Source organism: Watersipora subatra, chromosome 5 (assembly GCF_963576615.1).
Source record: "Watersipora subatra chromosome 5, tzWatSuba1.1, whole genome shotgun sequence".
Taxonomy (NCBI): Eukaryota; Metazoa; Bryozoa; class Gymnolaemata; order Cheilostomatida; family Watersiporidae; genus Watersipora; species Watersipora subatra.
The window spans coordinates 58,954,054-59,026,142 of NC_088712.1; the positions used below are offsets into that span (position 1 = coordinate 58,954,054).

General features: G+C 35.1%; 2 protein-coding genes and 2 long non-coding RNA genes across 4 annotated transcripts; 1 reads left to right on the forward strand and 3 right to left on the reverse strand.

The window, feature by feature from the left end:
* Positions 1–9,061: 9,061 nt before the first annotated feature.
* LOC137396397 (uncharacterized) lies at positions 9,062–29,557 on the forward strand. Its single transcript, XM_068082656.1, has 7 exons — positions 9,062–9,109; positions 10,041–10,082; positions 14,292–14,318; positions 16,216–16,288; positions 19,171–19,307; positions 27,906–27,978; positions 29,008–29,557. Exons 1-7 carry the CDS (start codon positions 9,106–9,108, stop codon positions 29,216–29,218), a joined length of 567 nt encoding a protein of 188 aa, XP_067938757.1. The 5' UTR covers positions 9,062–9,105; the 3' UTR covers positions 29,219–29,557.
* A 122-nt stretch (positions 29,558–29,679) lies between these two features.
* Positions 29,680–51,398, reverse strand: LOC137396395 (probable D-lactate dehydrogenase, mitochondrial). Its single transcript, XM_068082653.1, has 12 exons — positions 51,289–51,398; positions 46,522–46,625; positions 45,091–45,232; positions 43,678–43,819; positions 41,725–41,884; positions 40,830–40,935; positions 40,250–40,343; positions 39,898–40,026; positions 38,066–38,193; positions 34,415–34,505; positions 33,286–33,397; positions 29,680–30,031 (listed from the first exon to the last, which is right to left on the reverse strand). Exons 1-12 carry the CDS (start codon positions 51,358–51,360, stop codon positions 29,860–29,862), a joined length of 1,452 nt encoding a protein of 483 aa, XP_067938754.1. The 5' UTR covers positions 51,361–51,398; the 3' UTR covers positions 29,680–29,859.
* Positions 51,399–52,658: 1,260 nt separating this feature from the next.
* LOC137396579 (uncharacterized) lies at positions 52,659–54,895 on the reverse strand. Its single transcript, XR_010978580.1, has 2 exons — positions 54,849–54,895; positions 52,659–53,297 (listed from the first exon to the last, which is right to left on the reverse strand). It is a non-coding gene; the product is annotated as an uncharacterized lncRNA (long non-coding RNA).
* Positions 54,896–68,867: 13,972 nt separating this feature from the next.
* On the reverse strand, positions 68,868–70,472 carry LOC137396852 (uncharacterized). Its single transcript, XR_010978631.1, has 2 exons — positions 70,331–70,472; positions 68,868–69,369 (listed from the first exon to the last, which is right to left on the reverse strand). It is a non-coding gene; the product is annotated as an uncharacterized lncRNA (long non-coding RNA).
* Between the last annotated feature and the right edge of the window lie 1,617 nt (positions 70,473–72,089).

Consider the following 72,089-nt stretch of genomic DNA (forward strand, 5'->3'; position numbering starts at 1 on the left):
CTTCTCGTGTTATCTCCCTACATCACACTTTCGAGACTACCACAGACGCCAAACATCGGTATTCTGCGCAAGAGCAAGTTGAGACCATAGAAGAACAATTGCTTTACTGTAACTGAAGAAAGATAAAAATGATCTAAACTACCCTAAAATAACTTAGTAATGTACCATTGTTGGCAAGGCAATGTTACAAATTTCATATCATGTGTACCAATCTGTATGAAATAATAGTATCAAAAATTGTTGTTGTCTTCTCCTGTTCAATTATTTTTATATTCAATTCAGAATTGTGTCTCTTTAGTCATGCTAGTGGCTTGTGTTCAAATAAAACCCGAGATAATGCATTAATAAAATTGTGAGTCAACTATAATTTTCTATAATCAGAATTGTAGAAACTCTGAAAAAAAATTGACATCTGAGGCTATAATAGCAATAGTGTGCTGAAAACTACCTGAATTGAATATATTGAATTGAATATTGAATTGAATATATGGATTACGATTATTGGATAGGTTTTTTCGTCAGTTGAGTTGGTTTATTCAATGAAATCATTTGATTGTACCCTGTATACAGCAAACCATGCATATAAATACAAAAAGAATGTCTTCAAATATTAAAAATATATACAGGTTGATTAGTAAAAAACAGGCAAATGCATCCATTGAATTGAACATATGGTATTAACACTTACAATAGTTAGGAGATTTTCTCCAAACACTAGTAAGACTGTAATGTGCTTCAGTTACAGATAGGTCAGATATAATAAAGACCAGCTGTTGCATGTAGATCATATAGCCAGTAAAGATTTTATTCTGGAAAATAACAGTCAAGCCCATCTTAATACATGTATGAAAAGACATTAATAAAAGTGCAAAATTACAAGATAAACATGCACAAAACACATGTATTAAAAGTAGAAAAAGATGAAATTACTGTAAAATAAGATGTTCCTTAAGATGAAAAGTTGACAAAACTTGCACTTTCAAGTAATCCTTCAAGGTTGCATCGCAAACCAAATTGACAAGATTATCTGTGTATTCTTTAGCTACGCTTTTGAAACGGCTCCAGTTGATAGACTTCCAAATTGTAAAGAAGTTGTCTGCTCTCGGTATGTGAAAACAACTACCAAAGTCATTTGCCATTAAGCGTGAGACTCCTATTGTCGTGCATAGACAAAGCATATAGTGCGGTAGTCCAACTAAATTCAGGTTGTCAACATAAAACTGAATATTGCGAAAGGTCACTTCGGTAGCTGACTAAGGAGACTGATTCGTCATAGAAAAACTTTGCATTAGCCAGATTTTTTAAACTAAAATAGCTAAGCTAAAACTAAAAGCTAAGCAAGATTGTACTTATTTGATGTTCATGCAATGGCAATATTGCTGAAAATGTTTTATGATTTGAAGGAGTGTTTGTGAACAATGTCAGCAATGCCATCAAGAGGTTTATTACTCACCCTTGCCTGGATATTTATAACTTGCCTGGATAGTTTGCCATTATGACAGTTGGTATTCTACGGAAGGTGTTCAGTTGAGTCTATGATACAACACTCAGCACTGCAATACTAGTGCTTAGTGCTGCAATACTAGTGCTTAGGGCTGCAATACTAGCGCTTAGTGCTGCAGTGCTAAAATGCTTACTACTGTAATGCTGAATAACTTACTGTCACACTACTAAGCTGCATTTATTAGTGCTGCAATGATTAGGTGCTTAGTGCTGCAATGTTGGTGATTAGTGCTGCAATGTTGGTGCTTAGTGCTGTAACGCTGATACTTAATGCTGCAATGCTTAGCGTCGCAATGCTGGTGCACTATGCACTTCAATGTTAGTGCTTAGTGCTGCAATGCTGGAAAGCTTACTACGGTAATGCAGAAGAACTTAAGGTCACAATAAAGAGCTGCATTTATTAGTGCTGCAATGATGACACGCTTACGGGTGCAATTATTAAGTGCCTAGCGCTGCAAAATGCTAAAAATATTAGGCTCTAAAACATCATAGCATTTTCAACACTTTCAAATCTGTTGTAAAGACATCTGTTGCAAATCTTTTATCAAGACAAACTTTTTAAAGCTTTCACACACTTTTGTAATTGATTGATTGATAGATGCTTTGCACTTGCTTTTGCTGCTCTAAACTTAACTACAAATTACAAAAGACCTACAACAAACAATTTCAGTGATAAGCTAGACATTTTGAAGTTAGGCAAAAATGCATTCCTTTTGTTTAAAAATCGATGCTAGGACAATTAGCGACTTTTAAAGTAAATTTTAGCGACTGTTCTATAGATGTGTGTCAAAAGCAATGAAAAACAACTGTCCATTAATATTTACAAAATAATTTTTTTTCTCAATTTTTTAATACTAAAAATAGATGAGAATAGGATATCCTATTTACTGTCAAAGAAAATGAAAATGTGAAACTTAGCACGTTTCGTAACGTGATCTAAACTTAAAATGATAGAAGCCATTTCAAATGAATGATTAACTTTAGATTATTTAGCAACTTTAATAAATGCGTGACTTCTGTAGAAAAGACCAAAATTAGACCTATGAATTCTTGAAGAAGTAGGAAAAACAGCATAAAAGGTTGCTGAATCACCGACTACAATGCATTTTATGGTATACGGTGATGACCTTTGGTAAATCGTATTTTTGTGGGCATAAAAATGGTATATATTTTAGTGGCATTTTAGTAGCCAGTTATGCAAGTATGCATAAAAACTCATTGAACAGAAAATTTTGAACAGAGTTATTTAATTGAAAGGTTCAAAAAAAGATTACAGATTTTCTCATAGTTTTACAAGTTTTAACCAGAATCAATGGGTGTTAGTATGGTTGATTAATTAATGTCTCAATTTGGTGCAAGTACTTATGAGTCATCAGTAATAATGATTTGAAATTATTGAAGGAAATCTTTATGAGTCATCAGTAATGACTTGAATTGAGGGACATCTCTATTAGTCATCAGTATTAATGACTTGAATTGAGGAACATTTTTATGATTCATCAGTAACAATGATTTGAATTGAAGGATATCTTTATGAGTCATCAGTAATAGTGAGTTGAATTGAGGAAAATCTTTATGAGTCATCCGTAATGACTTGAATTGAGGGACATCATCATGGCGTACTTTGATTTACAGACGTACCCATCTGTTATTTTGCATTCCTGCTGTGTGTAAACTGTAGAGCTACATGTACATATAGTTTTATTAATGAGTTTAGCCATAGGAAGCTAATTGATAAATATTTTGCAGATATACTGCAGCATATTTGTAAATTGACACTGTATTCGGAGGCAATTAGAGGGCTCTATATTGTACCTCAATTTATATATACCACTCAGCTGAATAAGTTTGCATCACCTTTCTCAAGGATTGCGAAACAATCAAGAACACAAAAAATTACAAAACTTAATATTTTTATAAAAAGGTGTTTTAGGAATGTTTCCAATTTTTTAAAAGCACTGTTTTGGTTTATCTCTAATGGTCTGTCTTTTGTGCAATGGTTTGTGCAAACATTATTGATGATGCAATATCTGAGACATTCAAGTAATATTTTACATAATTCTATCTGGCAAAAAACTGAAAAATCTGTTTTGTTTGATGTTTTTAAATCAGCAAAAAATGAAAATTCTATTTTTTGTTTGCGCAATATGTAAATATAATTCACTAGAAAAAAACTACATAATTAAGAAAAACAACAACCATAACTAAACACTGTTTGCTCCTATTGCAACAAGTAAAAACAAGCTTGAACTATTCAACAATACACAATTAACAAAGTTTGGCTCAAGCAAAAGTTCTCTACTTGGTATGTTCAGCATATTTAACAATTGCAATGCATTTTACAGAGTGGATATGGTCAGATTGTAAAGTTTAATCTTTTGCAAAGGTATCACTTTTTATTTTACTAAAATTTGTTTAGTAATTATATTAGCTAAATATGCAGACCTTTTCATAACCACAAAACTTTATAGTAGACAGACAGGTTTTGGTATTTTTTTTCAAATTTTAAATGGGTAAAGCAAAATTTAAATTGATTTTAATTTAAATTGATTTTAAAGGTTTTTTTCCGCCTTCATTTAATAGTAAAGTTAATCACATCGTAAACTTTAGTAAAGCTGAGATATCATCTTTACTACAAACTATGTTGTTCCTGTAATCACTGCTTGAGTATTCTTTAATTGAGATCAAATATTGTCGACGCTAATCTTGAACTACCCTGGCGGTCAGATCACCTAAAGCAATCCACAAAAATTCAATAGATAGAAAAATATTTATACGTTCTGATAAAATCTTTTAAAATTTGACATGAGGGAGTGACCCTTTAAACAGGAAGCGCTACTATTAATGTAATTTTGAAAATTTTTTTTAGTGTTTCAACTGCGATTAAGTTTTTTGATTTTAATCTTAAAGTACCCTGGCAATCAGATCTCATAAAACAACAAACACAATCTCAAATGATAAAATTTCAAAAAATATCTAAACATTCTGGTAACATCTAATTAGATCAATGGGGCAAAAAAGGTTAAGAACCACTGAATTAGAACTTGATGTGATCACAGCTTTAATACTCCTATGTTGACTTTTCTCAACAATTTCCTTTCCTCTGGTAACCTCATTACTAGCTATTCTAATGCCTCATGAGTGGCATACTCAGAACCCAACAGATAAATTAACTTGGCAACAGTTAATAGCTGGTTTCACTTCAATTACATGTATCTAATCTAGCGTGCAGAGCCTTGAATGTTTTAGATGAATAATTACAGCGCATAGTTAAAGAGTCCAAATGTGTCTAAACACTCTTAACTTTTGCTGATCGGCATTCAGCAATGTACCTTGAAGTAAGCTTGTTGACAGATGCTTCATCTCAGACTCACAGCGCACTGTGGAGTCCCATTGCGTTACAAAAATAAACATCCTTCTGGAAGTCTTGGTAGCTTTGGCATATGCCCTGCAATCATAGCCAAGCATTGTTGGTGTCCATCTTTGAGTGCCATCTTTGGTCATCATACAAAATGAAATGCATTGTATTCAGTGATTCAGCAATTTTTGCATGCTTGTTTTTCCGCCAGTTCAAATAAGTTCATGCATAGTCTTTACCTTGTCTCCGATTGTGGTCTCGTTTTGGTTTCTACAGAGATCAGACTTTTGTTAAAACTGCCAGCTCATCATGTTGAGTCTTGAACTTCTTGAAGTCTTGCTTAGTTTCACATCTCTACTCGCTTAAACTCCGACCAAAGTATTTTTCTCTATTCTATTCATAACATCGTTTGAATTGAAAGAGGTAGATTTTCTGCTCTGTATATGCGCGATTTCTCAGAGAAGCAACTACTATATAATGAGATAGTATTCAAGAAAAATTTTTTTTTACAAATGAATGGCAAGATCATCGATGTGAAGATAATTTTATCTATATATAAATCTCAATGTTTGTCATCTGCGATTTGTCTGTTGTTCGGTCTCTTCAGCTAAATAGTGATTAGTATTTAGCAATGCAAAGTCTGCAATGCAGAAGATTCGATCTCAGAACTTTCCGTTTTTCAGGTTAAAAGCTAACCTGTTGATCTGTGTAAGATGCAATAGATTCATTGGGCGATATGAATCATTATCTGGGTTAAAACACACATAGCGGACTCTGTGTTACGGCGCAACGTCACTAAAGCTTGCTCTCATGGCTCTTATTAGTAAGTTTAGCAATACTACCGAAGCCAAGCTACAAGCATTAGAAAAAAATATTGTTTTGCATGGGACTTTAACCCTGGCTTTAGATACACAGGCAAGCACTCTACCACTAGCTTGTTGTGGTACCACTAGCTTTTGCTCGCTGCTCCATGAATAATTCTGCATATACTGATTCACGTGATGACTTCTCATGACACACAGGACAGCATGACGACTTCTCACGACAGACAGGACAACATGACGACTTCTCACGACACACGAGACAGCATGACGACTTCTCACGACACACGGGAAAGCCTGACGACTTTTCACGACACACGGGACAGCATGACGACTTCTCACGACACATGGGAAAGCATGACGACTTCTCACGACACACGGGACAGCATGACGATTTCTCACGACACACGGGACAGCATGACGACCTCTCATGACACACGGGACAGCATGATGACTTCTCACGACACACGGGACAGTATAACGACCTCTCATGACACACGGGACAGCTAGTGAATTAGTAGAAATAACTTTTAGAGGTCAAGTTTAAAGCTCCTAACAACAAAATCCTCATTCCACTCCTTCCAACAAAACAAAAATCATACTCTTTAAACCTTGTAGTATTGGCTCCTTGTATTATATCTTTGTATTATATCTTTTTCTGAGACAAAATTTTCAATTTTTGCAGCTCCTGCTTAACAATGTAACCTTGCAAAACAAGATGGTTACATGAGACGGCCAAACAGAATGGCTACCGCTGAACAATATGGCTAATGCTAATCAAGATGGCTACAGCTAATCAAAATAGCTGGACAATATGCCTACTGCTAGACAATGTGGCTGCTGCTAAACAAGGTGAATACTGCTAGGCAAGATGGCTACTGTTAGACAAGTTGGATACTGCTAGGCAAGATGGATACTGCTAAACAAGTTGGCTACAGTGAATCAAAATGACTGCACAATATGGCTACTGCAAGACAAGGTGGCTACTGCTAGACAAGGTGAATACTGCTAGGTAAGATGGCTTCTGCTTGACAAGGTGGCTACAGCTAATCAAAGTGGTTGCACAATATGGCTACTGCTAGACAAGATGGATACTGCTAGGCAAGATGGATACTGCGAAACAAGTTGGCTACAGTGAATCAAAATGGCTGCACAATATGGCTACTGCTAGACAAGGTGGCTACTGCTAGACAAGGGGAACACTGCTAGGTAAGATGGCTACTGCTAGACAAAATGGCTACTGCCAGACAGGATGGATACTGCTAGACAAGATGGATACGACTAGGCAAGATGGCTACAGCCAATTGAGATGGCTAATTGTAGCAACAGATAGAAAAAAGAACTACCAAACTACTAGAGCAGAGTGTTGATGAGAGTGCCAGGACTGCATAAGTTGTACTCAGCAGTAGGTCTTAACGTGGGTCTTTTGGCGCAAATCATTTCCTGTTGAGTTTTACTTAACCTGTAGCTATTAGCTAATCATAACTGATAGCTAGAGCAAATCTTCACACTATATTTAGTAAGTTTATATCTGAAGATAATGTAGCGACACCTGTCAGTGTATGCCAGTTTTGAGGCGCTACAGCGGGTCAGCAAGCAGATCATGTTTCAACAGGGCACTATAGCAAAGCGATGGTTGTGCGACGCCATAGGCCAAGGGAAAGCAAGACCTATGCACACGCGCACGCGCACGCGCACACGCACGCATACACGCACGCACACAAGTGCGACGCAGTTGATTGCTAAGGCTATTTCCGTGACGCAAAGATGGTGCGTCCCACATGTGTTTTGCTTCCAAACAGCGACACTGAATCATGACAGATTGAGATCGACGTAGCTGTTTCAATGATGGCATTGAAGAGCCATTTGATGGTGTGCTACTACTTTACCGCTGTATGGTAACTAAGGAATTGTAGAAAGTGTCTCAGTTGATTACCTCAACCTCTGCCTAAGTCCTAACTAACATTTATTCTCATGTAAGGGATCGTGAGGTCAAAGGCTCTCTATATTGACAGGATAGTTGAAAGTATAATTCTCTTAACTGATATCGTCTGTCATGGCAGCAGTTTATAAAGTTACTAAAATAGTATAGTTGTTGTTATTAAGTGGAGTGTTTGGAAGCATACCAATAGCACCTCTAATTTAGCCACTAAATAAGATAATGCTATAAGATGCTAAACCACTTTTAAATCTTAAAAATAGCAAGTTAGTCCTACAATAAATTTTGTGTGTTCTGAGTCCGTTATCTTGTTTTCTATCGCAATAAAGAAATGACTAATCTTTTCGATGAATGAAAATCCGGTATGTTAGCTTTGATTTCCAACAAAAAGGCATGAACGGGTTCACAAAACATCAAATGATCTAAAAGCACAGACACATCTATCCTCTTTTTCACATGGAGCAAAGATCTAGCAGCTTGTCTCTTCTCATGGTTGCCAGACAGCTAAAAGAGATTAAAGAGCTACACAATAACTACTTCTTTGGTAGAATAAGTAGTGTACACCAGGTTAGTATACACCAGGTTAGTGTACACCAGGTTAGTGTACACCAGGTTAGTGTACACCGAAATGTTACATACCAGCGTGGTGCCCACCATGTTGGTATACACCAAAATAGTGTTCACCAACCTGTTCTATACCAAGCTAGTGTACACCAGGTTGGTATACACCAGTTTGCTGCAGTGCAAGCTAATACTAAAAAACCTAGTGTACCCCTAAGAATTCCATATACCCAAGTTATACACCTAATCGTATGTAAGTAATCGTACAGACAATTAACACGGTGTAGATGGATGGAAGACAAACATGGGTACACGCTTTATCTTATATACCGATAAATCATATTTTTGATTTTGCCCAAAGAACTTTTTAGTAGTTAGTGATGCAAAGAGCTTTGGCATGACAAATACATACTCAAAATAAAAAAACAGAGTTTTTTACTCACCGTGCATGAAAATCTGACAACTACAGAAGTTCTGCTATTTTTTATAGCATATTGAAAGCTTGTGCTAACAGAGCCATATTTTTCTATTGTGCAGGTGCAGCAATGCATAGAGCCAAATTGGAGGATTATGTTTTTTATATTCTTGTAAAAATAGTTCAATTAAGAGCTTTATGTTTAAATTTCTCAAGCGAAAGAAGATTAACAGTTCAGACATTTGCCTTTCTCTGCATATTGATCATCATTAATGTTCCTCTGTGTCCTGTAGAGTCGCTTCAACAGTCTTCCATTGGCTAACTGATCAAGACCTGAGAGTAGCATTAATATTCAATTCAAGTGGAAGGGCGACTAGCACCCCTCCCATGAAAGCTCAGAGAGGTTTTTAAGCCATCACATATCCCATAAATCATGTCAATTCGAGCATTTCCGAAACACGGCATGTCAGGATCACAATTGGATTCTAGCAGCCTCACCGAGAGCATCATGTGTGAGTGCTATTGTTAGTGTTGTCGTTTTAACTTTTACTGTTTGTTAAAGAACTAACCATTTTATCTTTGCATAAAAATCTGAATAAACATGCTTCAGCAATTCTAAACAGATGCAAAAATTCTTTGCCTGTTTGTTTTACCTTTGTTTTACCCATGAACTATCAAAAAATTCCATTTTTACTATTATCTCATTTTAAGTAAAATTTTTAAAACATTTTTCTACTACTTTATGTTCTAGCAGACGAGCTGTACTACTTAAACATTATTTCATAGCTATTACTTTCTCGCTGCTAACTGACAAAATTTTTTCAGTTTGTATCGTTCAGTAAACAATAGCTTAAAATTAAATAGATACATGCCTACTTGTCAGCCAGTATTTTAACAACAGCTCCCAACACTCCTGTTATTATTTTGATATCATTACTCATATTCTATTGAACTCAGATTCACAACTAGTCAATAAGTTTTGTGTTTCAGTAATCTGTACTTTAGATTTGTTACTTACATGTTGTTAAATAACTTGTCTTAACGATAATACTAATAAATAGCTTGAGGTATTATGGCGAAAGAAAAGATTTAATTACTTCACACTACTTCTTGTTTCACTCACTAAACGTTGTGCGTCTGACAGACTGTCTGCCATATTTTTAGATTAGTTCCTGTTATTTACTAGATTATGTTGCTATTAGTTTGGGCTTTCTTGTCTGCTTCGAGCATTAAGAGCATGGAAGCAAAAAAAATATAATTTTAGGAATGTTTTTGGTGATCCAGAAATTAATTTTGCAAAAAATATTTATATTGCAGTTTATAAATATGGTGCTACACCCACTTTGCTGAAGCGTTATAAACAGTGACAGAAGAATTAAGAGAAGGAGTTTTATAAAAATAAATCAATCTTCATTTGGTAATAACATCATTTACTTTTTGTAGATTGGAGAACATTTCTATTTACACTTGGAGTTGTCTGCCTAGGTAAGAACTTTACTCGAATGTTATTATAATAGATTTACCCAAATTAAAAACCCTTGTCTTAATAGGGGAATCCTAGTTCAGCTGTTCAGCTGGAGGTGCTGTAGAATTATTTATTGATACTAAAGTCATATGATTTACTGTGGTTATTGGAGTTATTAGAACACCAAGTAATCGTTTTCATGTTCTTTATCATTTATTGTATAAACTCACAATTTTTATAATCTCAAAGCACACATGCTATGCATGATTGAGAAGCAAGCTTTGTAAACACTATATACTCACTACCTTTTGTATTTTTAAAAATATAATTTGTTTATTGGCACCCATTTCATACTATTCTGTGACTGACAGTAAGGACTGGCCAACTACTAAACATCAAAATATGACTAGTACTCTAAAGGCTACCAATTTCCTTGCTACCATATAACTTGCAACTGTATAGTTACATGTATAAATATGTTCCAAAACCATGTTAAATTTGGTAAATATGAACTGTGTTTTATTGAACTTTTTATCATACTGTGCAGACATCGTTGGGTTTAATCAAAACCAGGCTAAAAAAGGCAAATATCAGTTGATATTTAATAATATTCATGTTTAGAACATTTTTAGTTTTTTGTTGATGTTCACAGTGCCATAATTCATTTAATAAATACCTAACAAAAAATGAGTTAATAATAAATAATATATTGATTTTTTGCGGTTTATTATTACAATCACCCCTGTAGGTAGCTGTATGTGTCAACTTTCCTCCCCTGACAAATTATATTTATCAGTGACGTAAATTATATTGAAAGAAATATAAGGACTTTAGGGCTCAACTTCCGCGGTTTTGCATAATCCGTGTTGGATCTGACGAGAGATTAGCCGAAGGTCATGCTAGCTAATTGGTTTAATCCACCTTAAATATCTCAAAACAACCTCATATCCCAGAAACCTCATGTACCCAATAATGAGCACCTATTACAGGGTCATGTGATGTGAGTCAGCCCTTGTCACTCAATATTTATGGCTACACCAACAAAGTGCTCTGGTATAAATGTAATCTTCTCTCAGCGTGCTTAGATATAAGACAGTATTACACAGGGATTTTGTCTAAAATGACCTCCTATAGTCACACTAACTTCATATAAGTAATTCATTGGAACTACGTTTAAGTGATCTGTTTGTTAATTCTTCCATTAGTTTTTCCTTTTATATTTCTATTCAATCTTGCCATATGACCATTTTGGTTAAAACCAATTTATCTATAAAAACAATTATCTATAAAACGATTTGATAGGCAAATGAATGTTTTTCATTGTGATTTTTCTAAGTGGTAAAATTTTGTTTTTTCTTTTCAATATTCTAAACTTTTCTTTGAATTACTCGTATCAGAGAAAAAACCATTTATTCTTTGTATAAAATCAAACATAATTAAGTTATTTTTTGAGAAAAAAAAACTATAAGTTAAAATTACTTTTTTAACTATGGAGTCTTTAGAAGTGCTTTAGTTTCTTATGGTAGAAAAGTCGTTACTCAGTAATTCACCCTTGCTTAGTTACCTAAATATTACTAAGTCGAAGAGGTCAATTACTAGTGTTACTTAGGTATCTAAAGCTCATCAATAAAGTTTCTCAAATGAAAAATGCATCAGTTGTAGAATGGCATCGAGTGGAAGGCTCTCAGGTTCATTATACGAGTTGCAATCAGTTAAAAACAGTTCAGACGAAGTTATACTCTATGTTACTAGTAGACAATACTCAGTACCTGTTTAGCCATCCCCAATAATCCCTCACTTCTTTTGTCAAACCGTCAGCTTTTAAGGACTGACATGAATAATAATCCCAAATGGTAAGGACAGTAACACAAGACTCACCCTTCTGGTGCATGCATACTTTGATAGCCGCTGTCGTGAATCCCGGTCTATCTCAAGGCACGTTTCCTAAAACTAAAGTTGTAACTATCATGGTGGTTTGTTATTAGAATTTAATGTTTGCATTTTTTTATTCGTTTCTGTTCAATTCTATCACATCTACTTTATGCCTTCCCCTTAGTGGCAACTTAAAAAAATTAATTTTTTACTAGTAAAAAGGTCAAAAATGAAAAAACATTTATTATAAATGCACCTATACTTCATAGCTAGAAAAAGCTAGTAATTATTACTATCTTTGGCTTTATTAAGTAACATAGTATGCTGTGACTTACCTAAATATTTTTTGTACATTATAAATAATATGGCAATAATAACCATTATAGCAATAATATTAAAAATGGCTTTAGGTGAATGGTAGAGAAACTACCAAGTATAAGAGTTGTGATTTAACTCATAACAATACTAACAATAATGGTCGTAATAGAAATTTAATATTAAAAAATAACAATACTATAAGTATAATCAACTAAGCAACATCAAACAAACTTCCCTCTCAGAATCAACCAACATCATGAGGGAGTGTTTTTCTATTTATATCTAAGCGCCTTGGACTGACAGCAGTAAAAGTACTAAGAAAATGGAAAAATCTCTTTAGTAATATTCCTGAAAATACTCATGATAATAATAATAACAGTAATAATAATAACAGTAATAATAGTAGTAATAATAAAACTCAAATAGAAAATTTGTTTGCTTCATGAGCTATACTTGCAATAAATTAAATATTTTTACAAATATTTTGGATTTTGCTAAATTCAATGGCCATCTTTATTATTATTTATTATTATTATTATTATTATTAATATTATTATATGAAGTTTATATGAAACATTGCATCAGAAAAAAACAGTTCAGAACTGTAGTAGTGATGATTTTTACCTAGATGAAATATATACAGAAAACAACTCTCTAATTATGGTATTACTTCTAGTTGCTATCATCTTAGACTGATTTATGAGCATCTTTCTGAGTTATGTGATTAATGAATGCGCTGCAGTTGAACAGTAAAAAAATGGCTTCGAACATGCTTGCCATATAATAACTCCATCCTACCAGATGGAATATACTAGCGTTGAAGTACTTTGAAGCAGTGGTGCAGATTTACAGAGCTTGTACAAGTACATGTACATGTACATGTACATGTACATGTACATGTACATGTACATGTACATGTACATGTACATGTACATGTGTGGTGTGAATGGTGTTGAATGCCAATGTGCCGCAGTGTTTATCTAAGGATCAAAAAGGGTGGATACACAAGCTCAGGGTTTTTACCTAAGAAACCATGAACTACATGTGATGAGTGCTTCATATCTGTACACCTTATGAGTGATCCATGTCTCATGTCTGTACACCATATGAGTGATACATGCCTCATATCTGTACACCATATGAGTGATACATGCCTCATATCTGTACACCATATGAGTGATACGTGCCTCATATCTGTACACCATATGAGTGATACATGCCTCATATCTGTACACCATATGAGTGATACATGCCTAATAACTGTACAGCATATGACTGATTCAAACCAACAAAATAAGGGACACCATGCTATTTGTATCATTGTGAGCTTCAAATTTTGTTTAAAATTAAAATGACTATTTCAAAATGAAATTTCAGTTAAGTATATTTAAAAAGTTAAACTAATTTTTAATCCTGCTCTGTAATGGTGTTATTAGTAGACTAGCAAAGTTGAAAAGGCTTTTTGCCTATTTTTCGGATGTTTACAGTTTTTAATATAGGATGTCAGTTGGTAATATTTTTTCACTAGTCAGTAATGCTCTCTCTTTCTAAGTACCGTGTCTTGTGAGGACGCAGGCAATCTTGGTGGGTGTTTTTATTGAGACACCATCTCAAGTGTTGATGCTAGCTGAACTATACTTAGATTTCTGAATAAAATGAGGAAGAATTTTGCATTCATTCCCTAGAAAACCAAATTGACAGAATTGACTCTCCCAGTAGCCAATGAAGTTGCTCACACTGTACGGATGCTGGTAATCACTTGACCACCTTTGAATTCCGTAAGCCCTTTTGCTGGTTCATCTCACTGAATGATTGATTAAAACAGTAATGGGTAGGGACCTATTTTTAAATTGAATACACGTCATTTGGTTTTTCTAAAATTGTAAATACAGTACAAAACAATGAGAGTCTACAACTCCGGCACAAATGAACATGTTTTGTAAGCGAAAAGTCACGTACATGTAGGTAAGGATCCGGCATCTCTTAATCTTGTTTTTACATTCAAAGAAACTTTATATTATAAATGTGTCTATTTTTAGCTGCTGCTAGTCAAGATGAAGCCCCAGGTAAGCACCCTTAATTTTTTAAAATAGCCATTTGAATACTAGGCTATGTTTAACTTTTAGCTTTTAACAATTTACCAGGATCCTTGACCATGAGCTGTGTTTCTCCTTAGTACACAGAATCAGTTACCATCTCTATGATACAAGAGAGTCTAACATTTTAACCTAGCTAAATCATATCATCATTGCTTATGTAGGTTAGAAATCAGTCTTAATTCTAACTCCTCAGACACAAAGTTATCTCCTAAACCGAGTTATGTAAGAATTCGTAATTTGATTTATGACTCACATGTGTATTCGCAATTTTACAAATAATTACAGTTGTTTGTCAAAGATTAGTACCTTCACAACTGACTCAGTTGTGAATTTGAGTGATCTGGCATGTTCTAGGAACTAATCTAAAATATGGCAAGCAATCTGTCAGCCGTGCAGTACAACGTTTAGTGAGTTAAACAGGAAGTAGCATAAAGTTATAAACTCCTTTCTTTAAGACAAGGTAGTTTATGAACATATCGGTAACAATTCTAAAGTACAAGTTACTAAAGCACAAAACTTATTAATTAGTTGTGAATCTGAGTTCAATAGAATATGAGTGATGATGTCAAAATAATAACAGGAGTGTTAGTAGCTGTTGTTAAAATACTGGCTGACAAGTAAGCCTATACATGATATACCATATAACCTCTATTTGATTGCCACCTTTATTTGAACATCACCTCTATTTGATCGCCACTTTGACATTCTTTGATCTTTACGAACCCATAATAGAAAGTGATCAGTAGAAAAGTGCCCACAAAATAGTAATAATAATGACTCACATCAACGGCAATTAATTCTTTCGTTGTTGCTGTAGTGGTTGCCATGGTTTTAGGGACAGCATACCTGAGTAGATCAATCATTACAATCATCAGAACGAAATTATGATTTGAAATCAGTAAGGTCCAAACCATACGCATTTTTTACAGATTCCTCTATAATGTGGTTTACAATTTTACCTAAAGACTGAAGCGTTTTGATGAATGATGAGAGTACTCTTCAGAAACATTGTGCAGTGTAATGGCAACTATTGTTATGGCGTACTCTACTTTTAAAGCGTTAAAATCATCTTCAAAATTTAAAAACGTTATGCCGTTTTCTAATTCCAAAGCTTTATTGGTTTTTCTTTAAAACTTTAAAAGCGACACGATTAAGATACTTAATAACAGCACTATGCTGATATTTTAAAATCAAATTGATTACTGGTTTTACTCGGTATGATACTTTGACATATACAAAAAGCCGTTTAGCAAAAGAGCTGAGGCCGATGTCGATTTGCCTGAAAGAGAATGCAAAATATAGGTGATATTAGCATCGCTTTCCCTGTAAAAGGATTAAATTTATTATCCAAAAATTTGACGAACAAGTCGCAAAATACAGCCTCACCCTCTATTTGAACACCACCTTTAATTAAACATCACTACAGGGGAAGAGTTGACAAATAGAGCGCCATGTCGTTCAAATAGAGGTTTTACGGTAACTTCAAATTAATGTTTGCTGTAAGAAATGAACTGAATATTTTTTCTAAATTCATCAACGAGAAGGTAATATTTATGAAATAATTTTTGGCTAGTACAGCTGTTTTACTAGCAAATAAAATAATGTAAATTACATTTCAAAAATTTGGCTTGAACCTAAATAATTTTTAAAATAGCTTTTTTGGTAATAAATATTGCAATGGTAGTTTAGACATTGATTTTTTGTTAGGGTTAACATAGAAATACCACTTTATTACATAATATTATATGTAATAAAGTGATATTTATTACATATTATTGTACATCCAGAACACTGTCGTGCCGTATTTGAAGTACATTTGCTCCGCTGATCATGGTTATGCTTACACATTTATCACTGTATTTAGACTGTAATATGGGGCTGACAGCGCTGATAGCTGATGTGAACAAACCCAATGTAACGGCAGCGGATTGTCTAAGGTACGTATCTGCACAACTCAGATTCTCACCGACTCACTTATTATACGCTACTAGCAGTAAGAGAGTTAACATGCAATCAGCCAGCGGTTTGTAGAGGCTTCGATTTACATCTATATTAATAAATCCCTATTTATCAGTAAAGACTGGCAGGTGTAAATAGTATGTCAGCAATTATCCCACAGTATCACAATTAGGCTATGTGGTGTCGTGGATAGCATGTCTGTCTGCATAATCGGTGATTTCAAGTTCAATGCCAGTGCAAAGTGGTTTTTTTCATTTCTAGATTGTAATCGCTATAACTGGACATATGAAAAATAAACTAGCAAACCCTTAGATTTATATATGTATATAGATACAGATTTGCAGAAAGCTTATTCCAAATAGAGTATAAACTAGAAAAATTTGGGTTGCTATGCTTGACCATCGCTTCAAAAAATTTTCGATCTGATCATTGCTGCAGCAGTTTCTATTCCAGTTTGTTTTTATGTCTATCTGTTAGTCCTAATTTCCACATTTTGGTCAATTTCATTCAAACTTCCCACGTACGTGCTCCATGCCTTTTGCCAGGTCACTTAAAATGTTTGGTTTCAAAACTCTCTTCAGTTTCAGAGAGAGAAACTTTAAACATCGACCCTCAAGATAACTGATTGAAAAAAAATCCTGGCATCCCGGGTTTACTGTTAGATTGCCTTAAAACTTTCTAACTATCAATGTGCTTAATGAGAGAGTAGACAGTTGTAGCTCATAGATATCTAAGTATGCTTTCTATCATCAATGTAATAAATACTCGAAGTCAGTTGCTAACTATCAATGTGCTTAATGAGAGAGTTAAAAGTTGTAGCTCATAGATATCTAAGTATGCTTTATATCATCAACGTAATAAATAATTGAAGTCAGTTGATATTATTGGTCAGAGTAGCTTTTATACTAAGCCTGCTACGTATTTATGTACCACATTCATACCGCTATTCATAGCCTATCTCCCTTAAAACTTACACCATTTTTTTGCAGATTGTATCAGAAAGTATCGGTATTTTTTATCATTTACACTTGTTTTTACTGTTTGTCATGATCTAACTGTCAGAATCTTTCAAGATTTCAAATCATTTGTTCTTTAAATCTTTTTGTAAAACTTGACATATAAAAGTTTGAATAGAAGTTGCTAAGTTATATGGTAATATACTTTATGAGTTTAGTAAAACAAGTCTGGTTACGGTACTTCAGTTTGTTATGTGTTTAGTCAGAAAATTTGATAAGGTCATAAGTCTTTACCTTTTACTTAAGAGTCATTCAAGACATCTTGGTGATTATACCATAGAAGAGAGTTTAAACATATTGGAAAGCATCTTTTTTCAGCAGCCTTCATCTGAATCTTTAACTAGATGCAATCACACATAAAATTAGTTGAAAAGAAGACATTTGTCACTCATGGAAGTCAAACAAGCAAAACTGCTGCTAGGACAGAGACAACAGAAAAAAAGATGAATATGGAAATCGGTTGAGTGGCTTTCTGCAACAATAATCAGAAAGAAATATTTTTGAAGCGATGGTCAAGCGTGGGACCTTTACGTCCTATAAATACCAGCTTGCCTCACTAGTGGGTTAGAGAAGCTTGAAAACTGCCATGCTATCAAATAAGATGGATTACGACAGGCAAGGTTTAAATACAGGAAGCTAACAGCTTATGAGTATGCATTTATTATTATTTCATTTATAATATATGAATGCAACACAAAACCATCCGTATAAACAATTATAAACTGGAAAACAATTGGAGAGCAAGCTTATGACTAACACCAAGTCAGTCTTCCATGGATTTCCTATCTAATATACACTGCCATAGTTGAAATTTATGTATTTATTTGTACATAAAATGTTCTAGTACATTATAATTTAAGGCAATTGGTTTTATATATTTCTTATATCAATTCTAAATCTTCCAGTTTTAAACTGTGTTTATAAATTGCTAAATCAAAACTGAGCAAAAATTTTTTCTCCCTTTGCTTCATGTCGCCGAAAAAAAAAGGCGTATATCCTCACATATAACCCAACCCTAGCAAATCACCTCTAAAATGGAAAATTTATAACAAGAATTCGCATATAAGCCAACCCTACAAGTTGTAACACACTGTATGCACCTATCATAGCAAAAGGTTGCAGAAGAAAATTTTTGAAAATGATAACTATTATTGTTGTTTTATTTTTATCAATAACAGTATTTTTTCAACGGTTCTGGTGGCACCATTAATAGAAATAAACTGCATGTATAGTTGTATGTAACGAGAGTAAACATGCAAGATATCACGTGTATGACCAACCAATCACAAACTCATATTGCTGTCATAGCGTACTATTACCAACCAAGTGCTGCTTCATGTGTGTTAGGTAACTTTGGTGGCTTTTTAAGTTTTTTACTTGCTTATACGTGAGGATATACTGTAATTATCAAACGTGTTACAGCTTCATGAACTATGGTGATTGACAAGCATAGCCAGAGATATTAGTTACTTGCCAAAAAGTCATCTGTTTATGTTTTAGTGTTACTATTTTTGTAAAATGAGTCTATAAACTGCTTACTTCCTGTTTATGAAATAGCGCCTTTCGAGCATACTCATGCGTAAGCAATATTTGTGATATCAGCTTTTGTGCGATGAGAGTTCAACAAACAGGTGGCTAAAAGCTTCTTATTATCTCCCTATGGTTATTTTCAACACTCAATTAAATAAACGACATGGTTTTAGAATAGGTCAGGTGTGTTTCTAGGACAACGCAGCTTTGTCTTTGGTACGTTGATGCGTTGTCAAGGTTTGACTGCCAACGTGACGATACAAGTTAACCAAACTGCTAGGTGTTGTGGCATATATTAGTTTGTATATTTTTAGAGCGAGGGAAGCTGTACAGATCCTGTTGATGAACTGTGAGTCTCCAGACCAAGCCAACTATGTGCTTATCACGATCGACTTTGTAAGGCACTACGCTGATGGAGAAGTGTGCGCTGGTACGAAAGGCCCTGTTACAGGTAACTGTTGCTTTTAGACTATTTACTTCATGAAGAACATTTAGAAACAAAGGAATTCTACTTCAAATGTACTCACGCATAACTTCAAACAAGTTTTGGATAAGACCTATAAGATAATGTTCATTCATTTACTGATTCTTATTTGTTTATTATTTGAAAATTGATTTGTCCCATTTTTTATAAACTGTCATGATATACTGAGGAGATCTTCCTCTATCAGCAACTTTGATAACACAAAATTTAAACTTGGACACTTTTATGCTCAAGTTGTACATAAGATAGTAAAGTAGGAAAGCAGATAAATACCTTGGCTGTGCAGCAAGATTTTGACTTGTCAAATAGTAGTTCACGTTTTGGCGTTCAACGATTGTAGAACTTGGAAAAGTTGAACAGTTCAACAGTTTTTAGTAGAAGCAAACCATTGAGGCTAATTTTGTTTAGCTTTTGTTCCAACAAAATATGAAAAGTCGCTTGTAAACTGGAAAGCTAAAACTGAGCCGCAATAGGGGTAAATTACATAAATATTATTTAGATTTTATACATTTTTGGAAGTTTCATAAAACTCAAAAATTATGCAAAATAAAAAGTTTACTTTAATGATAAACTTACACAATTTTCTTGTACAGTTGGCCAGAAAGTATCGGTATTTTTTATCATTTGTGATTGTTTTGATGTTTAGGGTGATTTGATTGTCAGGATGTTTTTAGATTAAAATTGATAAAACTTGATTGCAGTTAAAATGCTCAGAAAAGAATTCTTGCAAAATGGCATCACTAGCTGATCTATTGCATTTGATCCATCAACTGTTGCCTTATTTATGTTGAAACATTATATGGCTCTGTTCTATTGAACTCTTTGCAACTTATATGTAATAATCGCACTTTCATCTCATTAAGGCATTTTAATCTCGACCAAGTTTTATCCATTTTAATTTCAAAATATCCTGGCAATCAGATTACCTCAAAAGTTATGCACAGTGAACAGTTTATTTTAACACCGTCACGATGAACATCAAGTGTTATGAAGACATTAAAAATGTCGTAGCTGTCTGTAGTCTGAAACAAGTTCTTGATTTATAGTTTAGACATAGATCATCTGCTCAAGTAGCAGCTTCCTTTTTTAAAAAAGGATAAAATAAAAAACTTCTCAAACCACTTTAAATGGATCATATATATACATGTATATATCATATTATATATATATCATATAGTAGTAAATTGAAGACTTTTTCGACTATAAAGCACCTACTCATCCAACTGTCAGGAAATCATCAAGTTGATTCCAGCGTAAAAAGGGAATATAAACCCTTGACAATCTGCTCCTTATCTATGCTGGTGCTTGAGATATTGTTCTTTAACTACCAGAAATTCAAATACTATTACAGATCAAAGAGAACTTTGCGTTAAGCAACATTTTCTCTGCAATAATAATACCTGGCTACAAAACAACAATAATAATACCTTGCTACAAAACAACAATGGGAATTTCAGTGCATGTATCTCATTATATCGCTGCATAAAACATGTTTTGCGTTTTTTTGCCTCATAAATCATAACTAAAGGTAGTTGTATTTGAAAAGAATGTTCTTTTTTGTTATTATCGTGCGAAATCTACATTTTCCACTCTGGAGAGATAAACATTTAGTGGTTTTTTGACAAGTAGCCAGATATCTGCGGTATTTGAATACGAATGACCGAAACTATGAAGTTTTTTAGAGTAAAACCCTCCGAGTTTTGTGGCCCTCTGACACTTCATGTTAAGGCATCTTCTAATGATGTCAGAACTGTGTATGTGGCAGGATAAACCTTTTCCCTATGTACAGAGCAAATATGATGAATCTGTGTTGGGTTTTAACTTCTGCCACTTTAGCTCTCATCAGTTGTCATGGCTCTGTCAGAGAATCACCTGGTAGACAACAATTTTGATATCAGACAACGATTGCCCTTCTGGACAATTACCAAATTTTACAGATGACTCCTGCCTAACAACTCTGAATGGTGTTCTTAATATACTAGCCATTTTGTGTGTGTGTGTGTGTCTCGTATCTATATGTCAACATTCTAGTAAAAGTTCGAACAATTTTTTATCAAGGTGCAAAATACTGCAGTATAAGCAGTTCTATGATATAAATTCTTAGGGAGCAACTGTGACTCGATGGTTAGAGCTCTGATTTAAAATCAGTAGGTTTGGGGTTTCAATCACACAAGGACCAATAGGTGTTAGGAAGTGCAACCAACTACCACTGACCCTGCAGTACATCAGGGCTGAAAAATAGTCCTAGGGGGACAAATTACAACCAATATATGAGTTTATAATGCATTTGATGAGTGTTAAACTAGTTGTTATAGGCTATTAGCCAAGATACATGTTACCTGATACAATGCTCCATAGCTTCATCATAAAAAGGTGAATCAACAGACATATTGAAGTTCATATGCGCTAATGAGTAGTAATTTGTGGTTAGTTAACTATCCTTGGATCGGCCCACTCAAGTTTAACTCTCAGTGCATCAGAGTTTGACGTCATTTCTGGCCCACACTGCCAGGATTAGATAAACTCACATCGGTGACCGACCTTGTTCCCAAGGTGGTCACCTGACAGATTATTAACACAGCTATTGTTACTAACTTTTCACAGAGTGATAGCGTAGCGACACCCTGCCCCCCTCTCCCTATGGCACTGTCATTCTCCATGGTTATGGCTGTCCAGCTATGGCTGTCTATAGCATTGTCACTCTCATTCTGTTGTGATTTAGTATCAGTGTTTGAAGGTGAAAAATCCATGCGATGCTCTGTATTTGTGCCATGGAAACGTGTTCAGCGACTATTGGTATCAAACATGTACATGTACTTGCGCATAGATCTTGCTTGACCTTCACATAAGGCGCCGCACAACCAACTTTGTGGAAACATGATCTGCTTGTCACCCCACTTCTGGTATATCCAGGTGTTACTACACTATCACTGTATGGAAACTTAAGATTTGGCAATGCTTTTACTAAACTACAATATTTGGGCGATATAAAACACTTGAAGTTGATTAAAACATTATGAAACTAAACTGTTTTCTGTTTTTGTCATAAGAACACGGACTGTTTTATAGTCTCTTGCATTCTTGACCCGGTCTTTATGAATCTATATATATATTTCTCTATTTTTCTATATATAAGTATGTCCGTGTGTATGTCGTATGTCTATCTGCATTCCGGCTATAGCTATTATTAGAATAACTGCAGCTGGACAACAATGCTGGCGCAATGTCATGGAGTACAGTCATTAGAAGCCTATCAGCTTACTGCAATTTACCATTAGCAATGTGCCAAGCTAATAGCTTGAAAGTTACAGTTGTTTGACAAAGTTTTAAAACCTTTACAGTTGTTTTCATTTTTCTCTTAATTTATTTAAACTACACAAAACATTTCTCTCATGATATGTAGTTTGAAAGTTAGAATGGTAAATGTTGTTATATGTTAAATACAAATCAATTTTCTGTCCAGGCTTTTTTATTACCCGGGCAAAGCCGGGTAGCATAGCTAGTACTACATATATCTCTCTTGCAGTTGGTCGTTTTGACGATGCCTCATCATATGGTTTAGACTTAATCACTGACTTCCGTGCAACTTCATTTCCTTTCTTCTTTTGCCATCTACACATCTACAGTATATACATACATATTAAGCATGACTACAAAAGGTGGCAGCGATTTTTCAACTGCTGGACAATAATGTGTGTATGAGAGAATAAATGTAAAATTAACATTAAATTACATAAGTTTGAGGAATAATTTTAAAAAGTTTAGATAGCCTTTAATACTAATAAATATCGTTTGTTACCTTTAGTGGAAAGTGCGCAAAAACGTTTGGTAGAAGTTGATCAGTAACATGAACAAACATTAGCAGCAGGAATGCTGAGATACATGTATGCTAACGTCTGCAAAGATGAACGGTTCAAACGATCTTCGTAGCTCATTTGATTTTTTGTAAATACTGTTAATAAGTTCAACATTTTTATTACATCTTTTATCATGAGTATATCATTTCTGAAAATATATCAGAGATGTAATTTTAGTGAATTCTTCTGGAAAATACTTTAACCTTTACTGTCTTCTACTGTTTTCAGTTGGCCTAATTGTCCTAAAATGCATTTAACGGCAGTACAGTCGAACAAGTTCAGGTGGTAAGAGCAGTTAAAGTAGAACTTACAGAAAGTTTTAATAAATTTTATCAAAAAGTAGTAGTGTTCTTCTATCATTTGCAATCCATCATTTTTTTGACTTCATCAAGTTGTTTGCTCATGCGCTCGTTCACGAAAAAGCTGCCATATTTGTAGAAAACGATTGTTTTTCTTTTATTTACTAGTACTTTTAGGTATTTTTTTGATACTACATTATAATAAAAAATTGCAAACAAAAACATCGTTTTCAAGTTATCATTGCAAAAGCTTCGTGTTTTTAACAATAAAATTGTCTATAAAGATGGCCGACCACGATAAAATGACGTCACAAAAAAATGAAGGATTGTTTTTGATGTTTGAGGTGATCTGACTGTCAGGATGTTTCAAGGTTAAAGTCAACACAACTTTATCGTTATTAAAATGCGCTAAAATGATGTCATTAGTTACGCAGCTGCCGTCTCTCTCATTATTGATATCAGCTGTTGCATTTCAAGCTGAAGCATTACAGGTCTCTATTCTGTCAGTCTCTCTTCTGAAGTGCAGATCGTAATCACACTTTCATGTGAATCTGAGCGGTACAAGAAAGGATCTAATTCAAACTATTATACACTATAGTCCATATCTAAACTGTGGAGGTCTACATAGACAAAAATTACATCAAATTGAAGCTAGACGTCTTAGATTTACATTGATATTATTTTCGCTAGCAGCACAACAATGGTGTAAGTTTACCTTTATACTTGAACAAGAATTTTAAACCATAGTTTGATTGTGAAGTTCCTGAATATATGGATGGCTAAAGTAGTTAAGAGTGAAAACTGGTAAAGACATGAATAAAGTGGAAAACTTCTGGTATAGTCCTAATGGAGGACTATACCAGAAGAGGAAGATTTCTAAGTTTGGATTAGAATGTTTCTCAGGGTGAAATTCCTGAAGTTAATTTCCAGCCATGTAAATAACCCGATGTCTTCATACTCATTAATCTGGTTAATACAACACTAGGAGTGATAAATGTTTGAACAATTGCATTGCATTGACCTAGTTGGTGGAAGGGGCGCTTCTAATTCTATCGATTTATCTCAGAGCAGGCTTCAGTCTGTAGTTAGATTTTATAAAAAATGACCAGACGATTTCCTAGCCCTTTTTTTATTTCTCGTGGTCCTAGGAAATAATAAAAGTGAACAGGAAGTATTTTATATCTCTAAGAATTAGGCTATAGATACCTTCAAGGCCAAATATTCACCTTTTTGCATTAGAGCATTCTTTCACTTCATTATCACCTTTTTTTTACAAGTTCCTCTGTAGAACGAGAAAATCTTCTGAAAAATAAAAATGTGTTACTTATACTGTACATTTAAAATGTGGCAAAATCAGAATATGTGAGGACTGTTTTTTATCGCCAGAGCCAATTATGGTTGATATCCAAACTTGTTTAATGTCATTTCAAATTTTTTTACCGATTATGCTGTAATGCTAAAAAAGCATATATTGTACAAAGCAAAAGGCACTAATTTCAGGGTTTATGAAACATCTCGTCTCAGCTGTTTGCCAGAACTACTGATGAGTTAATATACAAGCTTGGGGATTATCATTACCGTGGCATTAGATGGCTCCAAATCTCTTTGTACTACAGAAAATAAACTTGTGTATTGACCTCCGCTTGTGATCAACTGACGTCAGAAAAGGCATGCAGTCATAAATGTTTTTTTTTGCCTGAAGCAAGGCAGGTAGTAAAACCCTATAACTATAATGTGACTGAGGTGCTTCCACATACCTGGTGAGAAAGACTTCTTATTCAGGGAATCTAATGAATTTGACTTCGTCACTGAGTCATATATTACACTCCCGTAAAAGGAGGATGAAAAGTGTGGTGTATGGCGCCTTACAGTGCCTCGCGTTGCGTGTTAGCAACTCGAGTTGTACAACTCGAGTTGCCGAGTTGTACAACTCGGCCTGGGTTTTTGATGAACTCGAGTTGTGTTACGCAAAACTCGGTGAACGGGGTGTCTCATTTACAGAACATTTACAGAAGTTTAATAATAATAATTTAAATATATACACATTTAAATTATATATATTGGCGATATTTGCGCATATTTATTTCTATAAATATAACGAGACAAAAACAATTGTAGAATGTAAGAAGCAAACTAAAAAACAATCTATGTGAGAGCTGGGCCACTTCTTTTTCAAATGAAAAAAGAGTTATCTCTCTAGAATCTGACAAGAAACTGAATGAACACCAAAAATGAACATAGAAATTATTTCAACGGCGTTTAATGATGCACCAAAATAAATTCCATATCTAGAAAATATAGCAAGAGAAAATGAAATGATGAGATGTTCTCAAGCCGAGTTGTTGAACTCGAGTTGCTGTTAAAAGAACTCGGCCTGGATTTTTGATGAACTCGAGTTGTACAACTCGAATTGTACAGCTCGAGTTATATTTACAAACTCGAGTTGGTAAATATAACTCGAGTTGTACAACTCGAGTTGCAAACTCGGCACACTATAATTCGCCATTAGCTGTAGTTTTACAGTACATACATACATAGTTTAATTTCTATTAGCTAACGGGTGCTTATTGATGTACCATTGTTAATATAACCAGATCTACAGTTATGCTACCGTAATACCAATATATTGCACCTTACTTTTACAAAGTCGCATTGCGTGTTCACAGCTCGAGTTGTGCAACTCGAGTTGTACAACTCGAGTTGTGAACACGCAACGCGAGGCACTGTAAGGCGCCTTAGCAGTGTATTTGCAAGCAGAGTTTGGTACAAAATCCAGAACATTTTGGAAGCACTCCAGGTCTATGAAAGTTTGAATTATATTAAGAATATGAAATAGCTAATGGCTTTGATTGGTTAGTTACCAAGTGTGTATTTTTGATTCCATTAACAGAACTTTACAAAATTTGCTGGCCACTAGCATAGGTACAAGTGTATTGTAATATTTTACACCAGTATGCTGGCAGTCACTCTCCCTGTGAGAGATTATCATGTGTTTTCAGTATGTCTGCAATTATTCCATGGAGCTGTGGTGTGGTCCAGTAGCGCAGTTGGTACTGTGCTTGCCTGTGAATCCCGATATGAGCGTTCAACTGCCAAATGGTGCAGTCTTTTTCACAAATGCTCTTACCGTGGCTTTGGACAGAAGGACAGACAGACACAGTTCTTATTATAGTAAACATTTATTAGTTTTCAGATATACAACTGTTTTTCAGCTCTCTCTGATGCCAACTGAATTGTGCTATATTAGTTGCCAAGTTTTTTTTCAATCACTTGGTAACCTTTCCTGTTTGGCTCTATTTACAAATCTCTGACTTTGTCAACCTTCTTCTGCTCAGATTGTACAGCATAAATAGCAGCATTGAAATTGCTATGGTCATTCTCGCTCTCTTCACTCAGAGGGATACAAACACCAAATACTGGATCGCACTTTGTGATTCTCTGACAATTCCAGAAAATGTTTACCATATTTTTTCACACAGTTTTTCTTAATCAGAGATAACATACTAAGTTTCCTATATCTCTCGTTAAAAGTGTGTCACCTTGACCACTCAGGTTACATGGTATGTAAAATATTTTAGTAATTTATCTTTTCTCTCGAATATTCTTTTGTGGAATTATTTTCCTAATGTCTCTCTAGAGAATAAGCGCCTTATACAAGCAATCAACCCGAGGTGTCAGTTTAAGGCAATTCAGTCAGATGATTAAGTGCCGTAATGCTAATTTATTGAATAACTTGGACTGCGAACGTGACCAAACGTAAAATGCAGATATCATTCGCATATTATTACACAAGCTGACTAGAACTGCATACGTGCAGAATTGACGTCTTTGTCTCCTAAGATACCATTATACATTTAATGGCCAAACTTTATTGCAAATAAATACTTTACAAATTTAAACCTGAAAAATGCAAATCTGACAATTTATAATGGTTTTAAAAATAGTTCATAACAAGCAAAGTAAAGATGAGAAGGTTTAGAGTAGGGACTGACTGATCAACAAATATTTTAGTTTAGAATATTCGCTACAATTCTACATACAAAAAAGTTTAAATTTTATTCAATTTTTCCAGCTAAATCCACTTCGCACACAAACTATTAAACACCTTTTCACAATAATGTCCTGGAATCTCACCTCCTTGCTCACTATTTGTTGATATACAACAAAAACCTTGTTGACTGTTAGTAAAAAATTAAACAGATACTCTAAGAACATTATGTTCATTTGTCTTCCGGAATAGGATATAGTCAGAGACCATCTTCATCATCAACAAGTCTGTTAGTACCAGTAAAAATAGACGTCTAGACTACAACGATTGATGTAAAGTTTGGTATAGATCTATTTCTATGAGCTCTCTAACTACCATTTATACCTCAGAACTTGCATGTCGTTTTATACATGTATTTTAGATTGCCATGATGTACCCAAATGCTATGACATGATTATCAGTGATGATAACAAATATGACTGCGGTGAAAACAAGTAAGAGAATATGTCTATAAAATGTCTATTATACTATCACATATCTATCATGTCTATAGTAGTGTCTATAATATGACTTTTAGTGTCTATGTCTATAATACTGTCCATAATACTGTCTATATACTATTGTCTATAATATGTCTATCATACTGTCTATAGTATTGTCTATAATATGTCTAGCATACTGTCTATAATGATGTCTATACTATTGTCTATAATACTTCTATCATACTGTCTATAATACTGTCTATACTACTGTCTATAATATATCCATTATATTTCTATAATACTTGCTATAATATACCGGTATCTATCATGTCTATAATACTATGTTTATAAAACTGTCTATAAAATGACTCTAAGTGTCTATGTCTATAATACTGTCTGTAATAGTGTCTATAACATGTCTACGTGTGCTGACTTACTCTTTCACAATTTCCCAACCTAAAAATGTACCTGTACAACAATAAAAGCAGTAGCCAGGTAAACTTGGGTAGATGCTAATGCATTGCTTTCTAGATCCTAACAGCATGTTTTTCTGAGCTCTATATCTAACGATAGCAATGCCTGTGAACAAAATCAGTGCTGTGTAACTAGTGAGTCAATCTAGCCTGACATATAAACATTATTAACCTATAGGCATGTTCTTATGATGACCTATAAGAGGACAATAGTGCACTAACCTGCTAGCATTTTGCTCTTTCATATAAGAATACTAACCAGTTATATTTGAGATAACCGAGTCCACAAACTGTTGCTTATACTAATAGTATTAATTCTTTGTATTTTGCTTAAAAAGATTTCACTCACAGCAGCAGATTATCAAAACATTCACGAGGTTTTTGCTACTGCAAAGCAATGTTACAAACAGCAAGTCTATTTTACGTTTTACCTTTAATGCAGTCTAAGGCTTAGCTTGCTGCTAGTATACGCATATTTGATGCTGCGTGGCTTGAAGCTATCGAACTCTTATATTATGCGCAAAGCTAACAACTGCCTAGTTATGAGTGTATTCTTTTACTTATACAGTGAGAAGGTTGCAAATTCAATAAAATGCTTTCAAGAGCAGATCGATGTCGGTTGCGTAACAATTGGAAAAAGAATAAAAAAGTTTAATGAAGCAGCAGCAAAGAAATACTGTGGATATGAAGTGAAAAGTGAAGACAACTCCTCTTCGGCGACCACAACTCTGACCTCAGCTGTTATAATTGTCTTCTCTTTTCTCGTTACCTTCATTTAGATATTCAAAATAGTTTTGTTTTTAGCAACATGCCATTTTTCACACATTACTCGCATCCGCATGTGCAGGCTTTATTAAAGTGTTGATGAAAATTTTAGGGTGGCGTCTTGCTTTTTGATAGAGAGTGACTCATGCTTGTATCAATAAATAATAGATTGCCATTTAAGCTACTTTCTGTTGTTGCACGAATTCCGGCTTTAGCAAGATTGACTTGAAAACAAAAGTGGGTGTGCAAAAAATGAAGCCAGCGAGCTCATCAGCTATTTCTCATTGCCACGTCTGCGTTATTGTTTTTGAGTCTGTAAAATCTATGTAATTATAAATCTTACAAACACCTGCTGGTACCTGCTGTCATGTGCCAATCAGCTCCCAATCTTTGCATTCACTACGCTAGAGAGTGAGGTGTGTATCTAATTATTTTCCTAGTGACTACTAAAAAAATTCCATCGCATATGCATAAATTAATAATGATTTCCATATGTATTAAATACTTATTGCTAGAGTGCCAATTTACTTAAGGTATAAAGTTCAAATTGGCGAATCAAAAAATAATATGGCTTATAAAAGGTGTGAAGATTTGCCAATAAAAACATCATATTTAAAAGTAGGAAAATAGCAAAACTATATGGATGTGCGTCACATTACGTAGGTATAACCTTTCCAGGGTTCATAAGCCCATAAGGATCAAGAGCTTGCTTGATAGCTCCCATGACCTTGAGACTGCCTTGACCCAGCTCTTCCTCCAAGTACTTTTTCTTGCCAATGCCTACTCCATGCTCCCCTGTGCAGGTTCCGTTTACCCTTTGAGCTCTCCTACAAACGCATAGAGGATACAAATAATGATTGGCTCAGAGCCATGAAGAAATCATGATCTCAGCTTTATGCCGGATGCATGCTCCAAATCACTTATTTTAGAAGCATTCGAGTCATAAATACTACTTTGCAATGAATTTATCTATGACTTTAGGTGTAAACACTTTCTTTAAAAAAGGGTACTAGAAACAATTGCAACTACGGGTATAGAACATGACTGAACATAATTCTCAGTATCCATAACGATAAGCACAATGAAATACTTCATAAAATATATAATTTTATTTAGTCACAAATTTCTTCAAACTAATGCTACAATATTGACCTCCCAATTACAGCATGACAATTCTTTGATAGCTTGACTAATTGACAGTCAATTTATCAACAACTGTCTTTGAACAATATAACTAGAAATGGGTACTTGTTAACAAGGAAAAAAAATGCTTTAGAAATTATGAAAACGCCGCAAGAAGCATTTCCTGCTATCATAGCCCTGTAATTTCAAATACTGTAAAACCTCTATTTGAATGCCATGGTGGTGTATTTGTCAACCCTTCCCTTACAGTCGGGTTGTATTAGAGGCAGCATTTTATTTTTCGGCTAACTCGTCAGAATTTTGAGAAAATAAATGTAATCCTTTTACGGGCAAAACAATGATAATGCCACTTATATTTTGCACTTTTCTTCGGGTAGAGTGACATTAATGCTGTCAACCTCAGCATTTAGCTCAACCATTTTTCATATAAGTTGAAGTATCAGTCCGAGTTGAATAATACTTTCATCTAACGGAGTCATTATTAGGGTCATTTTGTGGACACTTTCATATTGATCACTTCGTAATAACGGTTCGTAATGATCAAACATAATGAAATTCAATGTGGTGGTCTAATAGAAGTGGCATTCAACTAAAGGGTAGAGCTGTATTTTTCAAACCTTCCATCGTGGCTTTCTATTAGAGGTGGTTGTCAAATAGAAGTTTTACAGTATGTGCATGCAAAGTAATGGCTATAGTATAATCCATGTATTGGGAAATCTAGTCTGAACAAAATTTTGAGTATTAAATTATGTTAAGTATTAAAAAAATGTTTAAATATGAAACGAAATTTTCTGAAGTGTCAAGCTTAAAAGTAGGCATTGAGTGGGTAACTCCAAAGGTACTTGCCCTTAACAGTTTTCTATGTAGTAATGCTAAACCACATTTTAATTTCTAATGGCTGGATATTTAGGAACATATGAGACTAAAAACAGAACACTATCAGAGCGTGTTGAACCACAACCAAGTTGTTATATATAATGATTTTAGTATTTTAATGACTTACGATATTTAAGAAAACACTTATTTTATGGCTGAAATTTCTTTACTAAATTTAACAGAAAATCTTTCTAACTACACGAGGCTGTTCAAGAAATAGATAAATGTTAACTTTATTTATAGCAGTCAATGCCATTTAAAGCAAATTAGACCAAAAGACAAAAATTAGTAAAGGAATATAGTAATAGTAACAGAAACGGTTTTATTATACTATGTTCTGCAAAAGTGAGCATCAGCTGTTGGTAATGAATCAACGCTGACTAATATTGGGACAAGCTTACACTACAATGATTATTGGATGATTTTTGGGAAGGAAAGACAACTTTTCAATATATCAGAGAGATCTAGAGTAAACATTGGAACAAGAGTAAACAAATGACACTACAGAGAATTGGCTAAAGTCTAGAATAGACCAGTTCAAGTGACCAAATAATTTATAGCAACCAATCAAAGACTGACTGGTAAGGATACCAGCAAATGTATTTACTTTCTTTATTTTGAACAGAGCAAATGGGTTCTTCATCTATGCAGGAAGTGTGGCATGTTCACCAGAGATTGTACCGTGTACGCAATAGTTACAAGTGATGGTATTTGATTTACCGAAAGAAAATTATTTATGCAAATTATGAGATGTCAAGCTTAGTTAAAGGTGAACTTACACAAAATTTTAGTAGATTTTACTAGAAATTATTAGCTTTTTTTATCATTTGCAATTGTTTTTGATGTTTGCGGTGATCTGACTGCCAGGTTGTTTCAAGATTAAAATCACCAAAACTTGATCGCGGTTAGAACACTCAGATCAAGCTGTGATTATGATGTCTATATTTGTGAAGAAACTGACAGAATAGCGGTGCGTAATGCTGCAACTTGACCGCAATAGCCAATATCAACTTCAGCAATGATATCAACTAGTGTCATTATTTCGCACAAATTTTTATGAGCGTTTTTAGCCTCGATCAAGTTTTGTCGATTTTAACCTTGAAACGTCCTGGCAGTCAGATCACTTCAAACATAAAAACAATTGCAAATCATAAAAAAATACCAATAATTTCTGACAAAATCCACTAAAAATTTGTGAAAGTTCATTTTTAAATGTAAAAGGTTTAGGCCTTTCCAATGTCTCCATGGAAATCACTAAGTTTTCAAGTAATAAACATTGATTACAATAGACTACAGTTTTTAAGCTTACACACTATAAAAATGAAGCAGATATAGGAAACGCATGCATCACACGCTCTGATTACATCTGGCATGACAAACAGATTAATCTACTGAAATCAACACCACATCTCATTATCTATAGTTGTACTAGACTTGGCAGCCTTAGCAAAACTTCACAGTTGACTTATTTCGTCACAAATTGGTAGACAAAAAATTGGAGAGATATTTTATAGATAAGACCTCGACGTAGGGTGAGTGAAAGAGAGATGAGAAGCAATGGTTGCATCACGTAGAGCATTTAAAAGCCATTGTTAGTTAGCTCCATGTTTGCCATGTTACTCAACAATAGCAGACGCACAAGCATAGCTGCAACTCAACATTAGCGCGCTGATGACCGTGTCTGTGAATCAACAGCAGTGTAAGGATGAGCATAGCTGTTACTTGACAATACCAAGCTGGTAATAATAGCTGTGATTTGGCAATAGCGTACTGATGAGTATAGCTGTGACTCAAGGATAGTGTACTGGTTACCATAGCTGTGGCTCAACAATAGTGTGCTGATGAGACTAGGTGTGGCTCAACAATAGTGTGCGGATGAGACTAGGTGTGACTTAAAAATAGTGTGCTGATGAGACTAGGTGTGGCTCAACAATAGTGTGCTGATGAGACTAGGTGTGGCTCAACAATAGTGTGCTGATGAGACTAGGTGTGGCTCAACAATAGTGTGCTCATTAGTAGGCAGCAGACAGTATAGATGGAGAAACACGACGGCAGCACTCACCTGACCATACGGTCGGCCAGTTTAAAACTCAGCTCCTTTTCTTTTGGGTCAGCGGGGTCATAGAGTAAGGTCACATGAAAGTTTCCATCTCCTACATGCCCGACAACAGGAGCTACAAACACACACTTTTCTTGTTCACTTGAATCTATAATAAGAGGATTCTCTTCTTCAACCACGGAGCATTTCTAAATTACAGTTTAAATAATAATGTGCACGCTAAACCACACAAAGATGTCAAGGATTTTTTGTAAATTTTCTGTTAGTTCACCCGCGCCACCTACCACAGCTTTTTGGGCATAGTTGGATTTTCTGCGCATATCCTAGATGGGTTCACATGTACCATACTGGCAGTTTGCTATACCAATGTACACAGCTGTCAATACATTCTTTGTAATAACCCCATGCTTTCAACAGCAGCTATTACCTTCTATCCAAGGTTAGAGAAGAGAAAAACTGAAATAAAATTTTTTATCAATTCTCATTCCTAAAATTAAGGGTGCATACCATACACTAGTGATTATATTATATTATGATTATATTAGTATACTCAAATAATATGGTAACTATAAATTTGCGATTTCCTCTTTAGAACAATTATTAGTACATAGTTTTCCCTGTCAAACTAGGCAAAAAAATTAAAAATCTCAATTAACCTATGAACCTAATTTACAAATTTGCATTTAGCACAAAGGAACAATAAAAATACAAAATACAAAAATTAATCATAAAATCAAAAATAATACAACCAATAGAAAAATTGATCAACTGCGAACCTACTCGTATGACTGGAAAACATTTTGTAGTTTTTTCAATACTTCAGCAACACTTCGACACAAATTTCACTATCAGACTCAACCCAAAACCATTGCCAACAATTTTTATTAATTTGGCCGGGTTTATAGCTGTGTAGAACAAACTGTGAAAATGGCAGCGTTATCAAAGATTCTTTTTATCTAGACAACTCCCTTTGTCACTTGGTGCTCTCCACAAGAGATTTTCTTAATTTTGTGCATTACTTAAAATCTGGTATTTTGGTACAGGAACCTCTTTTTAGGACTTGATGTGCCAAAAGTCAATGAAATGAACACAAAAATGACCTTACTATAGTCATGCGGGTTGATGAACTCACCTACTACTCCATGATCTATGATGTCTTGTTTTGTCTCCACGATAACATCAGCTAGCTGGGATATAGGAACGCAGACATCTGTGGAAAGTTGCTAGAATCAATAGAAGACAATAACATTTGCTGACTCCCAGGAATCTGTTAATAGTGCTTGAAACAAGTGCGATGCGAGAAAATTTTGCATTTATAGTATGAACAAAGATTACTCAAGCTGGTCAAACTATGTTTTCTAAGGTCAGCGAAACATTTGGGTAAACGTGAGCCATGGCAGCCTCAGCTTATTGCTAAAGCAAATTAACAGTTCATACTTCTCTGGCATCATTGCATGTTTCGATGACAACAATTAACCAATGGCTTTACTCATTGATGAAGTTCATTTGGAATCTGTCGACAATACACATTTTTATAGATACCTGCCCAAATCTTCAAACTTGCATATAAATCATTTTATTCCTATATTTGTAGAAAAGTTTCAGAACCGATGCAATCACTGCATTTTTATGATTAGAAGACATCCTTTGCAGGAGTCATCATTCCTTGGAAAATACAATCGCAAGACAATCTTCATAGTCAGGGAAGATGGTAGGTAACCACGTTCAATGAATTCTAGTAAGTTGTGGTACCAAACCCTAAGTAAGTTCATGAACTAAAAAGCCAAACACATTTTACCCAGTTGTTAGCCTGTTTTGATAATCTATGATGTTGTTTTAAAATATTTTTCCCATCAAACTCTATTTAGATGATTGTTTGTCAGAGTACAGACTAATTTGTATTGCGGATTTAAGACCAGATGCCCTTCCTTTCACTGCTAGTGGCCTTTGTAAGAATTGAACCCCAAGCTGTTGTTGGCAGGTCTGGTGTTCTAGACTACTAAGCCACGGCTGCTCCCGATTTAAAATATAAAGGATGATTTTCTGAGGTTAATTATATTATTTTTCATGCATTAAATTTAAAATAAAAATAAAGTTGAATTGAGTGTGTATTGTAGCAGCCTTATACGGAATTACAACATGCTGATATTGAGGGAAACGGGATACGTATCGCTCTATTTCCTCACTCTGAGGGCTGTTCATAGGATCCTTTAATACAAGGAAATGAACAAGACTACGAACATCTAATCCCTTGTACGATTCTCTATCTAAAACCTTTATGAAGAGATGAGATTTATGAGATTTAAACATCAGTAAACGATATTTGGTTCACATTAGAAATCATGTCTTGTCATAGTCTATAAATCTCCAAGTTTGTCGCCGTCGTCTGTCGAGCTATAGCAATCTATATAGCAATGAAAAATCTGTATCGTAGAAGATTTGATCTCGGAACCTTCCATTCACAGGGTAACAAGCTAACCCATTAAGCTACATGGGATGCAATGGATTCATTGGGTAATATGAATCATTATCTGGGTTAAAATACGCATAGCGACTCTGTGTTACATGTAATGTCACTCAAGCTTGCTCTCACAGCTCTTATTAGTAAGTTTAGCAATACGAATACTAGCTTACTCAAATTAGCCAATGGCAACTATATTACTTGCCCCTGTTTATACATAAGCTGGTTTTTGATACCCTCGCAACACCGGGTATTTGGCTAGTCTTTACTATATTAGAAGCGATGTTTGTCTGTTTGTCTGTTTGCTTTTCTGAAGCCATGGTTTGAGTTTGAAAAAAATTGCATCGCAAATGTTTCCAATGCCCATCCAGCTTAGTAGACCAGCTCTCAAACACATTTCATAATAACTGTATGCATAGTTACTATCCATGCTTTATCAGTACACCTGACTATCTCTCACGGCACTCTAGACTGCTAGGGCACTAGTCACTGTAATTGCTACAAATATATGGTGAATTTTAGCTGAGACTAAAAATTTAAAACTTATTACTACTAAGCTTTTAAATATAAATTATATTGATAGTGATGAAAAACTGAAACTATGTAAACTACCTGAACCTACAATGGTTCTGCATGACAATCGACTAGAATCTCTAACTGCATGGAAACCTTCCAGCAATTATTTCTCTTAAAAAGAATGGCAACTTTTACGAAAGACATCTTTGAAGCAAGGAAACCATAATAATATGAAAGTACAGATTGCATGATGTTTTTGTAAAAGCACTTTTCCATGATATTTTCCTAATCTTGAAACATTCTAGCAGTCAGACCACCTCAAACATAAAAAACAATCTCAAGTGATAGAAAAATGTCAATACTTTCTGATAAAATCCACTAAAAACTTGTGCAAGTTAATTTTTAAATGTAAAAGGTTTAGGCCTTTCCAATGTCTCCATGGAAATCACTAAGTTTTTTAGTAATCAACACTGACTTCAATAGACTATAGTTCATAAGCTCACACCATCAACATTGAAGCAGATATAGGAAACACATGCATCACACGCTCTGATTACATCTGGCATAACAAACAGATAAATCTACTGAAATCAACACCACATCTCATTATCTATAGTTGTACTAGACTTGGCAGCATTAGCAAAACTTCACAGTTGACTTATTTCGGCATGAACTGATAGACAAAAAACTTGGAGAGATGTTTTACAGATAAGACCTCGACGAAGGGTGAGTGAAAGAGAGCTGAGAAGCAATGGTTGCTTCTAAACAGCAATATGTCGAGCGTGAAAAACCCTTAATAATTAGTTAGTTAGTATATTAGTTAGCTATATTACTATGTTTGTCATGTTACTCAACAATGTCTGATGTTTCATTAGCCTGAAAGCTATGTAACTAATTTAGGAGTTGTCACTGAAGTAGGAGTTATGTCACTAACATAGGAGTTATGTCACTAACATAGGAGTTGTGTTGCTAATGTAGGGGTTAAGTCCCTAATATAGGAGTTATGTTGCTAATGTAGGAGTTATGTTGTTAATGTAGGAGTTATGTCACTAACATAGGAGTTATGTTGGCAACATAGAAGTTATGTCACCTACTGTAGTAGTATTGTTTGAATCGGGAGAGTGAAGGCTGAAGCACATCGAAGAAATATTGAACGGATTGGCTGACGAATCTGTATGCGCTGCCGCTACTGCTGACACTAGCATGTTCAACTGTATTTACTAGTGCTTGATTTTTAAACCTGCCAATTCGTCATGCTTGGCGAGCTAATCATCGCCAAATATGATCTATCATAAAACCTGAAATGCACCAAAAATGAACTTTCACTTATAATAAAAGCTGGATCATTTGAAGAAAACATAACACTTATAAGAATAGGCGTTTTAAAAATAAAATTATTATGAATGACTACTGGGAAATATTAAAATCATGTTACAAGACTCATAATGAAACTTATTTGCACCAATGTTAGAGGCAAAAGATTACACTCTCATTAATTCTTCCAGTGCGTTTTGTAGTGGTTATTGCAAGGCTGATGCTAGTACTAACAAATTGCAATGTCTCTTATTTAACCTCCAGCGTGCTCTAGTATTTAGACTTGCAGAACAGAATAAACTGATAGAGATGTATCAGCAGATGAGAGGCATAGCCAGCAACATAATCCTTATTTAAGGCAATGGAACTGTCAAATCCTTTCATACAATTCATAACGATAGCTGTCAGTAATTGACAACGAGCATTGGCCATGAATCTAATGTGGTGCAACAAGATGCGTTTACTGGCATAAATGTGCAATGTAAAACTCACCCTTGTGCCAGGCCTAAGAGCCATTGCGGCATACAGACAAGTATGTCTTGCTTTCCATAGCCGATTTCTTTCTTGAAGGTCGGATGCCCATTGGAAGCCTGAGCAGCCGGCATCATTGAAGATCTCCGCTAGAAACCAGTAGAGATAATATGAGATTTGGTGTAGGAATACCTACCTAGCCTTCAATACAAAGTGTGCAGTTAGACGTAGAAACCAACAAAAAAACTATGTTGTATTTTGAAACTAAGTTTTAAACTTTACGGAGTTATTCTTTCTAAAACTATAAGAGCTGACAACTCCCAATCAATCTCAATAGCAAACGAAACTTATTTCAGCAGGCACTGACAATAAACTATGTACAGTGGAATGTTTGCTTGCATTTGAAGCTGCATTACTAAACATGCTCAGTAGTCATGAGTTGTTCATAAGCTATTTCAAAACAATAAAAACCAATTTAATTCCTGACGAATACTGTTTTGTTGCTGATATGAGTCGTTCAAAACTTAAATTTTCTTTAACTTTTTAGACTTGTAGCATAAACTATTCGAGTGTTGTCACAGAATATCAATGAAACTTTTAAAAAAATGTTCATTTTGAACGCCAACACAGAGATGTATTCATCACTGAAACAGCATCGAATGAGTTTAAAGGTTGACTTGCAACAAAATTCACATTACAGTTATTTGATATCAAAAGATTCACCATGTCTTACTCTGTTGTGTTGTAGGTGCCAAATATGTGGGAATGTGATTACAAGCTCTTAAAAGCTAAAAAACGAACAGTTAATCGCAGCCACACAAGACCGCCGTAGTTTGGATTCTCTTTCCAAAACGGCCCTATGTCTGAGACAACCTCCCTATGTCTGAGACAACCTCCCTATGTCTGAGACAACCTCCCATGTCTGAGACAACCTCCCTATGTCTGAGACAACCTCCCAATGTCTGAGACAACCTCCCAATGTCTGAGACAACCTCCCTATGTCTGAGACAACCTCCCTATGTCTGAGACAACCTCCCTATGTCTGAGACAACCTCCCCATGTCTGAGACAACCTCCCCATGTCTGAGACAACCTCCCCATGTCTGAGAGAACCTCCCCATGTCTGAGACAACCTCCCAATGTCTGAGACAACCTCCCAATGTCTGAGACAACCTCCCTATGTCTGAGACAACCTCCCTATGTCTGAGACAACCTCCCTATGTCTGAGACAACCTCCCCATGTCTGAGACAACCTCCCCATGTCTGAGACAACCTCCCCATGTCTGAGACAACCTCCCCATGTCTGAGACAACCTCCCCATGTCTGGGACAACCTCCCCATGTCTGAGACAACCTCCCTATGTCTGAGACAACTTCCCTATGTCTGAGACAACTTCCCTATGTCTGAGACAACTTCCCTATGTCTGAGACAACCTCCCTATGTCTGAGACGCCGAACAGGTAAGAAAATTAGACTAAATATGAAAAACAAGAAATTCCTTATTTCGTTGTTCAGCAATTGGATGGTGCCTTCTTTGAACGACATTTTCATTTACCAAACTGTTGTGTTTCAGCCTACTTCCTGGTTTATTGCACAGAGACAACTGACTGACATTTCCTAAATAAAACCCTTATATACAATACAAGAAGCTAAAATGATAACTAAAAAGCTTGTTTGTATAAAGCGCAATATACTATCTTAATAACGAAATAGTGCATTAGGCTGCAAGCCTTGCTGGAAAGCTACATGTGGCTTCCTCAAATTACTTAGAAAACTAGCTATGTAACACAAACCTTTAGGCTACTGTTTAAGAACATCACAAGTGACAACAGGGTGATGTAGTAATTCCACCTACCAACTACTTTCGTCTGCTCTTCTGTGTGACTCTCGCTTCCATGAAACTCGAGAAACAAAGATGGCTTCTCGTCATAACTCAGACCATTATACTTGTTGGCAGCCATTATCATTATGTCATCCAGTAGCTCTGCAAACAGCCACTAGAACGTAGCAAAGCATGTAGCTATGACACACTTGTTCAAATTCTCATGGTCTGCAATCTCTGTGATTTTTCAGAAAGACAGCATAATCCATATAAAACTTTATTTATAGGTGATATCTACAGCAAAAGGTGATATCTACAACAAAAGGCGATATCTACAACATAAGTTTAAAGGTGATATCTACAACAAAAGTTGCTAGAAGCCTACCAATTCTGGCAATCGGCACTCCACTCTGAAGTACTTCCTGTACGGCCATAACGGCAGCATTTATAGTATCAAATTGACAAACAGCAGAAGTCATCTGCAACCAAACACAGTGAAACACCAGCGAGTATATCTTATTGAACACTTGCATCAGGTCTATCTACTCCATGCTCTTGGAATACATCGTTGGGTGTTATCTGCCCTTAGTGATATGCACAGTAAGAGTCAATGAGGCATGGTTTATAGTATAGGTCCAGCTAGCTTATCATTTACAATCACTAGTTTTACATGCTACACATTTTTGAGCTTCTAAGTTGTGGTATGATCGTAGGAATGAGGCGGACGTATGTACATGATACGAAGGAGTGGTTGCACAACTCCCAATTATGATAATTACAATGATAGTGTAAAGACTCAGTGAAACTGGTCATTTACACTGAGCTGTAGAAAGTCATTCAAAAACTTCATCTTGTAAAAACTATAATATCCACACCCTAAATGTGACACGATAGCAAAGAGCCCCAGCAATAAGATTTTAGAACACACAGAGAATAACTTGGTTTTATTGTAGAAAGTAACTCACTGATTCAGGAATGCCATATAGACGCAATGTCGCCCCGGTTATAAAGCCAAGAGTTCCCTCTGAACCAACGAACAGGTTAGTTAAATTATAGCCTGCTGCAGTTTTTCTGCAAACACATAAGCAAACAATAGTATTATCAGACTGCGATATATGAGGCAACACATTTTAACTTCTTGTATTGCTTCGATAGATTTTCACCTAAATTAATGCATCCCGGAAGTAGGTGATCTTCATTTTCTCATTTACGAGATCAAATTTATATGATTGTATTCATCTATTATATAATACAGATAACACATGTTTATTATATAATCAATTACAGTGTATATACATATAATACAAGATATCTTATATATGTTATGATTACATTTATATTATTATTTGTATTTTGTATATTATAATTGGTATATAGCAATATATTTTGTGGGCTAATACTATCAGATGAAAATATCTATAAATATATAAACACTAGCGAAATTTCCGGCGTTGCACGGGTATTAAAAATCAGCTTATAAACAATGAGAGGCAATGTAGTTGCCTGCCACTTGCCAGTAGCCTGGTTTTCTTGATTATCACTTTATTCATCCGGTTTTTCAAATGCAATTTCAGTTGATTATATTTTGCTGTCTACAAATTTTAATATAATACATTTGTTTTAATAATATATGTAATCATCTGAAGTGTTTATTGTTAAGTTGTTTTGATCTGTGGGACAAAGTAGGCAAAAATTTTTTAACAAAATTAAAATACAAAAATAATTACGCAGACATACGATAGTTTTGATACAAAAAGCAAATATTAGAACCAAATAACTTTGTACGCACTACAAATTCAACTGCCGATGTGCCAGGGTCAAGAACGGAATGACAACTGTCAGCAGCAAGCATTAACCCACCTAGTCCTGCGGCCTTCTCCAGCCGTGTGTATAACAGTACCATCTGCCAGAACTACCTCAAGGTTAAGTACATTCTCCCGCATTGTGCCATACCTCACAGCATTTGTTCCTGACGCACTTGTGGCAGCCATTCCACAGAGACTAGCATCAGCGCCAGGATCTACCAACAAATGGCTATACCCAATGCTACAACAGAACTTTTCAATGATGACAGGAGAGAGCGGATTATCGAAGGTATAGAGCAAGTACACTTATATTATTATTTCTAATTGTCAAGTCAATGAATCCAAGTTTTATAAATTGAAATATTAACTGTTTCGCTACCAATTTAATTTTTTACCGGGACAATTACATATTCGGTAGAACCTATTATTAGACAATGGAGAGTATAAATCGTCTGAACCTTTGAACTAATCGATCTATAGAAAATCTATTTGTACCAAATTAATCCGCATAAAACTTTACATCGGTTGACGCCATACAAAAAGCCGGAAATGTGTTGCAGAATAAGCTAGGACACTTTTTCGGACACTTTTTGTTACCACCGTGAGTATATCCGAGTCGGGTGATTCATCAATATTATTACAGCTTACGGCATTATCATTACTGGTAAGATTACAATAAAAATAATTCCTCTTATTAGTACAATTGTTCAATAAAAATCACCAAAAGTTCGCATAGCTGTAAAGCGTTTGACACGACTAGCCATTGTTAAGAAATTGTAATAAATAATTGTCTTTGAAAAGCGAAACTACTCTCAGGTTGTAATCATATTTTCTATTGGCTCAATGTATTCAGATAAATGTTTATTTCCATGTAAGTACAGAAATGATAGGCTAATTAATTAACTATTCACCAATCAGAAACGATCTCTATGAAGCCACATAATATGGCTCTTGACCATTCACAAACACTTTTCCAAGCCCTACTAGACAGCTCGTAGTAGCGAAAGAGTTGCAGACCAACAATACTGCAAGACCTTAGCTTAAACCATAACTGTCACGTACAACTTTTATCGTATTTACTAGGCAAATCAGACACGCTGATTCCGATTTTGTACTCAAAATAAAGATTGGTCCACTAGCTTTCAGAGTAATGAAGAATTTTTTACAGCGTTTTAATATCGGTCTCGAAAACAACACGATCGGCACAACAAGCTCCGCCCATAAATACATGACGTAACCTAGCTTTTTAAGAACAGAAGTTACGTAGGGATGTTTACACCGATTTAAAATAATAGAGGTGGGTGTTTTAAAATCTATTGTTATCTAAATACAGCCTTAAAAATAATCTCAGTCTTTTCTGAAAGGTACATGTAGATAAGCTATTTAACATTGCATATTTGAAAATGAGCTCAAAAAAGCGCAATAACAACGCTAGTTTGTGATAAAACCGGACTTTTTGAGCTCATTTTTCTCGGCGTTAGGCCTATTTAGACATCATGTAACAAGCAATATTAAATATTTTATATACCTTTCATAAAAGACAGATTATTTTACAGGCTGGATTTAGATAATAATGGGTTTTAAGACACCCATCTCTATTATTCTAAATTGGACTAAACATCCCTAACTTCCATTCCTGAAAAAGCTAGGTTTCGTCACATATGGGCGGAGCTTGTAATGCCGAATGTGTTGTTTTCGAGATGGATATTGAAACGCTTTAAAAAAGCCTTAATGATTTTGAAAGTTAGTGGACCAATCTTTATTTTGAGTACAAAATCGGAATCGGCGTATCTGATTTACCTAAAAAATACGATAAAAGTTGCACGTGACAGTTATGGTTTAAGGTCCAGTTGAGCTAAAGACAACTCTTTAGCCAAGGCTCTGGTTCAACTCTCTGAGCGTAATTTATACTTCTTACTATGAGCGCCTACTATCACTTGCACTATGTTCCCTGCCTTCCCTCCTGGGCAAAATCAACTTCTGGCACTCATGTCAAAATCTGACTAACCTACGGGAAACCAGAGCCCATCGCCTTTCGCATATTCATTTAGGGCCAATCTCGTGACTCCAGGCTGTACAGATACTGTAAAATCTTCTGGATTGTAGCCTGTGACCTCGTCCATTTTTCCAAGATCAACACAGACTCCTTTCTGTAAAGCAAGAGAACATCACTTTAAACAAACTAATAAAAGTATTTAGATGGAGAGACAAGGAGGAAACCAAATAATAGAAAACAGATGTGGAAAAATAAATAAATAATTAGATTATACTTTCTATTGGATAATATGCAGAGACATAACGTCACAAATATAGTAAAACGCGCTTGATCCTCAATTTTGAAACAACCTATAAACAGTACACGCTCCTACAATGTAAATAATATTTTCCAGAAATGTTTGCGTTATAGAGATTGTCATTATATAAGCAGTAAAATGCATGTAAATTGCCTAATCAGTTTCAAGATCTTTGCAAACTCACCTAGTTGGCCCTTCAAATAAGAAAAAGTAAATCTAAATTTTTAATTTAGTGACTTTATAGTAACTGTGGTATTATTGACTTGTATTAACAACTTTTCTCTTATCACTTTTACTTACATGTAGTTTAGGGTTCATGATTAACACTAATTTTATCTTAAGTTAAGAATACATTTAATGTCAATTTAAATTGATTGTTTCCACTTTTTTAGACAGACAGGTCTATGCTACAAATAAAAAGAAACTATACCTGTCTAAAAAAGCAAAATAAAAATATTTTTATTAGTAAGAGGGGCGTCTGCCTGGGTCCCCTTGCTTGCCTGCCTGGGCGCTTACTCGAAGCTAGGTTAGGCTAAAAGATTGCTTTCAATGAGACTCCAACTCTTGACATTTAGATTAGTAGACCAACATTCTAACACCTGCACCAGTTGACAGCCTCTAAGTATTTCTGAATATTTGTACAGCTACTTATTATCTGTGCTTTATCAGTACTCCTGACGATCTCTCACTGCACACCAGACTATCAAGGTAGTAGTATATAAAGTAGAGATACCACTTTATGCCATTTTCTGTCTTAAATTTGGCAAGAGAGTAATTAACATTTTTAGTTCTAAATATGGAACTCTCATTATTCAAATTCAATTTAAGAGCTTGCACCAACTTGATGCTTTATGTCATGTGAAATTTATTCTGTAATACAAAGCAAAAATCTCCCATAAATTATTTATATTAAGTGGAAATTACATTACAGGAGCTTCTATTGAACCTATATCTGCCCAATTAGACATACAACTATTACACAAAAGGGAGGATATCTTAAAACAATTCTCATAATCATTAACTCTAAAAATTAATGAGTACCAAATTTTCCTTCTCGGTTTTACGAAATAGGTTTTTCGAAAAGCATTAGAAATCGTAAAAGCTATAAAATACTTGGCCATGCATACATGAGTGCTAACAACACCTCCTTCCATTCCAGTTCCTGTCCCGAATGGTATCATGGGAACTCGCAGCTCTGTACACGCTCGAGCTAGAGCGCTCACTTCTTGAACGCAAGAAGGAAAGACAACTACATCGGGAGGCTGCGGCCTGAAAAACACATTTGAGATAAAAGAGTGACAAGCATGGTAAATTCAAACTGCCTAGAGGTATGCAATTACCAAAAGTTATACATATATATGTATATGTATGTCCAAGATAGGAAGCCAAGATAGTGAGCAACCACTTGAATACGGATGCGTATACACATGTATATACTGGATACTTAAAATATAATAATACAATGGAAAACAAAATTTATGCAATAAAAACAAAATAGCAACTTTCCAAAGGCCATTAATTTAAACACAAGGCCGACATCTCACACTATCACAGAACTTGAGTCTTGATATGATGAGAGCAAAGCAATATGGCTCCATAGTTATAAGATGGGCACAATCAGGTCCCTCTAATACAGGCACAAATTATTTGCTCTTATATCTAGCAATAGCAATGGTAATCTATATATAAATCTAATTGACTTTCTATCAGTCTGTGATTCGGTTTGTCCAGCTACAGTTATTAAGATCTTGGAATGAAAAATCCGTATCACAAGATTTGATCTTAAAGCCTCCCATTCACCAAGCAATAAGCTAACTAATTGAGCTACGCAAGATGCATTGGGCAATATGAGTGGTTATCTAGATTAATATATGCATAGCAACACCGCATTACGTTTCGGCGCAAGGTCACTAAAGCTTGGTCTCACGGCTCTTATTAGTAAATTTAGCAACACAAATGCTAGCTTGCTCAAATTAACCATTGGAAACGTCATTGCCATTAGCCCAGGCTAATGGCAAGCGACTAGATTACCTGCCACTACATGTATGTATAAGCTGCTTTTTAATACCCGTGCAACGCCGAGTATTCCGCTTGTCTTTACTATAATGTGAGTCATGTCTGTCCATGGGAAGCCACGCTTATAGGTTAGGAAAGAGATTGCTTTCAACGGGACTTGAACTCACAGCCTTTGGTTTGATACACTGATGCTCTACCACCTTGCCACACATAGGAATAATTTTGCAGTTGATTATTACACCTGCTGATCTCTCCTGGTGCACTGGGCTGCCAGGGTACTAGTTAAAACCCTAAATAAACTTCTATGATTCTAGTAGGTTGGTGTGTAATTAGAGTTCTCAACTATATTTAGTTCTATAAAAACATTTCTCATATGCAATGCACCTCAATATGCGAGTGGGAACATTACTTCCTAGAAGCATTCCAAGCACGAAACTAAAACCAGCCATATCTTGTAACATTCAGTACTGCACCAGGGAACTTAAATACGCATTTATTTAGTTTAACTACATGCAAAGAAAATAAAGAGAGATAACTCCTACTCGTGGTATGACTCATCCTTGGCATGCTGTTCTCTCACCGCGTCTGATGAAGCAACTTTGTCTGCGCCAATACATTCAGTTAGCCTCTGTACCAGAGTTGAATTCTGTAAGTAACCAATACGACATATTTTCTCTGAGATGCTGTTTAGTAGAAGTTCACATGAAAAAAAATTTGTTTCATAAAGGAGCTCAAAGGCTATCTACACGTATTATGATTTCTGCAAAATCATTGTGTGTGCAATCTCTCGAAGATGGTGTATGCCGTCTGCTTAGCAAAGGCTGTGCATATTTTTAAAAACGTTGTTGCACAAACAATAACTCTGTGATCTTGGCTGGACATGTGTGACACCAGTGACAAAAGAACCTCAACAACTGGAGACATGCCTAGTTACAGAGAGTAATTTAAGGTTGGATGTAATTCCATGCACTTTTTAAAATCAAACACCAGCATGTTGTTTGTTCTAGACCACTAGGTTACAGCTGCAAAATCAATAGTGGACAGATGATTTAAATTACATAAAATTATTTTTTCCCTTACAGGTGAAATCTTTTTTCAACCCTTCCTCTATAGTGGCGGTCAATTACAAGCGAAGTTCAAATGAAGGCTAGTGCTCTATTTTTCAACACTTTTCTCGTAGTGGTGGTCAAATAGAGGTGGTGTTCATATAGAGGTTGTGTTCAAAATGAGGTGGCATTTAATTAAAGGTTTTACAGTATATGACACTTTGATAAAACTCTGTTTCTGTTGTTGAAGACTACTAAATATTAAGAAGTTGTATCACCGATTCAATGCTTAGTTCTGTGCTATCAAAATTCATTTCTTCAAATAAAACTGATTCAAGATTAGCGTATAGAAGTTGAACCAGTTAAACGGTGCAGGAGAGATTGCGGCCATTGCATCGTGGGCCTCGCATGATCATAGGCTATATTGTTGCATTCATTCAACGTTTACATTCAATCAAGTAAGTAGAGCATGAGACTTGAATCAACTATAGAAACCAGCAGGCATATAGAGACTTCATGTGGTGTCAAGAGTGGGATATGAACCTCCGCCCCTATGCAAATGTTTGCAGTTTAACCTTGGAAAATTTAGGATAGTTTTAAAAAGTGATTTTGCCACTCACATATGGTGAGCACAATTGCCATACAACGACTGTAAACTCTGAATTTGATGTGGAACATTCCGAAAGACAGCCAGCTAAGTCTAATAATATTTTTAGTTTCGATAATATTTAAAGAAGCGTATATAAATATTAGTAATATGCAAATTTTGAACTTTTACATGACTAAGAAGTATGAAAAAACTTTGAGTTGATTATAATCATGATAAAGATTTCAACTTTCGTGTGGGTAGATGTCTATCTATCTATCTCGATAAAATATCTCTTGTGGCCCGATAAGCCTTTAGAGATAAGATGCGACTATAACGATAAAAGAGATCAGATATTCTTGTAAAATCGAGAGTTAAATAAAATCTGCTATTGAGCTTGTTCCATATATATCAAAACTTCATGACTCGGTTAAAAAATGAGAACTTCATGGCATCTGTATTAATAGTGTGCCTAATATTAGACCCACGAGTAAAATAGGCGGAGTTGCAGTGTAAACTTTTTAAAATCGACCATAAGGTCTTGATTTAAAATTTTCAGTAAGGTGTTTTTATCCTAGTATCATCTTCTCTCTTCAAGAGTGTGCCAAGACATGTTTTCCATTGGAGATGTAATACTGTCATACTTTCTAAAACCGTTTGCCCATCTGAACGCTCTTCTGTTTATGGCTTCTAAATCCCTAATGATATACATAAAATGTGGATTCCACACCTCTGAAGCATACTCCAGTGAAGGACGACATACACTAAAATAAGCCGTTCTCTTAACAGCATGGGAAGTTCCTTTGAGAGTTTGCATAAGCATGTAAAGGGTGGCATTAGCCTTACGCATAATAAACTTTATATGATCACTAAAATTGAGTGATTTAGAAACCTGTATGCCCAGGTACACAAAGGAATGGGATGAAATAAGCGGAGTGCCTCCATAGCTGTATGTATGCAAAAATTTAACCGGCTCCATTGACGTGGATGTGCATTTAGCTACATTAAACTTTAGCTGCCAAGATCCGGCCCACGCAGCAACTCTGCTCAACTGGTCCTGCAATGCTTGGCTGTCGGACACGCAACTAACAGGCCTGTAAAGGATGGCATCATCGGCAAATAAGCGTATAGATGTTGATGGACAGTTTAAAGCATCTGGCAGGTCATTGATGTAAATGAGAAAAAGTAGTGGTCCGAGCACTGAACCCTGAGGCACACCCGAGGTCACCTGGGTCGGCTGAGAAAGACAACCATTAACGATGACCCTGAATGTTCGACCCGAGAGCCAGTCTCGGATCCATGCCACTATGTTTGGATTTAGGCCATATTATATAAGTTTATGCAATAATTTATTGTGAGGGACCGTATCAAAGGCTTTACTAAAATCTAGAACTAAAACGTCTACTTGAGTATTGTGATTGTTATAAGAAGCTAAATCTGATATTGTATGAATAAGCTGTGATTCACAGCTGTGTTTTTTGCGGAAACCATGTTGAGTTTCACTTAGGATGTTGTTATGATCGAGAAAGTTGCGTATGCTGTGAGCAATAATATGCTCAATTAACTTCGACGGGACGCTAGTCAGAGAAATTGGCCTGTAGTTAAGCGGTGCTTTTCTGTCGCCTTTTTTGAAAACAGGTACGATGTTTGCACATTTCCAGTCTCTTGGAACACACCCTGTATTTAGGGAATGTTTAAAAATTAGTGTCAAAGTAGGAGCTATGTCTGTGGCTAAAAAATTAAGTAGTGCAGGACTGAGATTATCCGGGCCTGAGCCTTTACGGCGGTTGAGAGATTTCAGGATGGCCAGAACACCTTCCTCACCAATATCAATATCTGCCTGCGAGTCAACAGCCCTATCAGACATAGTGGCCGAGACCTCAGGAGTGAGGCCGTCATCGACAGTGAAAACGGATTTAAAATTCTCTGCGAAGCACATTGCCATATCTGAATCAGTTACACAATTGTGTAAGTGATTTATGTTTGAGCTATTTCCCCCCTTTGCTGCCTTGGATACGAGTTGGAAAAGAGGCTTTGAGTCCCCATTATTAAGGCTTTCAGTAATGTGTGATTCTAAAAATTTGTTATAATCCCTTTTAATGAGGCGTTTGGATAAATTGCCAATCGCTTTTAGTTGTTGTAAATTGTGGGGGGTAGGGTACTTTTTGAAAGTGTGGAAGAGTCTTCTTTTCTTACGACTCACTGTCCTGGCCTCTCGTGACAGCCAAAATCTCTTAGTTCTTGGTTTCCGCTCTGGGATTAGTGAATTAGCTATGTTTAAAATGTTGTGCTTAAAAATGTTCCATAAAAAATCTGTTGTACTTGAACTCACTAGAGCTTGGAGATGGTTATAAAGATTTGCTGTTTGTTCCCCTATGCTAACTACTTGAGCCTTGCCAAAATCAAAAAGCGTTCTAGTCGTGCGGGAAACCTGAGGAACAGTTTGTGGCAAAAAACCAGAAAAATCATAGCACAAGGTTGTGTGGTCCGAGAGGCCAACATCGGCATCCTTAAAAATAGGGCAGGGCTTAAAATTCGAAAAAATCAAATCAAGTATATTGCCTCTGCTATGGGTGGGAAAAGTTACATGCTGCGCGAGATCATATTTTGAAACAAAAGATAAAAACTGTTTGGCTAGCCCTCGGCCACCTTGCGAAACGACCGGCTTATCAAGGGTCCATTGGATCTCGGGAAGATTAAAATCACCCAGTAAAACAAAACTACTATCTGTACTATCCTCAAAAAAATTAAAAAGCGAACTCATTTGAGTTGAGTTTGGAGGACGATAGTATGCCACGAAACAAACACGGATGCCATAAATGATCAACTTGACAACAAGCATTTCCTCAAGGGGATCAACGAAGGAACTCAGTACTTGGACATCTTTAGTTAATTTTATTGCGACTAAAATGCCACTGCCTTTTGTTGGCCGATCTCTGCGAAAAATTTCATAATCCCCTAACTTTAGCTCATTGCTAGAAACCAGTGGATCCAAGCAAGTTTCAGTGAGTACGATGACAAGTGGACTGTAGTCTCGGACAAGGGTTTCCAAATAGTGTGTTTTATTTCGGATACTATTGCAGTTCCATAAAATCAATGTCATGGCTGAGTATTTCTAATGGTCGCCCTATTTGATAATTTTTGGAGAACCCTCTCAAACAAAAGGCAGTCACTGTGGCTCGTTGCATCTGTATGGATGTAACACTGTATAGTCGGCGCCGTTTGAACATAGCAACATGCAAATGGCAAGCCAAATGAGGAAAGCCAAATTTAGTGCTAGCATAAATAACGAAAAAAAAATTACCCTCAAAAATGTTGAAATCATCTCTTGTCAAACTACTGTAAATAAGCAAGTTTTCTCAATATATGGAATGCATCGTAATGGCACATACCTGTTCTTATTTTTGAGCCTTACCAATTAACTTTTGAGAATAGCAACGCCGTCGGCAAACACAAAACTTTTAAGAGTGTTTCACAACTTCGCAGTCAGCGTTTACTTAAAACTTATTTCGTCGTTTGAATGAGACGACGCAAAACGATATGGCATTGCGCACTGCTAACTTTCCAATATGTTTGTTTGTGAATATTATTTATTGAGGTTTTCATGAGTTATCGGGTTATGTACATTTATTTATCGATATAAGCATTATCTTATTTTCACTTTTCAACCCACTAACCTTGACTGTGTTCCGAGTTATAAACGAGCCAGAGAATGCAAAAAGGGAGGCACGTTGACTTATTTGAAACATTTTAAAAACGGCTGCAGCATGTGAAGCAAACGTCTCTGCACCCTCTAGCTACAAACTTCGACTTTGACATTGCCTCAGCTCCACGATCGCAAATCTAATGCGTTACTGCCGCTAAAAATCGAAGTCAGACACGCACATAATCGTACAAAACTACGTACAAAACTAAATAATTTATAACCCTTACAAAATCATCATTTTTAATTTTGAAGTTGCCTTCTCAATTTTAAAATAGGAGAAACAACTTCTATAACATTTTTAAATAGCTAACGCGTTATAGTCTAAATACAGTCGATGCAGGCTAGACGTTTATTACAATAATTTGTGTTTTTTGCAAAGCTTCAAAAATGCATTTGTTACCACACCTTCAAAAAAGACGGGTTTCACACTTCACAATGCTCATGAAACATTTCAAAATAAGCACTGTCAATCGATGTCAAGTTTGCATCAGTGATAATTTGTTGAAACAACCTCATTCACAAATTTTTGAGTAGATTAAAACGATTACGCTGTTAAATCAAGTTCAATAATAAAATTCTATTTAACGGCTAGCCTGCAAAAGTATGAAAGTGAGTCGCACCGCAATATAATACAATATATAAAATGGTAAAATGTTTACATTTTTACAAACTTAGCAGTAAGGCCATAATGTAGCCATAATGCCAATTCTGCCAGGCAACAACAGAACAAGAAATGATAAATAAAAGGCCTTGTTAATAGTGTTAAGGTTTTGAAGGGTCTTACTGTATACGGAAACAATGCTTGTTGAATCCCTATTAATACTAGCGAGGATGACAAACAGTCTAAAGACTTCAAACTCTGAGTAGGCCTGCTGGTCTGGCACAAAAAGGGAAAGCAGCACACAAACTAATTTAAAAACGATAGTTGCAAAGTAGTAAAATTTTGTAAGGCCTACTAAAAAAACAGTAAAAAATGTCATATGACTACTGGTACATTTAGTATAACTTGGCTTCATTAGATTTTGTGTGCAAACGCCATAGTTAAATCAAAATAAAAATACTTTATTTCTTCACATCGACTGCCTTTAGCTAAGCTGAAACAGGATAAACGGATAAATGAAAAAATAAACTTAAAATAGCAAGGCCAAATAGCAATAGAAAGGTCACACATGCTGAAATTTATTCAAAAACAGTTAAAAACTATAAAGCGTTGAAAGACAGTTATAGTGGCCAATGGGTTTGTCTGTTCCTGACCTGAATTGCTGTTATATTTAAATATTAAGTTTGCATAAGTTATTGAAACATACAAAATAAAGTACATAGTTCTTTCTGTCAATAATATAAAGGAGACAACTTCATATATATTATTTCAAAAGGGGCAAGAATGGAAGCATTTGCATTAGCTTGAGCTCTATAAAAGCGATACAAAGTCATATTGGCATGAAAAAATGTTGGAAGCATAAAAAATTTCTGCTCATAATTTTTCTGTAGGTCTAACAGCAAAACATATTTTTGTAAATTTGTCTCACAAATTTGCAACATTTACTTTATACGCACTTTATAAATAATTGCTAAATCTATAATAATAGATAAAATCCTTTTCAGCAATATATTGGAGCAAGTTTAAATTATGTGAACATTTGAAAACCAAAAATGACTACAGCGCTCGAGTACAATAAATAACTTGTCTTTTCGATGTCAATCACTCTTATTCTTGTTCTCTGGTAGGCTAAGGTAAGCCTCCCTTTGGTGGGTTATAAACCTCACAAACAAAGCTAAATATATAATAAGGAAGGTCCACGACATCACATCTCTAGGTATTCCAGTATGTACAGCTATTCTCCCTTGTAGTATGTTGGCAAACTCCCCCGCTGCCAGACCAGCTAGCAGTCCCACATAGTCAAATGAAGGTTCCTTCTTTTTTGCTTTATTTTCAGGGGCTGTATTTTCTGCCATCTTTAGTGATGAGGCAGCGGATCTCTAAAATCATGAAAAGAACGTCTAATTTTAAGCTCAAGACTAACTTATTACATCCTATTAATCGTAGACAATAAACTGACTGCTTTACTACTAATCCTGGTAAACAAAAGTAAGAGTTATTATCCCTTGGGATCAATTACTGAGCTGCCCTGCAGTTATCTTCTTTTCGTTTATTTAATAGAAAGGTTTAGGTTGGCAACTCACAGCAGCTTTTTGCGCGTTTCTAGACTCCATTTTAGAAATTTGAAACATGCTAATCGGATAACTATGGAGTTGTCCTTCCAATAAGATTCACACGAATCATCTGAGCTGATAAACGACATATGTTGGTTTTTCTGATTGAGTTTGCCTAACTATGCAAACAACCCTTTCTTATGTATTCACTTACTAGTTCACTTCTGCTCACCAAGTTTATTTTACCTGCTTTTAGAAATAAAACACGTGCGTATCTATGTCTGTCTGTCAGTCACATAATAGAGGAACGCCGGGTTTGCTAAGCAAATTCAGATAATAGTAGAGGGTGCTGTTTAATGAAAGATAATCGCTATGGTAATGCAGGTTTTATGTATATATTTGAATGTTCTTAGAATAGGCTTAACTTAATAAACATAACTCATAAATAAAGTATACATTAATAAATTGCTGGTCTATTAGGGCCTGTGTGATCATTCAAACTGCTTAAGAAATATTGAATAATGGTTCACTGGAGCTGGTAATTATCAGGTGTGACAATGCCATTAGTGTGAGACATTGCTCTCTGCAGGCAGCAGAACTTACAGTCTAGCTGAAAATGAAAATGCATTGCTGTGAGATTTGCCAGTCTGTTGATGGTCTAGCATAGCATACTTCTGGCCTCAAACCGGGTCAAACCCAAATCTTGAATATTGATGCAACAAACGGCTGACAGTAGTTCAATAGACACTTGAATACTAAGTAAATGTTACAATGAAAGTACAAATTTACGTTGCCACAACTCAAATATGGTATCGAGTTTTTGCACGCGCATGGGTGCGCAAAGAAGGATGACATTAACAATAAGTGTCAGACACCCGGGCGTATAATGATGGGGAACGTGCTGTTCGGTTTTGCGGATGTCTCGGTTTGCCCGCTGTCCCTGTGCTTGGTTGGTTTTGCAGCGCTCTTCGCATGTTTGTCTGTGCTGCTGGTGCTGTTGAGGGCCACAAGAGATGGTACCTAACTCTATTTACATGTTGTTTAAATTATCTTGCCTGCAAATAGAGGCTTTTTATTGAGAATATGTTGTAATTTTAGAATATTTTCACCAATAAAGCAGAATAACTAACTAATATCAGGCCTAGCAAAAAGTCTGGCATGGTGATATACATTTGAAAGAAAAAACATCCACAAGTCACGTTAAAATGATCAGTCCTTATATCTAACTTTAGTGGACACCTCATTTCCAGAAGCAGAAGATATAGTCTCAGATGCTTCCGTCTAGAAATTACTGCTACGTATGCATTTCTATTACGAATAGGCCTACAAGAGCTATCTGCTATAATTTTTAGTAGAGAACTAGCGCGTTATACTCACAGGAAGTAGGCCTCAGGTGCGATGGACCAGCTCATGTGATTCATCGCTTGAGCTGAAGCCGCCAGGCATAAATTTTGTCTACATGTATTTGACAGTTGGTTATCTCCTACTTACAGAAAACTGTTAGTCTGAACCAATCAGTCGATATAAATTCTTGTTATTACATTCTACATGAGACAAGTGCAAGGTCATTCAGTTTAGGAAATTATTCATCAAAAAGTCATTTGTGATTTGATTGAATAACAGATATATTAAGCTATTATAATGCTATTAAAAAAATGTGTCTGAACTTTTAGTACGTATTTACCTTTAGGATCTACCTTTGTGTCTAACATACAACTCCTTCAAACTTTACACAAGTTTTATTAATATATTGTGATGATGATGTATTATATGCCTATTTGTTTATAATTCAAACAAATCTTAAGTACTACTCCAACTATATTTATAGTGAGTTTAAAAATCAGGTAGTTTGTAGACTTATTTCAGTTACATTTTCTTTAGTAGGTAGAGCAAGAGGGCAATTAATTTGTAACAGAAACCAAAAAAACAGCACTGCTAATAACTGTAAATGGAAACAGAAGGTAACTTTCATTTCATAACTGTTGGCTAATTAGGAGAGTTCTTTTAGCTCCGCTCAGGTTTTTCCAAACTGTAATTGTATTAAATTTATTGACTGTTCATGGTTTGCTTGTAATATAAATATACTTGACACGCACGTGCTGCAGATACCTTGTATATGTACATGCTTGTGATATATGTTCAGTTTGTGTGAGCTGCCAACAGCTTGATCTATGTAAGTTGTCCTACAAGCTGTCAGTGTTTAAACCCAAGTACTACCATAAAAACTTTTAGCTAATATTTTTATGACACTACTGCCTGTATTCACTGTAATTTATGAGAAAATGACATCTTGCTGTTCTCAGCTATACGCAGAGATAAAATGGAATAATCTACCTGAAACAGATTTTTAATTCTTCAATTTGCTGTTGATCCGACCTCTATGTTGATTCTAAGGTTTCTGTTAGTAGGTACAGTATTTGTTATCCTACATTTGAATGATGCTTCTATAATGGACAGCCACTCCTATGAAAAGTTACCCAAGCGTAGGCTTCAGTTACACTTGAGGGATTTATGTTCAATAGAATCAATGACATAATATGACTTAATGACCAGAGATCTATAACATCTAGCTCCCCAACATAAGACAAACAGGTTCCTTAAGTGATGAAGGCACTAACACTTAAACCAGGGCTTCCCAATTGAACTCGCACCCCTAATAGGCTCGAGCTGTTGTTTGGAGTGTAGGGATCAATTTTTATTTTTCCTAAACATCAAAACTAAATATCAGAGTGCCATCAATCTTAGAAACGATAAGCAAATTTTACAAACAACTCACAAGAAATCACATCTCAACTAAATAATAGCAGTAAGGAGGCAGGGAAAAGACAAAGATTATCAAATGAGTTGTTTTTATATTTTGCTTCTGTGTGAAAACATTAGACTCTTTTTAGAATTACTTTCTAATAACACATTTTTGCATACATTTCGAGCATGTCTGTTTTTCATTGCATTTTGAGCATTTTTTGAATCTATCAAAACAAGATGGTGTGAGACTGCCCTCGCAGGGAGCATCAAGATGAATACACAAAGGTTGAGAAAGGAATTGTTGGAATGAGGCTTCCAATGATACACTAGTCAAGTCTATCCTAAAATTTCTTAAACACTGCAAGAGTAGGGAAATTAAAAATTATATTACACATATAAGAAACCTAATTTGATGTTACTTTTACATGATATGCATGTTGCTGCGAAAGTCTATTGTCGTACTGGTAAATAGAGTCAAAGTCATCTGTGTGAAACTATTGTAAATGCAGCATAACTACAGAGTGTATGCTAGTTGTACTAACCAGTGTTCATCTCTTACACAGCTAAGGTCGGACTGACTGAAAGGTCTCATGCATCTAATTGTCATACAATAATTCTTTCTACTTATCGTGTTTTACTTTCCAGACCCACTCATGAAATGGGAATCTTCGCAAATAGCAACGACATTTTTAAGTATAAACCCTAACTTTATGATACTTTAGAAAATGCAAATGTCCCTGAAGTTTACCAGTTTGATGCTAGGGGAGTTCCGTATCAATAGACTGTGCTCCGGCCATGTCTTAGAGACAATACTGACGGTGTATCACAGTGTATGCGTGCACAAGTGAAGATAACCAAAAACAGGCAATATAGTGAAGCCATGATAGCTGAAGCTGGGATTACTATATAACTATTTGAATTCTTCCATTACTGTTAAACTTCTGGGTGTTAGCATGTCTGGATCAATACTGAATGCTCTTCTCAGTCAGCTTCTAATCACAGCAGCTAAAGAAACTATAACCATATTTTTATAGCTCTGTTCTTTTGCACTTCAAAATAGTTTGGTACTACAGAAGCCTAAACTATGTGCTTCAGTTGGCGTCAGACTGTTCAATAACACGGATCTCAGACTAGGAAGGATTTATGTCATTATGTTAATATAAATGGCTCAGATATTTAATACAACTAAATTATCATTAACTTAGCATTAAATTGCTAAGTAATGTAACTTTATGAGTGTATTCTTGCTGAGCTATTTCAATGTACATGTAGAAGTCATGTTGAACCATAGACCTATTAACTACACAGTTACACAACTATACAGTATAGCTAATAGGTCTGTGGGTTGAGCAGGGAAATTATTTGGGTACTTAAAAGGCTGGTTCTCAGGAACCAGACAGAGTTTTGAAAACAAATGGTTTATTGACCTGGCAAAAGGCACGGAGGTACTACGAAAGCCTAAAGTATGTGCTTCAGTTGGCCTTAGACTGTTCAATAACACGGATCTCAGACTATGAAGATTTTTTGTAATTATGTTAATGTAAATGGCTCAGATATTTAATACAACTAAATTATCATTAAATTAGCATTAAATTGATAAATAATGCAACTTAATGGATGGATTCTTCCGGAACTATATGTATTTCGTAGTACTTGTAGCATTCGTTTTCATGTAGCAGTCATGTTAAACCATAGACATGTTAACTATACAATTATACAACTATACAGTGTAGTTAATAGGTCTGTGTGTTGAACAGAGAAATTGTCAGCTCTCAGCTCAGCAGAAACAGACAACTCTCAGCTCGGAGCTGTTATTCCTGCATTGCATACGCAGTGCCTACACAGATTTCTACTGTTACTAATGGTTGATGGGTGAAGGTGCAGCAATGCTAATTAACTCATTCGTAAAGATGGCTGCAGGGTGAACCACTTTACGATTACCTAGAATCTCTTACAATCAGATAACCTGCAGGTAGGTGTTTAAGAGGCTGATCCTTAGGAACCAGATGGAGTTTTAAAACCAAATAATTTTAGCAATCTGACGAAAGGCACTGATCGTATGGGTGTGAAGTTTGGCTGAAATTGGCAAAAAAAGTGGAAACACACAGCATTTACGCAGACACACAGACAGACACACAGATAGACACACAGACAGACACACAGATAGACACACAGACAGACACAATGAAAAAATGGGATATATTAATACGGTATAGATGTCATACATTCATAATAAAATAATGATAAGTGTTTATGTTGAGTAATTTATTTGGCCAAACAATAAAATACGATAATACTTTGACTGCAGTTTTTACAAATTATTTTGCCTGTTGACTAGTGCCAAGAGTAGATAACTAACAAGTTTGACTTTTAAGTTATCTTTTCAATAATCTTTTAATGATATTTTTCTCTTTTACCTTTTTAAACAGAATTTGCCATTTTGTTAGCTATATTTTTTTTTTAATTTAAAACAATTGTACTCTGATCTTGTTCACTAAAACCAATGTTTGCATATGTTTTGTTTTCTGTGCTTTCAGATGTCATATTAAATTGCTCAGGGAATTTAGAAGTTGAAGTCTTGTTATGATTAAAATAAAAAATAATTGACCCTTACTGTTATTTTTGCAATCTAAACTTAAAGTGGCCTTAATTTTGTCAACAGTGACCTTGTATAAACATCGATAGCTTAAATTGGTTTGCTTCCACTTTTTTTCTCCGACCTCATAACCAGAAATATCGTTGCTTATTGGAAATTTTGGTTTCCATTACGAATTATTTACTACGTTGTTTTATTTAGTTATTGAATATCACTGGAGATCAGATTAATTATGCAAATGAATGTTTAATTATTAAAAATTGTAACATTATTATTAAGAGCTGTAGTTGGTGACTTGTTACATATTTAAACTCACTACTCCTTGAACTAATTACACGGAATGAAAAGAGTTTATTTCCAGTAAGCATTTTTTGTATTTGACTTCCTATATGGTTTGAGCCTTATGCAAACTTGGGCTGGTTTAAAATGGAACACAATAAATTATAAAAATTAAAGTGCTGATTTTAGCAAAAGCTAAAAACTACAATAAATTTCAACTTATCAAGCTGTTCATTCTGTTTTTAATAATAAAATAGGAAAGAAAATTCTCAATTTTGTGTTTTGTAACTACGTATGTAGTTATGACATGCTTAAAAAATAGCTTGCTAAGCTTTTACCTAAAGGTGCTAAAAAGTGTACCTTGAATCAGTAGCATATTTTTGTAACAATAGAATTTAAAAAGCATACATAGCTTCAACAACTTTGCCAAGAATGTCTCAAAGAGGCTATTTTTTGATGAAAATACATTCATTTAAAATATTAGACAATATACAATGTATACCATTTTATTTCATTGCAAAAAAGTAGCTTTCTGCCTCTATTAAGTTTGTAACTTTTTCCTTTTCAATAATGCCTTCCGCTTTTGTCACTGGCTACTCACAAATTATGTTGAGTCGAACCCTGCTTCTTCTAACTTGACTTCCTAGATTTTAATTTGCCGAAAAATGTCTAAAATCTAAATGGTTTTCTAATGTGGCCGCGTCAGTCCAAAGAACTACACCTTTGACCAATAGGTGGCTTTCACTATTGACGATGCAAATAACACAGCGTGTGACTTTCCCTCCAGAGTGCTGTAATGTAGTTTTTGTTTATTATTATTACTGTTATTAATATTATTGTTATTATTAATATTATACTGTATCCTATTGCAGATATAACCATATTTAACTCTCTCGTGTATATTGTACCATATTGTACCCTAGAAATATGTGTGTGAGACAATTTAGGCTGTTTAATGTACGGTGCTGTACAGTACTCGATTTTCAATGCCTGAACTTTTTCAAAGTGTGGATATAGCCCTATCCGTATTAGTCCAAACAGACAAGGGTTGACTGTACCTATGTTTTATGCTTATTGTTATCCTTTATAAAAAATAATCTATGTTATTCTTTACTTTTAAGATGTCTTATTTTAACTTGTTTTTTTTATTAAATTTCCTTTTTTGTGTCGCACATATGTACAGGTATGTAAAAAACATTTGCTACTTTTATTGGATGCAAATTAAAACACAGATGCGTATTAAAATAAAATAACAAGATAAATATTACATGAGTATACACCAAGCAGAACTCATTCCAAATATTGAAAATTTTCTGTAAAGATTTCTCAGCCAATCATAATACTCATTCAATATTCTCAGCCAATCATAATACTCGTTCAATATCTTCAACGTGTTCACCAGTTCTGTTTCTTCCATTTTGACTAAGATAGGTAAAGCATTGCATGTCTTCGCTAAACTCTTTATACATATCCACAGTCTTTGAGGGTGACATGTGTACCCTTCCGCATAAATCACACATCCACAGTCTATTGGATGTAAATGCTACGTAATTGGCATCATAATGTTTGCGCCATTCGTGGTACTTCAAGAATAGTGTTTCATTGGTCGCAACATCGCGAAGATGAGATGCCAACCTTTCTGCTGACATAAAGGAGTCAGCGTGAATGTAGGATGAAGGAGGAGCAAATCGTTTGTAGTTAGCTAGATGCCCTCTCACTATTGGTATAAAACCTTTGTTCAAGGCTGTCCAAAACTTCTCTGTTATATAATCTTTGCAATCAGAATTTTCAAAAGCGATATAGAATTTGTAACGTTTAGCTAAATATATCATGAATTTGTCATAGTGTAAAGTGGAGTCGGGAAGCATGCTACCACACCGACCATAAACATCTACATCGATATACTTTTTCATTTCTTTAACATATTCCTCTCTTCTGCTGCTAGTTATGCAATTGCTGACTAGCCACACGACCAGAGCGTTATCCCTTCTTCCATAATCTAGTTTCTTTCCATTTCGAGCTCTGACGTCATCTTTATCTAGTTTCCAATAGCCGCCATAGGGAATATGTACGTCAGATTTGGAATGATACGAAACTGTGATATTGAACAGATTATTTAGGAGTGCCATTTGTGATGGGTAATAAAAGGCAGGAGGCTCTCTGACCATTAGCACCCACTTCTGCTGCCTATTGAGTCGAACTGGCAAATCCTGCAGCACAAAGTCGGTGTTATTCAAGTTGTTGTACAAGTGGAAAACAACGGCATCGCTCTTTCTATAGTCGGCTTTATCTACGCTCCATCGGCAGCGGTATTTGCATTGCAGCAAAGGATTAGGATATGACTTAATTTCTCTAGCTGTTCTATGAAAAGTTGACAGATTGAATACATTACCATACATCTTAGTATAAGCCAGTATAAGTTTGATGTCAACAGAAGTGGAGTTTTCTTCTCTCATCCGATGGTTTTCAGACATTCCTTGCTTAGCGACATGTTTAAGATTTGACGGTACACTACTGCCCGTCTCAGCCAAGTATTTAGAGTTTCTAAATAAAAGAAAAATAAATGTTACTAGTGCTGCTATAGCCAACAAACAACGTTGGATTTGTCTCTTCATCGCTGCACGGCATCTATAGAACTAGTAGCTGTGTCACTAGCGTTGTGCTTACGGTTAGCTGCCTTTATTCAAATTACAAAGCTACTCAATTGGGATACATCTAGCTTTGAATGGAGCACTTGCTTTGTGAACAATAAACTCATTGATTCTCTCAGTAGACAAGTAGAGAATAGACAAGTAGACAAGTAGACAAGTAGACACGTTCATTACCTTAATGCGGTCTTAGTCGCGAAGGACAAAATAGCTCAACCTCGTTGTAAAATTATAAGTTGTAAAGACAAACGTCCATTGAAAATATATTATTTTAAAAGTACATGCATAATTGATTGGCAATATTTAATATTTTATTGTTTTTTCAGCATTTATTTGTTAGCATTTTGTTATAGAACGTTTATTGTGTAATAGTTAAAGATTGACTTGCAATAAAATTTACATTACAGTTATTTAGTATCAGAAGATTCACCATGTCTTACTCTGTTGTGTTGTAAGTGCCAAATATGTGGAAATGTGATTACAAGCTCTTACAAGCTCAAAAACGAACAGTTAATCGCAGCCACACAAGACCGCCGTAGTTTGGATTCTCTTTCCAAAACGGCTCAAATGTGACGTAGTTGTGAGAGATGGTTTCTGTTTACATATGGCACCTTTAACACAACAGAGTAAGACATGGTGAATCTGTTGATACCAAGTAACTGTAATGTGAATTTTATTGCAAGTCAAACTTTACAGATAATTACTTAAGTAAAACTATAAATAGTTTAAATAGTGCGGAATGTACTCTTCAGTAGTAAAACCTATGAGAAGACAGATACAGATCTTTAATCGCTTGTGTGCTAAGCATGGTCCATAGTGATTGGTCTTCAAGGAACATGAACACTTACTAGAAAGTTAATCTCATGAATCTATCTATATGAGATGGTATACAAACATAAACCACAACCAAATGTTTTTTTTTTCATTTTTACTGGCTACATACATGTACGTCAAGCAACATGTACGTAGAATCAATGTTTACACTTTCATGACACCTTATTCGTCGAAATATTTTCACAAATATACTTCACGCATTCAATAAAACCATGTCTATTGTTTTTACGTGTCTGTTTTATCATCATTGTAATGCTGTCACTTTTAGCAGTGATATCTTATAACTTACCGTAAAAATTTGTTTAATTTTTTAGCCTTAGCTTGAAGGAGTACATATCATTGTCTGATAATCATGACGAGCCTGTTGGTCACTTGTGATAATCGAAAATTGATGCAGAAATTATTTTTGAAGTATTGGGTCACATGATCAGATTACGACATGCCGATTAGACCAGGCCGAAACAAAACTGTAAAGTAGCGAGCATCTATATTTGATACAGGGTCTTCAGTAAAACCCGAATTGTTTGTCATAAACTAGTGCTACGATAAGTTTTATATTGAGATTTTTATTGGCCTTTCAATTCACGTGAGAACATCACGTGACAAGACAATAACCAAATTTCATGACTACGTCAGAGAAATAAAGAGATTCCAATCTACGACGGCTTTTTTGTTTTTGAGTTTTTAAGAGCTTGTAATCACATTTTCACATATTTGGCACCTACAACACAACAGAGTAAGACATGGTGAATCTTTTGATACCAAATAACTGTATGGTGAATTTTGTTACAAGCCAACCTTTAAGTGAAAATACTAAATGGTTCTATGTGTAATGTTTCTATGAGCGAACAAGTCAATCAAGGGAGATGGCATTATTATAATTTTCCTCGAAATTGGTTTTGACAGTATATTGGCACCTTTGCCAATAATGAGCCCAAGTATCAATGTTCACAAATAGTGTTAGTATTACAAGTCCTTTACTATTTGTAGGTATTTTATAATATACAATAACACACCAGTGGTTTGTTTCCAAGTATCTTTGAACCATATTTTACAATGTACAATAACACACCAGTGGTTTGTTTCCAAGTGTATTTGAACTATATTTTATAATGTACAATAACACACCAGTGGTTTGTTTCCAAGTGTCTTTGAAATATATTTTATAATGTACAATAACACACCAGTGGTTTGTTTCCAAGTATCTTTGAACTATGTTTTACAATGTACAATAACACATCAGTGGTTTGTTTCCAAGTATCTTTGAACTATGTTTTACAATGTACAATAACACACCAGAGGTTTGTTCCCAAGTATCTTTGAACTATGTTTTACAATGTACAATAACACACCAGTAGTTTGTTTTCAAGTGTCTTTAAACTATATTTTCTTCACAAAGTCAAAATAACAATTATGCTGTCAATACTTACTCGCCCCCAATCAAAATTATCCAAATGCTTGTATAGTTAACACTGTTTGTTCTGGCCTTTTTAGGCTCAATACGTGTCTACTAGGCATGTAGTGATAGCTCTTTTTGCTGGCAGGGGGAGCTGAATAACTCTCTTCTCTCAGGGCTTTATGGCTTCCTGGCTTGCCACTTCTTGAAGTGAGTTGTGTTTGCTGCGTATTTTCTTCTAGATGAGTCGATCCTCTGCAAGCTGTTTCCTGCAGGCTCCTTTGGCTTGTAATAAACCTTAAAAAGACGCAAATTCTATTCTACCGAGCAAATTATAAAATGATTGATGGTCTTGCAAAGGGCCATGGAGGAGCGACTCTATGAGTATTAATTTTTAAGGGAATGATGACAAGACAAGGTGACAAGCCGATATATATAAAGAAAGGACTTCTGGGGCAGTGGTTGACATAGATATTAGGACTGACGCCATTTATCGAAATTTACAGAAAATTCATACGCAGTAAACAATCTTTAACAAATTTGTTTTCACTGTTCGCATGTTAGAAGAATTTGTTTATGTTTATAATTGTTTCTCTGAATAATCTAAGTATCTGTTCCAATCAAGTACTAGCTGTTAAAGTCATTTAAGTAGTATTTTTCGTTTTTGCTGTTTATATATATTTAGTCTTTTTCGTTATCAAGATTGGTCTTACTGTTTCCCGAGAGTATTGTTTTCCTCATAGTATATGTAAAATTTTATGGAATTTTGTTAGAGTTTAGATTATTGCACTGCGATGGCTAGTTTTCACTCAATAATTTTTTTATTGTTACAAATGGGAAAATTTTACAAAGTCATTGTGACATAATCAATATATCCCATCATCGTGTTCGCAAATACTGTTTATACCATGTATATATTACACTGTATTTGTTTATGTTGGTTCATTGCTCATGCTAAACACCATTTTGTTTGCGATCTTTTGGTTTGCTATTAACTGATCACGTGATGGGCTTCTGTTAGATATACTAATAAAAAAATGCAAACTCTGCAATAATCTGTTTCTCGATTTTTATACCTGCACAGAATAGAATGATATAGTGACAAATCTACACCCACACTAATAGATACCTCATGTTACAGTCAGTAGACGGTAAAGTGATGTGATTGGCCAGTTTGAACAATAACTGTTAATCTCTAGGCCATTCGCTTATGTAATTTTATTACTATTATAAAATTGTGTATTCGTTAAAGAATAGAGAAAGCATAATATTATTATGCTTTATTATTCATCTTGAGGTGTTGACTGATGTTCTAAAAAAAGAATCAAGGAGATTGACCAACCAGAAGCTGAGATATAGCCAGCCAAACACAGGTCTACCAAAAAACAAAAGTGTTTTGGTAATCATCAATATATGACGTATGAAATCGACTTGTGTGTCATTGGTCAATTAAGCCAACTAATGCGCTCTCCTATAACAATCACGGCGTTTTAATTGGCTTAATCCCTGGAAGTATAGAACAATCAAATTGGGCCTAACAATCATCGCTCCTAGAATTCCGAACCAGTCCCTCTGACGTGTAGATTAGTTTTAGCATAAAATAATTACACGCATCTATTATTTCGCAACATTTCGCTATCTTGCTAGTTCAGCTCAGTTTTGTTGTTCTCCTACTTAGCTTCCCTATTCAGACTCATCTTTAGCGTTGTTCAGATTTTTTAACTATAGCTAATAAATAGAATCAATTAAATCAATCATCAATCTCGGTTATCATTTGGAATTTTCTACAAATTATATTAGTTACATCATTTATTCTATACACAGTTATATTATTATTTTGTATAATATGCATTATGAATATTATATAAATCATAAAAAATAATCATAGATAAGATAATAGATCAATAGAAAAATCAAAGCAAAAGTTATCGTTTTCTTTTCTTATAGCAAGAGCAGCACGGTCAAGTTAGTCTTTTTAAGATTATGACTGTAGTGAACTTCCAGTCTGTTAGTAGTGACGATAATCATGAAAATCAACTGAATGCTACAGCAGATACACAGTAGAAAAATGATGAAGGAACAAAAAGTCCCATTCCTATTTCGTATTCTAAACAAACTGCAATCGCGGATATCGCATATAGACTATACACGCGCCGTTCGTTGAACAGATGATCTTCGGAGCATATCCGTGGAGATCGAGTTAAAATTTGAAGCACAATAGTCAAAATCTGCTCTTCTGCTTTAAAAAATCATGGCGAGGGGTTGTGGGCAAATGCCTTTACCACACCTTACCACACCTTTGGATGATTTTCCTGAGAAACCAGAGCTAGTATGTAAATTATTTACTATCGCGAGAAGCGTTTCACACCTCGTAGCCAAAACAATCATTATAAGTAACGGCGGTAAGGGTGCGCAACTCCGGCACATGACCATTAAGTCGATTTTAAACGTCACCGTTTTCGGGATTTTCGAAGGGTTTTCCTCTGATTTTTTATTAGGTAGACCTGTGTTTGGCTGTCTATATCTCAGCTTCTAGGGGGTCAATCTCCTTGATTCTTTTTTTAGAACATCAGTCAACACCTCAAGATAACTAATAAAGCATAATAATATTATGCTTTCTCTATTCTTTTGGAAATATTATTTCTAATCTTTATTAAAAAACTAGCAGCAAGCTCTGACATGATTGCAACCAATAATTAAATAACTAAAGAACTATTGTGTCTACAAGAGTTGGGTTGAGCTCCTTCCTGTTGGTTTCAGCAGGTTGCAACATCGGCAGCGTTGGGTCCAGCGCAGATAAGCTCGAAGTAAGGGTTGTTTCCACCCTACTCTTACAAGTTTTCTTCAGGCTATCTTCGGATTTTATTAACCTCTCGCTGTCTTGGCTCCTCCCTCTCTTCTTCTCTGCGGCTCTCTTTTGCGCTTGCCTCGCTGGTGAGGTGAGTGTCCCACTTTTATACTTGCCTTTGAGTCATTGTCAACTGGCATTGGTTGGCTGCGTTTTACTTTGCAATTTTTGTATCATTCTTCGTGGGATATCTATTTTAGAATTTCTGTGATGAGCTAGCATTCCTCAATGATGTTGGAATTTCAAATGATACGTGAAAAATATCTTTAGTCCGGTCACAAATTGTACAAAACTGGCCATAACTTGAAAACTATCAGTAGTAACATCGTGAAATTAATTTTGCAGTTATCTTCATCCTGAAACGCTACTACATGTAGTTAGCTAACTTACATGAAGCAAGAAAGATTCTTTCATTCCATGCCATTCTTTTCACAGCCATTTCATTAAGTGTTTCTTGTTAAATGCAGTATTGTAGTTCATGAATAATTATGTTATATCTTTCTACTGCTATACAATATAACATTGCTTAGAATAAAATGATGTTACGTATAAGCTATATTTAAATATACTAAACGAAATGTTGTAAATATTTGTCTCGCTGATGACTGGTTGCTGATCTGGTGTATGTTGACTGCTAAAATGCTTCAACAACTTGTAAATCTGGCTGGCTCCTGAAATATTGGTAACACACCTCTGCTTATGCCTGACATTATAAAGTTGTTTGCTCCGCTGAATATTCATTAGTAATTGCTATAGCCAGTTAGTCTCTTTCATATTAAGTACTGTTGATTGATAATAATCATGATTTATTTAGAATTTTATGCTGTTTTTCATTCATCGGTTTTTCATTGTAATGGCCAGACAACTCCCAATCCAACTATATGTCCCATATACTCACACTGCGTATGCTGTGATGGTTAGACAACTCCCATGTTTGATTATTACAGAGCATAGCAATTGCCTTAGGTTTTCACATTTGCTTCTTGATGTATTGAGGTGTTCGATGTGCTGTTTTGTAGCGGTTGTTTTTATGGCCCCACACTCTACTATTTCTTTCGACTTATCAGTCCTCTGTCGTTCCAAACCCTGACAGTAAATGATTCACTTCACAATATATATCAAATCATAACATGTTTACATTTTTATAGGCATAGCAATAAAGAAATCAGTAACTATAATGCCTATTCTGACAAACAACAACAGAACATGAAATGAAATAGAAGGCCTCATTATTATTGTTAAGGTTTTGAAATGTGCTACTGCATATTGAAGCAATGCTTGTTGATCCCCTATTACTACTAGCGAGGGTGACAAACAGGCTAAAACCTCCAAACCCCATTTACTGCTCGTCAGGCACTAAAAGGGACAGCAGCACACAAACTAATTTGAAAAAGATGGTTGCAAAGCGGTAAGATTTTATTAGGACTACTAACAAAACAATAAACAATCTTATATGACTACTGTTAAATTTAGTATGACTTAGCGTGATATGATTTTGTGAGTAAACACCAATTTAAAATCTAGATGAAAACTCCTTCATTGCCTCACACCGACTCTCTTTAGCTGAAGGATGAACAGAAACGATAGTGGAAATTGATATTTCAACAAATCAGATTTATAACTCTTTTAACTAAGTTATATAGCTATATAACTTAGACAACTTAATGATGAGCTTACTATAGCTTGTTTAGTTAAGCTCTATAAAAGCAATAAAAAGTAAAATTACCGTAAAAGACTTAGAGGCATAAACTTGATTTATGTATAGCAGCATAACACCTTTTTGCAATTTTCACAAATTTCTTTTGCATCTACTCTGTGGGTATTTCTCAAGTAAAAACTACAACTAAAACAATAGATAAAATCTTCTGCAGGAATATTTTGGTGCGGACGTCCAAATTATGCGAACATTTAAAAACTGAACATGGCTGCAGCAACTGAGTACATACTAAATGCAACATGAGGTTTTTATTAGTGTGGGTGTAGATATGTCACTATATTATTCTATTCTGCGCTATCGCTAATGTTGTTGGTACGAAGATCGAGAGATAGATTATTGCTGGGTTTGCTTTCTTTAATTAGTATGTCTAACAGAAGCCCATCACATGATCATGTAATAGCAAACCAAAATATCACAAACAAAATGGTGTTTAACATGAGCAGTGATACAACAAAAACAAATACAGTGTAATATATACACGGTATAAACAGTATTTGCGAAACAATGATGAGATCTATGATAGTGTCACACTAAATAGCCTGTTTCCTCAATGTCAAGCATCCTTTTTCTTGTCTTTTAGCTGGCTTTGGTAAACCTTCTTTCGTTGGGTCGTGAACCTCACATACAAAATTGCAAATAAGATAAACAAGACAAAAGCAATCGCATCTTTAGACATTCCTGTAAGTTCAGCTACTCTCCCTTGTAGTATGTTGACAAGCTGGACTACTGCCAGACTTGCTAGCAGTCCCTCGTAGTCAAAGGAATGTTCCTTCTTTTCTGCTTTATGTTCAGGTTTATTATTTTCTGCCATCTTTAGTGAAGAAGCAGCAGATCTCTAAAACCATGAAAAAACGTCTAATTTTAAGCTCGGGACTAACTTATTTCATCCTATTAATTGTAGACAATAAGCTGACTGCTTTACTACTAATCCTGGTAAACAAAAGTAAGAGTTATTATCCCTTGGGATCAATTACTGAGCTGCCCTGCAGTTATCTTCTTTTCGTTTATTTAATAGAAAGGTTTAGGTCGGCAACTCACAGCAGCATGCTAATCAGATAATTATGGAGTTATCCTTCCAATAAGTTTCATACAAATCATCTGAGCTGGTTAACGACTTATGTTGGTTTTTCTGATTGAGTTTACCTAACTATGCAAACAACCCTTTCTTATGCATTCACTTACTAGTTCACTTACACTCACCAAGTTTATTTTGTTTTCTTTTCGAAATAATAAAACACTTTGAGAAATAAACGCATGCGTATCTTTGTCTGTCATATAATAGAAGGACGCCGGGTTTGCTAAGCAAATTCAGATAATAGTATAGGGTGATGTTTAATGAAAGATAATCCCTATGGTAATGCAGGTTTTATGTAGATATTAGAACGCGCTTAGAATAGTATAAATAAATAAGTGTCATAAATAAACATATAGCTCATAAATAAAATATAAATTAACAAATAGCTGGTCTATTAGCCTGTGTGACCATTCAAATTGCTTATGAAATAAAAAATAATTAATATCAACGGTTCACTGGAGCTGTTAATTATCACACGTGAGGCAGCTGTTGGAACGACATGTTGCTCTACATGTATGTAGGCAGCAGAACTTAGTCTAGCATGGCTGCCTTAAAAAGGCATTGTTGACAGATTTGCCAGTTTGTTGATGGCCTAGCATAACATACTTCAGGTCTAGCGAAAAGTCTAGCACGGTGATATATGTACATTTAAAAGAAAATAAACATCCTTAAGTCAATTTAAAATGATCAATCCTTATATCCAACATTTATTTGTAAGCACCTTATTTCCAGAAGCAAAAAACGCTGTTTCGGATAGTTTTGTCTAGAAGTTACTGCTACATGTACGCATGTATATCTATTACGAATAGGCCTGCAAGAGCTACCTGCTATTATTTTTAGTAGAGAACTAGCTCGATATACTCACAGGAAGTACGCCTCGGATGAGTGGGACCAGCCCACGTGATTCATCGCTTGAGTTGAAGCCGCCAGGCATTTGTTATTTGACAGGCGGTGAGCACCTACTTACAGAAAACTGTTGGAGTCTGAACCAATCAGTCGATATGAATTTTCGCTCTCAGATTCTAGAGAGATTCTAGATGAGACAAGTGCAGTCATTTAGTTTAAGAAATTATTCATCGAAGTGTACTTTTAATTTGATTACAAAACAGATATATTAAACTATTTTATTGTTATCTAAGGAAAAGATGTGTCAGAACCTTTAGAATCTACCTTTGTGTCTAACATACACATCCTTCAAACCTTATGTTTTATTAAAATATTTTGATAAAAATGTATTATATGCCTAATTGTTTATTTGTTTATAATTTTAACAAAACTAAAGTACTACTCAAACTATATTTATAGTGAGTTTTCAAATCAGGTAGTTTTTTGACTTATTTTAGTTACATTTTCTCTAGTAGGTAGAACAAGCAGCAATTAATTTGTAACAGAAACCACTAGAACAGCACTGCTAATGGTGAATGGAAGGTAGCTTTCATTTCATAACCGTTGGCAAAATAGGAGAGTTTCTTTAGTTTCGGTTTTTTTCCAACTGTAATTGTATTAAATTTATTGACTTCTCATGGTTTGCTTGTGGTATAAATATACTTGACACGTACTGCAGGTAGTATACGTATGTACATGTTTGTCCCACGACCAAACAAGAGCGAAGCGATTGATTGGGAGATTTATGATAAATGCACATGTGCGCACAACTCCCGAAAAATTATCTGTTAACGGCCGTCACGAAACCCTTGCAACGAAATCCTATCAACAAATTTAACTATTTTTCAGTAAAGTCGTTTAAGTATAACAATGATAAAAAACGTATATAAACCTATTTAAATATGTTACCAAGCCTTTGAACGGTTACGGCAAATTCCTAAAACTAACCCATCTGATCGGATTATATATAAATAGACAGATTAATTCTGCCAAATCACCATCATAAAAATCACCACAAAACGCTTGACAAGCTTGGTTTAATAAATGCTAAGACCGGAAATTGAAACGCCGAGCGACAGAGAATAGAACGATAAAGTCGTGCGCATTTCACGAATGATAATGATATTTTTTTCTAACGATTCTTATAAGATTTTAAGATTATGAGATTATAAAAACTATGACGTTTTTAAATGTAAACAAAATTGTGCATTGGTTTTATATTATTACTTTATTAATAATATTGGTTATTCTAATAATATCTGCGCATTTTACTTCTAATATTGGCCAATATTGCATTTCTCCTATTGCAGGGGGAAAGATATAAACATATAATCTTTTCCTTTCATTATTGCTGTTTGTTGTACATAATAACACCCACACCCAGTACATTACAGCTACCATTGCAGTTATCCTATTGCACTGCAGTGCCATTTGACTGCTAATATTGCATTTCTCAACTATCAGCACCATTTATTTTTTTCCAATATCTCTATGGTCGTGGGCTGTATGACAGTGGAATTTCTAGTGATATATATCCAGTTTGTGTGAGCTGGCAACAACACAGTTTCTGTAGTCCTGCAAGCTGTCAGTGTTCA

Bases quoted from the DNA above. Each gene is read 5' to 3' on its own strand.
- LOC137396397 (XM_068082656.1), top strand. The intron at 14,319-16,215 runs GTAAGCACCCTT...CACTGTATTTAG, and splicing joins TAGTCAAGATGAAGCCCCAG to ACTGTAATATGGGGCTGACA. The intron at 27,979-29,007 runs GTAAGAGAATAT...TTACTTATACAG, and splicing joins TATGACTGCGGTGAAAACAA to TGAGAAGGTTGCAAATTCAA.
- LOC137396395 (XM_068082653.1), bottom strand. From the start codon at position 51,360: ATGTTTCAAATAAGTCAACGTGCCTCCCTTTTTGCATTCTCTGGCTCG. The intron at 43,820-45,090 runs GTATGCATGGCC...CTTGCTTTACAG, and splicing joins GAGGTGTTGTTAGCACTCAT to AAAGGAGTCTGTGTTGATCT. The intron at 40,027-40,249 runs GTAGGCTTCTAG...GGCTGTTTGCAG, and splicing joins AGTGCCGATTGCCAGAATTG to AGCTACTGGATGACATAATG.